General features: G+C 42.2%; 1 long non-coding RNA gene across 4 annotated transcripts; it reads right to left on the bottom strand.

The window, feature by feature from the left end:
• Positions 1–39,669: 39,669 nt before the first annotated feature.
• Positions 39,670–43,786, bottom strand: LOC127299027 (uncharacterized). Of its 4 annotated transcripts, none has more exons than XR_011756736.1 (4): positions 41,978–43,786; positions 41,389–41,642; positions 40,579–41,115; positions 39,670–40,285 (listed from the first exon to the last, which is right to left on the bottom strand). It is a non-coding gene; the product is annotated as an uncharacterized lncRNA (long non-coding RNA). The 4 variants fall into 4 exon arrangements; XR_011756730.1 differs by having other exon boundaries at positions 41,946–43,785; XR_011756732.1 differs by having other exon boundaries at positions 39,670–40,227; positions 41,946–43,785.
• Positions 43,787–72,089: the final 28,303 nt, after the last annotated feature.

Genomic DNA, 72,089 nt, shown 5'->3' with positions numbered 1-72,089 from the left:
GATCACGCTTAGAGCGACTGCATCTCATACTTATGCGTTATTGCATCCTTGGCAATCTTTTAAACATCGTCCTTACCGGACGATGATGCTATTTCAGAATTTGGAGTTATTGCGTACCGAAGACCTTGCCCGCATAATCTTGCAGTCAAGAAAGGCAAGTTCATCGCTTGCTCATGTCATTTGAGTATTTTTACCAAATTACTTGCAAAGTACTATGTTTATCACTATTGCATAAAAAAGCAGAAATCACTATTTTCATAACTATGAATATGACTATGTGGTGGGCAATGGAACCATGGATTGTGTTGATATGGTGGTGGTTCCATTGCAAGGGTTTATATCCATCTAGGATTAAACAACAAATGTCGTCCAGTGATTCTTGTGCCGTAATACCCGTGTTAACCATAATATCTGGAGTGGGACTGAATAATCAATTGTATTTCCACCTCTTGTACATCAACGGATGCACTTTACCGTAGACCCTTGATCCAAGAGAGGACAAGTGGTAGGGTGGGGGTCCCGTTGAAGTCCCCATGGTTATTGCGGTCTATGATGGGTTGCATCTCCCGGCGAAGGAGTTCATGGTAGAGACCTGAACTGTTGTCGTGGTCGGGGGACATCCTTAATTGGTATAAGAACACCGGCGAGGACCCAGGGTCGGAGTTTGGCATCAACGGGTGGGTGTATGAGGTAGCGGAGGAATATGATTGGCTCTGACCTTATACCGGGCCTCACACCAAAGGAAGTGTGGACGAGAACTATAGACTCGGTTGGCACCAAGGTTAAGATCTCTTATGGGTAAAGCAACACACCTTTGCAGAGTGTAATGAATCGTGACCTGTCACTCCCTGTTCCGGGATATGGAACTGCGAACGCTGCCGGAAAGGAGCTCCATGAAGTTCTAGTAAACCGGTGAAGGCTGACGGACATAGTTCTTCTTAATAAAAGCAACCTTTTGAAGAAATGGTTATGAAAACCTGCATTGGTATAAGACTTTCTGGTCTAATGTTGTAGCTAGTGCATTAAACACCTCTTTCCTATAATGAACTTGTTGAGTACGCTCGTACTCATCCCAACCTTAAATCCCCTGCTTAGATATGGAGGCATCGAAGGAGGATCTACAGTGCAACTCGAAGGCCGAGAAGTCAACAACTACTTCAAGAGACAGGAACCTGTCAGAGGAGTCAGATACCACATACAACAAGAATAAAACCTAGCTTCGCAATAGAAAGGAACTTGTTTCCTAAACATAGCTCCTATTTAGCTAGAATCTATTCATAGCCCCTATAGCTAGTCAAATACTCTACAAATAGAGTTCGTGATAGGATTAGACTATGAGTCGTTCTTCTGGAGTTTATTTGCAGATTTACCTCATTGTAAAGTAGGAGGCTGTGCTGATCTTATGTAACAGAGTCTGTATGTAATTCTATAGACATGCCTTGGACCCGCATATGTTTCTGTTGTACCACTCTGAGCGATATAATACTAGTGGAACGGTGTTTCATTGGTGTTATATCAGACTTGCATACTACACCATGCAGTGGTATGCCGGGTCACCACAGTGGCCGCCAGGGGGGGCCCATACCACTCCTAGGCACGGTCAGGGCCTCGGCCGCGGCTAAGCCTGGTCTGGCCGCCCTGTGGCGCTTCTTCGTCCCCCCTCTGGACTTCGTCTTCGTAACGGAATAATAAGATCTTCAACTTTTGTTTCATCCAATTCTGAGAATATTTCCTGTAAAACTTTACTGAATACAAAACAGCAGAAAACATGAAACTAACACTGTGGCATCTTGTCAACAGGTTAGTGCTGGAAAATGTATAAAGTGCAACGAAGTGTAAACAAAACATATATAAATTGGTGTAAAACAAGCATGGAGCATCAAAAATTATAGATACATTTGCAATGTATCAGCATCCCCAAGCTTAACTCCTGCTTTGTCCTCGAGTAGGTAAGTGATAACAACAATAATTTTTGAGGTGGCATGAAGCCAACACAATCTTGATCAAGTTATTGTAAAAGCATTGTGAGCTGGGATCAAAGTACTCTAAACATAGGCATGATAGATATAATTCTAACAATAGAACTTAGCAACTGTGTTACAACATGAAAAGTAACTCAAACAAAGGATCATGATAATTGTTGTCAACACCCGGATTTTTAAGTCCGAATGCCTATTATGTCATACATCGCAATCCCAGGAATATTGTTGTTGCGAGGCATAATAGTTAAGTATCACAGTCATCATTCATTACAAACCATAATGTCTTACAAGTGGAATCACATCATCCATATTACACGAATAGTTGATCTATTGATCAACGAACAAACACAAGTTCATAGCAGAAGCGTAAGATACAAGGACTCTCTAGTCCACAGGCCAACGTTTGACGTCGGAAGACTCCTAGTTGTCGTAGGCGTCCTGCTGGTCATCTCCTTGTTCATCTTCATACTCTGGCCATTTGAATAGCCAGGGACAAAGCCGTGAGTACTTCAAGTACTCGCAAACTAATACTAATGTAAGTGCTAGACATTCTAGTAAGGTTTGCTAAGCTCTAGTTCATTTGCATAAAGCTAGTTTTAGTTCACAAGAATTTGAGAAAAAGCTTATTCAAGTTCTAACTAACTCAAGTGGGAACATTAGTGTCATTCCCACCATTCAAGTGGTGAATTCAATTCAATTCACCCCAAGTCATTTCACCATCTTCTTTCAACATCATTTTCAAAAATATGACATCGGAAACTGTATGGCCTTTCCAACCGTCCGTAACCGTGGACGCGGCTATTCGAATAGGTTTACACTCTGCAGAGGTTGCACACTTGTGCCACAACATTTGATTTCATCCGTCGGGATTACCCCGAATCATCGTAACACAGTACGCGGATCATCAACCATAACCTTTCACTTATAAATCCTAGTATGAGCACCTCTCCCCATGAGCTTGGCCTCCCAGTGAAGACCAACTGTCAACCTGGGAACTGCACAGGGCTTGGCCGTACAATTCACCTCAATTTCACATCATTTCTCAACAACGGAGGCAGCCTCAAGCGTAACCCCTATGACGTGTGTTCAGAGGGAACCCATACTAAGATGCATAAACATCCAGTTAAGCCCTACCCATAATCAGGTATTGTGGGGGTACTTACTAATTGGAAAGGTATCGCATTCAAACCAACATCATGTTTATCAAAAATCACCATCTTCTCTTGGTCATATTCACCTTCAAAAATCATTCAATGGAATGCTTCATCATTTCAAGGTTACAATCTCATTTCAATTCACATTGTTCCCATCTAGAGTAGTCAAGTTTTATTCATTAGCACTAGCTCTAGATCAGGAGGGGTGCTATCTTGCTTTGCTTGATGGAGACTAACTTTACTACTCTAGTAAACTTCCTTACTTTGACCAAAGTTAACTATAAAAGTAACTTATTGAGAAAACAAGTAAAAACTTGTATTGCATAAACTTGGGATAGGCTTATGTAAGAAAAGGTAAGATTCATGGTGCCTTTCCCCAAAGGGGCTTTGCACTTTGCAAGAATATTAGCTTGCCTTGGTAGTTCTCAAAATGCTCCTCCTCCTCCTCTTGGTAGCAACCTTCTTCTTCGGTGTACTCTCCGGTGCTAGCGTCTAAATTTGAATACGAGTCAATTACTCACTAATTCAATGGCTATTCCATGTATCACATTTAAACACACAAACTATTCTATGCACACAAATAATCTAATTAGGGTGCATGGGTTGTGTTGCTTGAGGAGAATTTACTTCTTTTTGTTAATATGTAAATGATAGTTTCCATAGGGTTCTTGAGAAATAATTTCCTCTCATTGAAATCTTCTTAAGATTTAATTTCCCAAATCATCATAGATGAACTTATATTGACCTAAGTCAAATATTCATCATTATCATTTGAGAAGATGATTTAAATGAGGTAGACCACCTCATACTATTTAATAGTGCCACATATGATTTAAATCTCCAAGTAATTCATATAAGTGAGTTTGGCCAGGGGTCCAAACATCACATGAATTCATTTCAGACCAATTTTAAATGAAGTATAAGACTTCAGATAATTTACTTAATAGTTTTGGACAATATCAACTACATAAACTAGCCATATCGTCCATTAATTAAACTAGGGCATGATCATGCAAAGTGACCACACCATTTTATTGCATAATCAATTAGTGTAAGTCAAATGTGAGCTATAAGAGTTGGAAACAACTTAATATCTATTTTGGTTGATTTTTAATAATTATTTGAATATGAAAAAGTCCCTGCCTTCTTCTTTTTATCAAATTAATTCTACAACAAATCTTGGCATGGGACCAGTGGCATTGTGTAGATATTTTCCTTAGCTTTCCAACAATATAAAGTTCATTAAATTTGGTTGAGTCAATTTGAATCTATTGAATTTCAAAGTTTGGACAGTATTGAAATTGTTTGGAATTGTTTAAATAGAATTTGAATTAAACAGGCCGGCGGGAAAAGCTAACGGGCCGAAATGGTTTAAAACGGCCCAAGGCCAGCCCATCGCGCGTCTGTGCCCGCGTGGGCTGTCCGACAGGAGGGCTCCACCTGCCAGCGGTGTTTAAACACCGAATCGGTACGGGAAGTGTGGAGCGTTGGATTAGATGGCGATCTAACGGCTCTGGGTCGTCGTCGTCGCCGGCGAGAGAAGCTCACTGGCGCAGCGAGGGTAGGGGATCGGAGAGCTTACGGCGGCTCCAGCTAGGGTTGGCAATGTGCTCGGTGAAGTTTTGGACGACGGCGGTTCTCCTGGTACAGGTGGCTCCTCCTGGAACAGCTCCAACCGATGGCGGCGACCTCTGGGTACTGGCGGCTCCGATCTTCAAATTGGAGCAGCTCCGGCGAGCGGTCGAGCTAGGCGAGGGTGTGGCAACGTTCTCCTTGTCCAGGCGAAGCGAACGGTGGCGACAGCTTGGTCGGGCGGCGGCTAGGTTGGTCGCATTGTTTCCATGTCTGCCGCATCCGTGGCGGATCGGGGTCTCCTTCTCCGGCGGTGGTGGGCACGGGTCGTGGTCGTGGACGTGTCTGGTGGCTTCCTGGTCACGTGGTGATGCTCAACGGCTAGCAAGCGGGGCCAGGGCGAGTGTTAGGGCGTGGGGCGGCGCGTGGCCAGTGCGCGTCCACGGCGTGCACACGCACGACACGAGCGGTGTCCGGGCGCGTTCTGGGCGCGCGTCCTTCGGCGTTGGTTGTCGTCGAGCTTGACAGTGGCGTGGCTAGGGAGGTGTAGGGAGGTGTGGTGGCGAGTGTGGGCACCAGGGCCAGGGTGGTCGACGATGGAGGGAAGAGGAGGTGCGGCATGGCCGGCATGGTCATGCACATGCATGCTATGCATCTCCTCTTAGGGTTACTATGTGGTATTTAGGGTTAGAGGGGACCAGGGGACCATTTAGAGTAGTGTAGTGTAGATTAGGTTTGTGCAGAACACTATTTCAAATAGTGTCAAATAGTTACATAATTGGAAATTTGTAAATTTGTCCAAATTTGATTGAATTCAAATGGTTGACCAAGAGATGATGATAGGTGGTGGTGGTGTTGTTGAATTCAAAGTTTTGCAAAACTTGATAAGTGGGAGATTGTTACATATGTTAAAAAGTTACAACTTTGGTTGAGCATAGCTAATGATCAAGAATGAAGTTGGCATGGTGATCTTTACAAAAAGTGTTCACCTTGATGTTGACTTGGATGTGGTGCAAAGAGTTATCAAGGTTTGGTTTGAAAATTTTGAATTGCAAGGGCTCAAAGTAGTGATCAGGCTATAATTGGCAGTTTTGACCATTATCACATGTGAGCAAGTTTTGCATTTGAAATTCATTTGAATTGTGATTCTTTGATTCCAAAAGTTGTAATAAGTGTTTAGTAACATTATTCAACTAATGGTGAAGACCAAATTGGTCTAGGGTCAAAATTTATAAAAATGCCATAGAGCATATGTGAGGGTTTTTAGGGTTTTGCATTTATTTGATTTCTTTCTCCTTTTGATTTTATTTGGTTGGTGATCTTCTCATGATAACTTTAGGGTTTTAGGGTTTAGATTGTACACCTAATAACAATCATCATGGCATATCACTCAAATGCACAAGTCCTATGCATGGCACTATATGCAATTTAAAAAGTTTTTGTTTGTTTGAAATTTTGCTCTCTGGAATTCTCCTAACTTTCTTTTATTGAAATTTGGGATGTTACAAACCCTTCCCCCTTACAAAAGATCTTGTCCCGAGATCGAAAAGAAAGTTAGGTACTAAAGAGATCTGGGTACTCCTTCTTCATGAAGTCTTCGCGTTCCGATGTGGCTTCATCCTCGGTATGATTGCTCCATTGTATCTTCAGAAACTTGATGCTTCGGGTGCGGGTGGTTCGGTAAGCTTCTTCCAGGATGCGAATTGGCACTTCGCGGTATGTTAAGTCCTGGTTGATATCCACCGATCGGTGATCGATGTTCTTGAACACTTCGGTCTTTTCGGGGACTTCAAGGCACTTCCGAAGGAGTGAGATATGGAACACGTCGTGTACAGCCGACATTTCTTCAGGCAACTCCAGTTGATAAGATACTGCACCTCGGCGGCTGAGGACTTTGAAAGGTCCGACATATCGGGGTGCGAGCTTTCCTTTCAGTTGGAATCTCTGCATTCCTTTCAAGGGGATACCTTGAGATAGACGAAATCTCCGATCTCGAAGGTCATCTCCCGACGTCTCTTGTCGGCGTAGCTCTTCTGTCTTGATTGCGCAGTCTTGAGATACTCGCGAATCTTGTGGACTTTCTCTTCAGCTTCACGAAGAACATCTGGGCCAAAAACTTGGCTTTCTCCGACTTCCGACCAGTTCAGGGGGGTACGGCATTTCCTTCCGTACAAGGCTTCAAAGGGGGCCATCTGTAGGCTAGCTTGGTAGCTATTGTTGTAAGAGAATTTTGCGTAAGGTAAGCAGTCTTCCCACTTGGATCCGTATTCCACTACGCATGCTCTCAGCATGTCTTCCAGTATTTGGTTGACTCTCTCAGTCTGTCCGTCGGTCTGAGGGTGATAGGCGGTGCTGAAATTCAGACAGGTGCCTAGTCCTTCATGCACTTTCTGCCAGAATCTTGAGGTGAACTGTGATCCTCTATCTGACACTATCGATTTCGGGGTTCCGTGCAGGGCGACTATTCGGGAAATGTATAGTTCTGCTAACTTTGGGCCTTGGTATGTGGTCTTGACGGCGATGAAATGGGCGACTTTGGTCAATCTATCGGCAGCTACCCATATTGAATCATTGCCTTTGCTGGATTTGGGCAGTCCATTCAGGAATCTCTCCTTCCTCTTCTCAACGGTGTCGGTCTCATCAGGGGCGTACCTTGACAGTGTGAGAAACTTGTCGCGGTATTCTACCACCGTCATGCGACCTTGTTTCAGTTCACGGAACTCATCCCTCATCTTTTTGATAAGACCGGGGGTACATGGTACTTGCTGAACTTTAGCTTGAAATCCTCCCAAGTCATGAACTGACCTCCGTTCATGGCACGGGTGCTTGTCCACCAAGCGCGGGCTGGTCCAGCGAGATAGTGGGTTGCAAACAATACTTTCTCGTTGGCTTCCACTCCGGCTACTTCCAGGTTGTTCTCCATAGTCTGGAGCCAATCGTCGGCATCGAGGGGCTCCTCGGTCTTGCTAAACACCGGAGGGTTGGTGTTCTGGAAGTTCTTGAGCTTGGATCCAGGGTGGTCATGATTTCCATGGCCTTGGTTGGCAATGTTCTGCAAGGCAGTGAGGTTGGCTTGGCGTTCGGCTCTTTCTGTCTCCCTATCGGCAAGCAAGGTTTGCAGCAGTTGCATCATCGCGTCGTTGGTGCGATTGGGAGGGGCCATCTGAAGATATAGAAGATCATGAGATAAGATTGAACATTCTATGGTTTATTTTGGTTATGTTTGAAAACATTTGAAAACTTGTAATCTTTTCATGACAAACATAACATTCCTTCATTCATTCAACACATAGTACAAACTAACACACACATAATCCAATGGTTTTAAGAACCATTCTCATGCTACGATACAAGGGACGGGATACAACTCACACCTACATAAGTGAAACTAGTGCACTGCTCCTCATCCTCGACATCGATCGAGACGTAGTCGTCAGGTCCTGCCTCCAGGAACTCGTAATCCTCCTCCTCGGTGTTCTCATCCTCCTTGAAGTCGTCGTCGTCGCTCAGGAAGGCTCCTCCTCCCTGAAGGTCGATGCCTCCGTCGTCATCCTCCAGCTCACGAATCTGATCCTCCTGGGCCTTGACAGTGGCCTCAAGTGACGCGATCTTGGCGCGAAGGCGCACAATCGTAGCGTCCTTCTTGGCACGCTGCTGGCGAAGGCTCTTGCGGTCATTGTTGAGTAGCTTGATCGCCTCACCCTGCTCGATGATGTGAGCATGGGTCTGGTTCGCGTAAGCGCGAGTGGCGTCGAGGTCCTTCTGAGTCTGGTAGAGCATGAAGTCCAGGTGCTCAGCATGGTGCCTCAACTCCGGGTGCGGCTGCAGCTCCATGGGCACTCCCATGGCATCACGCCTCACAAGATGCGCGAAGCACGAAGCGAGGATGCGCACCACGTTCTGCCCACAGAGGCGCGCAAGTGCCTCCTGAAGGCCACGTGCGAGTCCGTCGAGCCAGTTGCTCTCGCGGAAGGAGAAGAGAATCCTCTCCGAGGTGGGAGGCTCCATCTTGCCCCTCAAGTCGGCAGTGATCACCCACTGCAACTCTCCTCCGGGTGTGTCGTCCAACTGAACCCCGTGGAACTCGGGGTGTGGGCGCCCAAGGAAGTCAGAGACGGCGTTGAGGTCATGCTCGAAGATCAAGCTCCCTCCGTTCCCAAGCTGGTAAAACTTGGTGTTGATGGGTTCATTCGGCTCCATCTGAAAGAGAATTGGATGAATAAGTTAGAGAGTGTAAAGTGTGGGAAAATTTTAAGTAGATTCAAATAAGATAGAACATGATTCATCAAATTTTGGCAAAGTCTCAAAGACAAGAGTGTAAGTAAATTTTCACAAATATTTCTTCATTTGATTTTCAAAGTTAAGTTTTTCAGAACGCCCATTCTAACTAAGGTCTTCTAAGGTCAAACAATGGCTCTGATACCAACTTGTCAACACCCGGATTTTTAAGTCCGAATGCCTATTATGTCATACATCGCAATCCCAGGAATATTGTTGTTGCGAGGCATAATAGTTAAGTATCACAGTCATCATTCATTACAAACCATAATGTCTTACAAGTGGAATCACATCATCCATATTACACGAATAGTTGATCTATTGATCAACGAACAAACACAAGTTCATAGCGGAAGCGTAAGATACAAGGACTCTCTAGTCCACAGGCCAACGCTTGACGTCGGAAGACTCCTAGTTGTCGTAGGCGTCCTGCTGGTCATCTCCTTGTTCATCTTCATACTCTGGCCATTTGAATAGCCAGGGACAAAGCCGTGAGTACTTCAAGTACTCGCAAACTAATACTAATGTAAGTGCTAGACATTCTAGTAAGGTTTGCTAAGCTCTAGTTCATTTGCATAAAGCTAGTTTTAGTTCACAAGAATTTGAGAAAAAGCTTATTCAAGTGCTAACTAACTCAAGTGGGAACATTAGTGTCATTCCCACCATTCAAGTGGTGAATTCAATTTAATTCACCCCAAGTCATTTCACCATCTTCTTTCAACATCATTTTCAAAAATATGACATCGGAAACTGTATGGCCATTCCAACCGTCCGTAACCGTGGACGCGGCTATTCGAATAGGTTTACACTCTGCAGAGGTTGCACACTTGTGCCACAACATTTGATTTCATCCGTCGGGATTACCCCGAATCATCGTAACACGGTACACGGATCATCAACCATAACCTTTCACTTATAAATCCTAGTATGAGCACCTCTCCCCATGAGCTTGGCCTCCCAGTGAAGACCAACTGTCAACCTGGGAACTGCACAGGGCTTGGCCGTACAATTCACCTCAATTTCACATCATTTCTCAACAACGGAGGCAGCCTCAAGCGTAACACCTATGACGTGTGTTCAGAGGGAACCCATACTAAGATGCATAAACTTCCAGTTAAGCCCTACTGATGTCTACTTCCCCCTCCTTTTCCTGTAGACAGTGTTGGGCCTCCAAGAGCAGAGGTTTGTAGAACAGCAGCAAGTTTTCCCTTAAGTGGATCACCCAAGGTTTATCGAACTCAGGGAGGAAGAGGTCAAAGATATCCCTCTCATGCAACCCTGCAACCACAAAGCAAGAAGTCTCTTGTGTCCCCAACACACCTAATAGGTGCACTAGTTCGGCGAAGAGATAGTGAAATACAGGTGGTATGAATAAGTATGAGCAGTAGCAACGGTGCCAGAAAATAGCTTGCTGGCGTGTAGTTGATGGTGGTAGTATTGCAGCAGTAGTAACGCAGTAAAACAGTAAACAAGCAGCGATAGCAGTATTTAGGAACAAGGCCTAGGGATTACACTTTCACTAGTGGACACTCTCAACATTGATCACATAACAGAATAGATAAATGCATACTCTACACTTTTGTTGGATGATGAACACATTGCGTAGGATTACACGAACCCTCAATGCCGGAGTTAACAAGCTCCACAATAATGCTCATGTTTAATTAACCTTATAGTGTAAGATAGATCAATAGACTAAACCAAGTACTAACATAGCATGCACACTGTCACCTTCATGCATATGTAGGAGGAATAGATCACATCAATATTATCATAGCAATAGTTAACTTTGCAATCTACAAGAGATCATGATCATAGCATAAACCAAGTACTAACACGGTGCACACACTGTCACCTTTACACACGTGCAGGAGGAATAGAACTACTTTAATAACTTTGCTAGAGTAGCACATAGATAAATTGTGATACAAACTCATATGAATCTCAATCATGTAAAGCAGCTCATGAGATCATTGTATTGAGGTACATGGAAGAGAGATGAACCACATAGCTACCGGTACAGCCCCGAGCCTCGATGGAGAACTACTCCCTCCTCATGGGAGCAGCAGCGGTGATGAAGATGGCGGTGGAGATGGCAGCGGTGTCGATGGAGGAGCCTTCCGGGGGCACTTCCCCGCTCCGGCAGCGTGCCGGAACAGAGACTCCTGTCTCCCAGATCTTGGCTTCGCGATGGCGGCGGCTCTGGAAGGTTTCTGTGGTTTTCGTCGAACGTATCAGGGTTTTCGATCCAGGGGCTTTATATAGGCGAAGAGGCGGCACAGGAGGGTCGAAGGGGCGACCAAACCATAGGGGGGCGCGGGCCCCCCCTAGGCCGCGCCAGGGTATGGTGTGCTGGGCCTGTGCCCCCCCTCTGGTCCCTCTCGTGTGTTCTGGATGCTTCCGGGGATTCTAAGATCTTTGGCGTTGATTTCGTCCGATTCCGAGAATATTTTGTTACTAGGATTTCTGAAACCAAAAACAGCAGAAAACAGGAACTGGCACTTCGGCATCTTGTTAATAGGTTAGTTCCAGAAAATGCACGAATATGACATAAAGTGTGCATAAAACATGTAGATAACATCAATAATGTGGCATGGAGCATAAGAAATTATCGATACGTCGGAGACGTATCACCTACCCATAATCAGGTATTGTGGGGGTACTTACTAATTGGAAAGGTATCGCATTCAAACCAACATCATGTTTATCAAAAATCACCATCTTCTCTTGGTCATATTCACCTTCAAAAATCATTCAATGGAATGCTTCATCATTCCAAGGTTTCAAATTCATTTCAATTCACATTGTTCAAATCTAGAGTAGTCAAGTTTTATTCATTAGCACTAGCTCTAGATCAGGAGGGGTGCTATCTTGCTTTGCTTGATGGAGACTAACTTTACTACTCTAGTAAACTTCCTTACTTTGACCAAAGTTAACTATAAAAGTAACTTATTGAGAAAACAAGTAAAAACTTGTATTGCATAAAATTGGGATAGGCTTATGTAAGAAAAGGTAAGATTCATGGTGCCTTGCCCCAGAGGGGCTTTGCACTTTGCAAGAATATTAGCTTGCCTTGGTAGTTCTCAAAATGCTCCTCCTCCTCCTCTTGGTAGCAACCTTCTTCTTCGGTGTACTCTCCGGTGCTAGCGTCTAAATTTGAATACGAGTACAATTACTCACTAATTCAATGGCTATTCCATGTATCACATTTAAACACACAAAATATTCTATGCACACAAATAATCTAATTAGAGTGCATGGGTTGTGTTGCTTGAGGAGAATTTACTTCTTTTTGTTAATATGTAAATGATAGTTTCCATAGGTTTCTTGAGAAATAATTTCCTCTCATTGAAATCTTCTTAAGATTTAATTTCCCAAATCATCATAGATGAACTTATATTGACATAAGTCAAATATTCATCATTATCATTTGAGAAGATGATTTAAATGAGGTAGATCACCTCATACTATTTAATAGTGCCACATATGATTTAAATCTCCAAGTAATTCATATAAGTGAGTTTGGCCAGGGGTCCAAACATCACATGAATTCATTTGAGGCCAAGTTTAAATGAAGTATAAGACTTCAGATAATTTACTTAATAGTTTTGGACAATATCAACTACATAAACTAGCCATATTGTCCATTAATTAAACTAGGGCATGATCATGCAAAGTGACCACACCATTTTATTGCATAATCAATTAGTGTAAGTCAAATGTGAGCTATTAGAGTTGGAAACAACTTAATATCTATTTTGGTTGATTTTTAATAATTATTTGAATATGAAAATGTCCCTACCTTCTTCTTTTTATCAAATTAATTCTACAACAAATCTTGGCATGGGACCAGTGGCATTGTGTAGATATTTTTCTTAGCTTTCCAACAATATAAAGTTCATTAAATTTGGTTGAGCCAATTTGAATCTATTGAATTTCAAAGTTTGGGCAGTATTGAAATTGTTTGGAATTGTTTAAATAGAATTTGAATTAAACAGGCCGGCGGGAAAAGCTAACGGGCCGAAATGGTTTAAAACGGCCCAAGGCCAGCCCACCACGCGTCTGTGCCCGCGTGGGCTGTCTGATAGGAGGGCTCCACCTGTCAGCGGCGTTTAAACACCGAATCGGTACGGGAAGTGTGGAGCGTTGGATTAGATGGCGATCTAACGGCTCTGGGTCGTCGTCATCGCCGGCAAGAGAAGCTCACTGGCGCGGTGAGGGTAGGGGGTCGGAGAGCTTACGGCGGCTCCAGCTAGGGTTGGCAATGTGCTCGGTGAAGTTGTGGACGACGGCGGTTCTCCTGGTACAGGTGGCTCCTCCTGGAACAGCTCCGATCTTCAAATTGGAGCAGCTCCGGCGAGCGGTCGAGCTAGGCGAGGGTGTGGCAACGTTCTCCTTGTCCAGGCGAAGCGAACGGTGGCGACAGCTTGGTCGGGCGGCGGCTAGGTTGGTCGCATTGTTTCCATGTCTGCCGCGTCCGCGGCGGATCGGGGTCTCCTTCTCCGGTGGCGGTGGGCACGGGTCGTGGTCGTGGACGTGTCTGGTGGCTTCCTGGTCACGTGGTGATGCTCAACGGCTAGCAAGCGGGGCCAGGGCGAGCGTTAGGGCGTGGGGCGCGTGGCCAGTGCGCGTCCACGGCGTGTGATGACCCACAAGTATAGGGGATCGCAACAGTCTTCGAGGGAAGTAAAACCCAATTTATTGATTCGACACAAGGGGAGACAAAGAACACTTGGAAGCCTTAACAGCGGAGTTGTCAATTCAGCTGCACCTGGAAACAGACTTGCTCGCAAGAGTTTATCAGTAGTAACAGTTTTATAGCAGTACGATGAGTGAAATAACAGCAGCAGAGTAACAGAGACAGCAGTAGTGATTTTAGTAAACAGCAGGATTAAAATACTGTAGGCACGGGGACGGATGACGGGCGTTGCATGGATGAGAGAAACTCATGTAACAATCATAGCAGGGCATTTGCAGATAATAATAAAACGGTGTCCAAGTACAAAGCAATCAATAGGCATGTGTTCCATATATAGTCGTGCGTGCTCGCAATGAGAAACTTGCACAACATCTTTTGTCCTACCAGCCGGTGGCAGCCGGGCCTCAAGGGAAACTACTGGATATTAAGGTACTCCTTTTAATAGAGTACCGGAGCAAAGCATTAACACTCCGTGAACACATGTGATCCTCACATCGCTACCATCCCCTCCGGTTGTCCCGATTTCTGTCACTTCGGGGCCATCGGTTCCGGACAGCGACATGTGTATACAACTTATAGGTAAGACCATAAACAATGATTATCTTCATGAAACAATAACATGTTCAGATCTGAGATCATGGCACTCGGGCCCTAGTGACAAGCATTAAGCATAACAAGTTGCAACAATATCATCAAAGTACCAATTACGGACACTAGGCACTATGCCCTAACAATCTTATGCTATTACATGACCAATCTCATCCAATCCCTACCATCCCCTTCGGCCTACAGCGGGGGAATTACTCACACATGGATGGGGGAAACATGGCTGGTTGATGTAGAGGCGTTGGCGGTGATGGCGGTGATGATCTCCTCCAATTCCGCGTCCCGGCGGAGTGCCAGAACGGAGACTTCTGGCTCCCGCGACGGAGTTTCGCGATGTGGCGGCGTTCTGGAGGGTTTCTGGCGACTTCGACTTCTCTCCTGGTGTTTTTAGGTGGAGGCGAATAAGTAGTCCGAAGGAGGGCGTCGGAGGCCGACCGAGGGGGCCACACCACAGGGCCGCGCGGGCCCCCCCTGGGCCGCGCCGCCCTATGGTGTGGGGCCCTCGGGCCTCCACTTCAATTGCCCTTCTGGCTCCGTTAGTTTCCTGGGAAAATAGGGCCTTCTGTATAAATTCTGAGGTTTTTCCCGAAAGTTGGATTTCTGCACAAAAACGAGACACCAGAGCAGTTCTGCTGAAAACAGCGTTAGTCCGTGTTAGTTGCATCCAAAATACACAAATTAGAGGCAAAACAATAGCAAAAGTGTTCGGGAAAGTAGATACGTTTTGGACGTATCAACTCCCCCCAAGCTTAGCTTATTGCTTGTCCTCAAGCAATTCAGTTAACAACTGAGCGATAAAAGAACTTTCACGAACACATTTGCTCATATGATGTATATATTCTCATGCAATGGCTAATACTCAAACAGTTCATAATGAGACATATGCAAATAAGATCATCTAACAGCTATGTCAATCATGGAGAGGTACCAACAATTAATAAGAAGCATCATGAATCATGTATATAAGCAAGATTGCAATGTTCATAAGAGAGTATGATAAAGTGGTATCTCGCTTGCCTATATTTGATTGGCAAAACATAAATGCCCGGGCACCTCTGGAGTTCATAGAAAGACTAGAAGTAGTGATTGTCAAAAGATAAATGCATCAAAGTTATACAACAATCAATCATATTTTGAGACAAGCATATTATACTAAGAATGACAGTTGTGCTCTCAAGATAGTGCTCAAAGAAATAATGGAGACACAACATAAAAGTAAAAGATTGACCCTTCGCAGAGGGAAGCAGGGATTAACATGCGCTAGAGCTTTTCATTTTTATAAAGACAGGAGTAAAATTATTTTGAGAGGTGTTTGTTGTTGTCAACGAATGGTAATGGGTACACTAACTACCTCGCCAACCGGACTTTCAAGAGCGGCTCCCATGAATTATTGCATATTTATTTGGCACTCCTTCCAACCTTTCTTGCACAAACCATGGCTAACCGAATCCTCGGGTGCCTGCCAACAATCTCATACCATGAAGGAGTGTCTATTTAAGTTAATTAATTCGGGACTGGGAATCCCATTGCCAGCTCTTTTTGCAAAATTATTGGATAAGCGGATGTGCCACTAGTCCATATGAGAGTCCGTCAAAAGTAAATGACAAGGTTGAAAGCTAAACACCACATACTTCCTCATGAGCTATGAAACATAAACACAAATTGAGAAGCATTTTGAAGGTTTTAAAGGTAGCGCATGAGAATTTACTTGGAATGGTTTGAAATGCCATGCATAGGTATTTATGGTGGACACTTTTGGAACAACTTGGTTTTCAGGTGTTTGGAAGCACGAGCAGCGATCCCGCTCAGTACAAGTGAAGGCTAGCAATAGACTAGGGAGCGACAAATCAAGAGAGCAGTAACTGTCATAATCATGCTTGCGGCAAAATAAATTAACGGAGGCATAAAAGTGATACAAGAACTCTGAAGCAATATAAATCATCGAGGCTTAATTGACTTTTTGTTCAGTCATATGCATGCGTGAGCATGTGCCAAGTCGATATAAATGAATTGTTCAGAGGAGGATACCACAATGCCATACTTACTTATGAATAAAACAATGCAAGCAAACATCCATGACATGCTACTCATATTAATAGATTGGAGCTAAACATGAGAGATCATAAACTACTAGACTTTCTCAAATAACATATACCTCACATGAACCAACTAAGCATGCTCACATGGATGAGTATATGTACAAAAATGAAAACAAATAGAGTTCATACCAGCCTCTCACCACAATCAGATTGTCGTAGATCGTCATTATTGCCTTTTCACTTGTGCAGCTTGGATAATATGAAATGAAAAACCACGCTCCAGCCACCGAAGACCATTGAACTCATAAAGAACTTTACAAACCAGAGAAGAACAGCAAATATTTTTGGTGTTTTCAAATTGCAAATAAGAACAAGAGGAAACAAACAAACAAAGCAAAATCTTTTTGGGTTTTCTTATAGCAAACTGGCAATAGTAAATAAAGCGAAACAAATGCAAGAAACCAAAGCAAACAAATGGTGAAGAGAAACAACAGAAATATTTTTGGTCTTTTTGTGTTTTGGGAAGGAAACAAAGCAAAAACAAGAAATAGCAAACTAAAAGAAACACAGAAAAGCGAGATGGCAGAAATCTGCCAAAACCTGACAGCAGTACAGAAATCGATTTTAACAAAAATCTTACGTTGCTCAGATCGAAAAGTGTTCAACTAATGAAAGTTAGATAACAACCTGGGGAACCTGCACAAAAATTTGCAGCTTAAAATGACGCTCTGGCTATTTTTGACGATTTTTAAAGTAACGTTCCAGAATCTGTTTTCAGGCAGCATTTCCCAAAATATCATCTCCCTCTCATTAGAAAACCACTCAAACGAACAAAACAAGTATGTGCAAGTATCCAGCAACCATAATATGCAAAGAATGAGTGATGCCGGTATACCTCCCCCCAAGCTTAGGCTTTTGGCCTAAGTGGAGTTTAATCCCATCGATCCCATGAGGTAGTGTCTCCGTAATATGAAGATGGGTCGTATTCCGGGTATGTGCTCGAAGAAGCACCCGGATATGTGACGGTGTGGTCGTAGGAGGTCCCGACGTCCTCGGAGTCATGTTGCTGGTGGAAGTCTTTTATCTTCAAATGTTCATCCACCTCCTCCTTAGTGCACGACCATGACTGCCTGTCAATACTCAACAAACCAGGTTGGGGAAGAGGGATTTCCTTCTCCTCCCCGTCAGAAAACAACATTCTATACACCATATTATCTAAAGTAGAGTCAGTAGTAACAAAATGATGACTCTTCATAGCAGTAATATCGAGTCTCCTAGGGGCCAATGGCACATCATTAGGATCAATAGGAAGATTAAGAAAAGTTAAAACACGCAGCGCAATAGTTCCTCCAAAAATAGGCCCCCTGGTAGTCAGGCGGCGAGCAATAAGAGCACCAAGGTGATAAGATGTATGACCAGTAAGTGCAATATTCAGGAAAGCAAGATGGTAGCTAGAGATATTACTAGTGTTCTCCCTACCAAGAATGCTAGTAGCAATGTAGTATGCAAAATATTTAATGGCTGGGAGTTGAATGTTCCTTATCTTGCCCCGCTGAATGGTGCGACAATCATCGTCGGTGATTCCACGGTAGAGCTCCAGCAAGTCCCGGGGGTTGTCATCAATCCTACTTGCTGTACCTACAGGGGCAATATCCAGGGCACAACAAAAATCCTTCAATGGCATAGTCACAGTATTACCATAAATCCTGAACGCATAGCTTGTTGGCTCATAGTGTTTGTTGTTGAACTGGAAACTCTCGACGAAGATTTTGGTGAGCAAGTAGTATTGCTCCCTTTCATCGCCCATATAAGTGGTTAACCCTGCCCTGTTGACAAGGGTTAAGAAATCCTCCTGTATCCCTGCATTCCTTAGAAAATCATAACATGGAAAAGTAGAAGCATTAGGGGGACCGTTGTCCTCTTCAGGCGCGAAACTAGGCGCGAGGATGTCTTCATTGTATGATTGCCTAATCCGGGTGGCGGCCCTAGAAGGCCTCCCGGTGCTGGTTGTCCCCTTCTTGAACAACTCCCCAAAGCTAAACTTCTTCATAGCTTCTCTGAAATTTTCAACAAATGACATAAAAATTTGGTTTGGTGACATATAATTGAGGGAAACTACCATAGGAACTTGCTAGAGTACTAATCATGCATCAAAACTAGTTTCTACCACTTAGAACAAGCATGCAAGCTCACTAAACATGTTACCTACAGCAGCAAAATATTCAAGATATACTCAACCAAACGAAATTCTACTTGGATGGGTGGAGGAGTCACATACCGAAGAGCAAATGTGCCAAATTTCAGACAGAAATCTGGGCTGAGCAAAGAGATCGAAAAATCTGGAGCTCTGGAGCAAAAACGCGAGTGAGAGGAACCTGGTGTTGATTTTTTCGGGAGAGAGAAGAGTCTGGGAGGAAGAGATGGCAAAGTGGGGCAGAGGGGGACCCACACCACATGGTGGCGCGGCCACCTCCTTGGCCGCGCCGGCCTGTGGTCTGGCGCCCTCTGGTGCCCCACAGGTCATCCTCTGGTGCTCCCAGGTGCCTCGTGGAAAAATAGGACCAACGGTATAATTTTTGTGAATTTTTGAAAACTTTGAAAAACGCACATTTCTGGGTATTTAGTTTATTATTACTGGCCAGGAAAATTTTTGAAATCTTCAAATAACTCAAGAACTTTGCAAATTAAAAATGCTACAGCAACTAGAGCAAGTGGAGGAAGAAAGATATGTTGTTTACCTCTCTATGCATATAAAAAGTATCCGTTAACAAGGTTGATCAAGTCTTGTCACCAAATAAATTTTACATAGCATAAGAAGAAATAAACCTCAAATCAATCATGTTACCTTGAATTGTATTGATATGGATCCAATCACGAGAGTTTGATATTCTTCTTTAGGCTCATATATAGGACAATCAATAGTTCCCACTTTGATAGTTCTCACATTAGAAATAGTATTAACTCCACATGCTTTCTCAATCCTCTTGGGAAAATAAACGGTATGCTCCCTATCATCAACATTGAAAGTAACCTTTCCTTTGTTGCAATCAATAACAGCCCCTGCGGTGTTAAGAAAAGGTCTCCCAAGAATAATAGACATATTATCATCTTCAGGCATTTCCAACACAACAAAATCAGTTAATATCAAGCAGTTAGTAGTAACTTGAACAGGAACATTCTCACATATACCAACAGGAATAGCAGTAGATTTATCAGCCATTTGCAAAGATATATCAGTAGGTATCAACTTATCTAAGTAAAGTCTCTTATAAAGAGAAAAAGGCATAACACTAACACCGGCTCCCAAATCACATAGAGCAGTTTTAACATAATTATTCTTGATAGAACAAGGAATAGTAGGTATACCTGGGTCGCCCAACTTCTTTGGAATTTTGCCATTGAAAGAGTAATTAGCAAGCATAGTGGAAATTTCCTCATTGGGGATTTTCCTTTTGTTAGTAACAATATCTTTCATATACTTTGAATAAGGAGGCAATTTAATAGCATCAGTCAAAGGGATTTGCAAGAATAAAGGTTTCATCCAATCGCAAAATTTATTATAGTGTTCTTCTTCCTTTGATTTTAGTTTCTTAGCAGGAAAAGGCATTTGCTTTTGCACCCAAGGTTCTCTTTCATTACCATGTTTCTCAGCAATAAAGTCTTCTTTAGTATATTTTTTATTTTTAGCATGCTTTTCAGGTTCTTCTTCAACCTCTTCTTTATCAGGAGTATCATTCTTATCATTATCATTATCATTATCATGTTCATTACCACTTTCAGTTTCAGCATCAGAAATAGAAATACTATTAGGATCATTAACAGGTTCAGAGGATTCTACAACATTTTTATGCTTCTTCTTCTTTTTCTTCCTAGAATGAGCACTAGGTTCAATGCGTTGAGAATCTTGTTCAATTCTTTTGGGATGCCCTTCAGGATATAGAGGATCCTGGGTAGAGACACCACCTCTAGTTGTTACTTCATAAGCATGTTTCTCTTTAGAATTATTCCCTAACAAATCATTTTGCACTTTAGTGAGTTGATCAATTTGGGTTTGAATCATTTGAAAATGTTTAACAAGCATCTTAACATCATTGGAGGTTCTCTCCACAATATCATGCAATTCACTAATAGCTTGAGAATTTTCCATTAAATGATTCTCTACTCTCATATTAAAATTTTCTTGCTTAACAATATAATTATCAAACTCATCTAAGCATTGTGCAGGAGGCTTTGAATACGGAATATCTTCCCTAGTAAAGCGTTGAAGGGAGTTTACCTCAATCATGGATGAAGGGGGAATTATCTCACATATATCTTCAATAGGAGGTAGATTCTTCACATCTTCAGATTTAATACCTTTCTCCTTGAGAGACTTCTTGGCTTCCCTCATATCTTCATCATTCAATTCAATTAAACCCCTCTTCTTCAATATTGGAGTTGGAGTCGGTTCAGGCGTAGTCCAATCATCATGATTCCGGCTTATTTTAGCCAATAATTCTTCAGCGTCGTCTGGAGTTCTTTTCCTGAAAACACAACCAGCACAACTATCCAGGTATGCCCTAGACTCAATGGTTAGTCCACTATAAAATATATCAAGTAAATCATGCTTTTCCAAATCATGCTCAGGCCGAGCTCTAATAAGAGAGCAGAATCTCGACCAAGCCTCAGGCAATTTCTCTTCATCTCCCTGATTAAAATTATAAATTCTCTGCAAAGCAACATGTTGAGCACTAGCAGGAAAGTATTTGCGGAAGAAAACATCAAGCAATTCTTTCGGACTTTTAATAGAATTTGGTGGCAAATTATTATACCAAGTTTTAGCGTCATCCTTTAATGAAAATGGAAATATTTTAGCAACAAAGTAAGTACGCATTTTGACATCATCAGAAAACAAGCTACTTAGAGTAGATAACTCAGTCATGTGTTCAACAGCACTTTCTTTTTCAGTACCACAAAAGGGTGCTTTCTCAACAATAGCTATATGAGATAGATCAAGAGAAAAATCATAATCTTTATCCCTAATGTTTATAGGAGATGTGGCAAATTTAGGATCAGGAGACAATTTATATCTAACAGCATGTTCTGCAAGCAACTTTTTAATTTTTCTTGCATCAGTAGTAGCATTGCATTTTTCAATAAAATCATCATTAAGCTCCACATAATCTTCCTCAGGATCATCACTAAAATAACCAAGTTCAGGTGAACTAACAGGTGTAGTAGCATTAGGAGTTTCAGTATTTTCAATTTGTCTAGACCTAGCAATTGTAGCATCTAGAAAAGATCCCAATGAACCACTATCATCAAGCACAGCAGAAGCATTATCAATATTATGAGAGTGTTCAGATTCAGCAGATGCACCCACATGCGAAGCATGTGGCGGTGAAACAAGTTTATCAATCACAGATGGTGAATCAAGTGCAGCGGAGGTATTCAGAATTGTACCTTTTCTTGTAGTGGATGGTAATATGGCGATCTTAGTATCGCGAGGTTTACCCATGATGGAGAATTTGCAGCGAACAATAATAATCCAAGTGAACTTCCAAATAAAGCTATGCTCCCCGGCAACGGCGCCAGAAAATAGTCTTGATGACCCACAAGTATAGGGGATCGCAACAGTCTTCGAGGGAAGTAAAACCCAATTTATTGATTCGACACAAGGGGAGACAAAGAACACTTGGAAGCCTTAACAGCGGAGTTGTCAATTCAGCTGCACTGAAACAGACTTGCTCGCAAGAGTTTATCAAGTAGTAATGATTTTATAGCGATGCTTGATAGTGAAATAACAGCAGCAGAGTAACAGAGACAGCAGTAGTGATTTTAGTAAACAGCAGGATTAAAATACTGTAGGCACGGGAACGGATGACGGGCGTTGCATGGATGAGAGAAACTCATGTAACAATCATAGCAGGGCATTTGCAGATAATAATAAAACGGTGTCCAAGTACAAAGCAATCAATAGGCATGTGTTCCATATATAGTCGTGCGTGCTCGCAATGAGAAACTTGCACAACATCTTTTGTCCTACCAGCCGGTGGCAGCCGGGCCTCAAGGGAAACTACTGGATATTAAGGTACTCCTTTTAATAGAGTACCGGAGCAAAGCATTAACACTCCGTGAACACATGTGATCCTCACATCGCTACCATCCCCTCCGGTTGTCCCGATTTCTGTCACTTCGGGGCCATCGGTTCCGGACAGCGACATGTGTATACAACTTATAGGTAAGACCATAAACAATGATTATCTTCATGAAACAATAACATGTTCAGATCTGAGATCATGGCACTCGGGCCCTAGTGACAAGCATTAAGCATAACAAGTTGCAACAATATCATCAAAGTACCAATTACGGACACTAGGCACTATGCCCTAAGAATCTTATGCTATTACATGACCAATCTCATCCAATCCCTACCATCCCCTTCGGCCTACAGCGGGGGAATTACTCACACATGGATGGGGGAAACATGGCTGGTTGATGTAGAGGCGTTGGCGGTGATGGCGGTGATGATCTCCTCCAATTCCCCGTCCCGGCGGAGTGCCAGAACGGAGACTTCTGGCTCCCGCGACGGAGTTTCGCGATGTGGCGGCGTTCTGGAGGGTTTCTGGCGACTTCGACTTCTCTCCTGGTGTTTTTAGGTCGAGGCGAATAAGTAGTCCGAAGGAGGGCGTCGGAGGCCGGCCGAGGGGGCCACACCACAGGGCCGCGCGGGCCCCCCCTGGGCCGCGCCACCCTATGGTGTGGGGCCCTCGGGCCTCCACTTCAATTGCCCTTCTGGCTCCGTTAGTTTCCTGGGAAAATAGGGCCTTCTGTATAAATTCCGAGGTTTTTCCCGAAAGTTGGATTTCTGCACAAAAACGAGACATCAGAGCAGTTCTGCTGAAAACAGCGTTAGTCCGTGTTAGTTGCATCCAAAATACACAAATTAGAGGCAAAACAATAGCAAAAGTGTTCGGGAAAGTAGATACGTTTTGGACGTATCAGCGTGCACACGCGCGACACGAGCGGCGTCCGGGCGCGTTCTGGGCGCGCGTCCTCCGGCGTTGGTTGTCGTCGAGCTTGACAGTGGCGTGGCTAGGGAGGTGTAGGGAGGTGTGGTGGCGAGTGTGGGCACCAGGGCCAGGGTGGTCGACGATGGAGGGAAGAGGAGGTGCGGCATGGCCGGCATGGTCATGCACATGCATGCTATGCATCTCCTCTTAGGGTTGCTATGTGGTATTTAGGGTTAGAGGGGACCAGGGGACCATTTAGAGTAGTGTAGTGTAGATTAGGTTTGTGTAGAACACTATTTCAAATAGTGTCAAATAGTTACATAATTGGAAATTTGTAAATTTGTCCAAATTTGATTGAATTCAAATGGTTGACCAATTTGAATTGTGTGTGTTTGGTTGAGTTCTAAATGACCAGAGATGATGAGAGGTGGCGGTGGTGTTGTTGAATTCAAAGTTTTGCAAAACTTGATAAGTGGGAGATTGTTACATATGTTAAAAAGTTGCAACTTTGGTTGAGCATAGCTAATGATCAAGAATGAATTTGGCATGGTGATCTTTACAAAAAAGTGTTCACCTTGATGTTGACTTGGATGTGGTGCAAAGAGTTAGCAAGGTTTGGTTTGAAAAATTTGAATTGCAAGGGCTCAAAGTAGTGATCAGGCTATAATTGGCAGTTTTGACCATTATCACATGTGAGCAGGTTTTGCATTTGAAATTCATTTGAATTGTGATTTTTTGATTCCAAAAGTTGTAATAAGTGTTTAGTAACATTATTCAACTAATGGTGAAGACCAAATTGGTCTAGGGTCAAAATTTATAAAAATGCCATAGAGCATATGTGAGGGTTTTTAGGGTTTTGCATTTATTTGATTTCTTTCTCCTTTTGATTTTATTTGGTTGGTGATCTTCTCATGATCACTTTAGGGTTTTAGGGTTTAGATTGTACACCTAATAACAATCATCATGGCATATCACTCAAATGCACAAGTCCTATGCATGGCACTATATGCAATTTAAATAGTTTTTGTTTGTTTGAAATTTTGCTCTCTGGAATTCTCCTAACTTTCTTTTATTGAAATTTGGGATGTTACAATTGTGCACTGAAAGCAACTATTTGTTTATGAGCATAGAGAAAACATAGCAAAGTGGTACTCAGCTTGTCCTTTATGAAGTAGCAAAACATAAATGGCAGGACACCTTTAAAGTTCAAAGGGTGACTAGATACAAGTATTTAAGAACAAGCAATAGCATAATCATGAATCAATCAATAATAAATTTTGGGAATATGCACATTATACTCAGAATGACAACTATGATCTCTTAATTGGTGCATAAAGAAAGAAGATGAAGACTCAACATAAAATTAAAAGAAAGGTCCTTCGCAGAAGGAAGCAAGATTAACAAGTTTTATAAACCTTCCTAAAAGTATGGTACTCATTAGCTTTGAGCTCTCATTACCCCTATCATAAGAATCTTGAATGGTTAAAGTTAATGTGAGGGCAAATATGAGTTATATGCTTGATAAATCACAAGTTGAAAATCTCGTGCTCCTTGAATAGGAGTACCTAAACCTCATGCTACTCAACTTAGGTCCCAAGTAAATTCTTGTCATTGTAAGTATACATGTATCATTGAGAACGCCAACGGGGTACCTCCTGCCCCATGATATACGAGCATTCCCATACCAAAATGAAAAGACAGATAGACAATGAGCATCTCAACAATCCTTTTATTTACTATGGGCATAGCCTTTTATTGAAGATGCGTCATAGAATGCTCACCATAGTTGGCTGTAAATTTCCACCATGAATGATGCATGGCTTAAGATGGACGCCCAAGAGTTTCTCTAACACATATACAAACTCCATGGACTTACAAGTTTCCATTTTATTTCACACCGCTAGGCATCCATAAACAAAATAACATGATATCAACTAAATAGGAATAAGTGCAATGTTGAAAGTGTGCCCCATGAAAGCATGGTTGTGCTAACTCCCAACTGGTAATTTGCAAGCATATAATCTTCATAAGATAGTCACAATGGTTCAGGTTTGTTGAGTGCAAGAAAGTAAATGTGCCATCAAGCTCGTGAGAGCTTTACTAACTAATTTTATCATGACAAGATTTAATTTGGAAGATAAATAAAGGGATTTCTATTTTCGTGCCCTCGGCTCCTTAGTTGTGCTCAGTTTTCCCCAGCTCCTTAGTTTTTCCTCAGTTTTCCCCAAGTGCTTGTGTGAAACCCGCTGAAGTAGCTCAGACAGTGGGATTCCCGTTAAGTTGACCGTTCCGTGCTGACGTGTGGGGCCGCATCGTGTGGGCCCGTGTCGCGTGGGGCTGGTAGAAAGGGACCGCGTGGGACATGACGAGATAGCGTTTGGTTGCACGTGAGCAGGAGCTGGGTTTTGTCTCTCTCGGCCATTGGCATTTCCCTTTTAAGAGTACCTTTTCTGCCTCCTTCTCTCTGCCTTTTTCACCTAATTAGTATCAAATCTAGAGAAGCTTGCATTTCTGTATTTCTTCAATTATTATTTGTGCCTTTTGGCCCTCATTGTTTGCCCAATATGGCAGCAAATCTAGTAGGTAGCCCAATCTAGTACTCCATCTGGTCCATATGTATGTAGTTAAATCTAGAAGCAAATCTACAGGGAATGTATGATAAATTCACAAGGTCATATAGTAGAATAGGGATAGATAATATAGATAATAAGCTGCATTCAGCAGCCAAACATAGTAGGGTTCGAGGTTCTTCACAGCAGATCTGACACCATCATACTAACAACATAACAACGAGGGATCCCTAGCTAACAATAAAGGGATCCCAACAACAAAATGGAGGAGGCAGCGGCGGCCTGCGTCCGGGACTCGGCCTACCCCATCTGCCTCTGCCTCCACTTGTTGCTCCCCTTGGGAGCCTTGGGCTTGAGCGGAGGCATGCGCCCGGCGGAGATCTCCACCACGGCCCCGGATCTTTAACGGAGGTGCATGCTGAGCGCCAAGTGCTTGGCGCGGAAGGAGTGGGGGTTCACCGACGCGCCGACCTTGGGGTTGGTGTTGCCGATGTTCTCGGCATGCGTGAGGAGGCAGTTGAAGTCAGTGCCGCCGAGCCTCCTAGTGCAGAAAGGGCACCTGTAGACACCCTTGTCGATGGCGAGGTAGGAGACGTACTGGCCGACCTGCAGCCTCCGCAGCACCTGGCGAGTCTTGATGTCATGGTGCTCGTCGTCGCTGCCGACGTCGTTGCCAGACAGCTGATCCATATCAAACGGGAACTATTAGTGAATGAGTTGCAACGATGACTAGCGTGCATGATAACAAAGTTAGGAAAAACAGAGGCAACCTCAGTTAGAGTGGACACGATTATATGTCTACAGGGACGGTGTAAGCGAACCAAAGCTCATGCACAACAGATTTGTACACGGAAATGGTTCGCTGAACCCTCCCTGTAAAAATCTGTGCCCACCGATTCATCATAGGCAAAGAAACAGATTCCAGATCTGAACTTGAACACATTCCAGATTATTTGCAAAATTAAACGGTTGATATCTTTTGATTCGTGCATAAAATAACTGATTGAGATCCTATGATTACTTGCATAAATTAACTGATTGAGATCCCATTATTACTTGCATAAATTAACCGAATGGCCGAACCCCAAATCTTAAATGAAATCAAGGAGGGATCAAAGCAAAATGGAATAAAATCGGCGCAAATATTAGCCCAATACTCATCCATCCACAGATCCATCTACACCAGCAAAAATAGGGTTCAAAAAGGAATGGGGAACAAAAAAGGAAGCAAACCGTAGTTACCTCGTTCCATGCGTCCTCCATGGAGGTGTCGTAGGGGTTCGGGGGCGGGACGTACGGCACATACTCGTAGGGGTCATATCCCGACGGGATCTGACCGTGACCGGCGGCAGCAGCCTCGGATGCACCGGCGGAGGAGGCGGCGACGTCCGTTGAGGGGACGGCGTCGAAGAAGGAGGCTTCGCACTTGGAGCCGACGGCACCATGGACGATGGGATTGGCATTCTCCTTGTCCATCTCGCCGGCAGAGCAGAGGGAGAGGGAGAGGATTTTTTGCTTTGGAGAAGATGATGGGACGTGAGAGAGGCGGTGTTGCGTAGGCGAGTGAGAGTGACAGAGATAGTGGGAGGAGGCCTCTATAAAGGCAAGGGGTGGTTAATGCGACCCGCGTCCTACGCGTCCACCGCTGCACGTCTTGGACTTCTGCAATGTGACACGCGTCCACGATTGCACGTCTTCGACTTCTGCACCGCGACCCGTGTCTACGCGTCAACAATTGCACGTCTTCCATTTCTGCACCGCAACACGCGTCCTCGAGTCTAACCCTGGAAATTTAGATATACTCAGGTATAACCTCAAGTATTATACTAGCATTTTTTGTGTGCTCAGTTTTCCCCTTGAGTGCTAATACTGGCTAGTGCAATATGCTCAGTTTTACCCTCAAGTAGCTAGTCAACAGACAGTCAACAAATGGGATTAACTAGTTAAATGGGTCATTTAATGTGCAAAAAATTCCGAAAAATAGTGGCACATACTCATGGAGTCTTTACCACAATTTGCCAGTTCTCAAAACATAGATAAGTCATAGATAAATCAAGTTTTAACACAAATTGCCACTTCTCAAAGGCCTTCTCAAATCACCTAGTAGCTATGAAGGTGCATGGTTTTCCACAATAAGCCCTTCCCAAAACAGCTTTCCCCAAAACATACTTTGTCTAAATGAGGCCACAATTCTCACACTCATGTATATTTGTATTGCAAATAGTTTGAGATAGGCCAAGATGGGTTTCATTGTACAAAACACGCATTTTCCATTTTTTAAATCTCATATTTGAATCCCTTAGTCAGTTTATTACATAGGTGCCCTTGGTTTCTTGATACTACTCAGGTTTGCCCTCTCCCTCCACAAATTCTCTCACACGTGTAACATTGCCCTGATTGGTCTAGCCCATGTCACGCGGATCGTGCCCGCCGACAGTTGATCGTATGATCTAACGGGCAGGATAACCCCTCTCTCTCTCTCTGTCGGCGGTTACCTTCCACTCTAAGTATGCTAACGGGCAGGATAACCCCTCTCTCTCTATCATTTTCACGCGCTAAAAAATTATAAACTCTTTTAGGCATTACTTTTCACGAAAAAAAATTATAAACCATCACCGATTTGTTGTAGCCATTAATTTTCGCGCAAAAAATGATAAACCATCACCGATTTGTTGTAGCCATTAATTTTCACGAAAAAAAATGATAAACCATCACCGATTTGTTGTAGCCATTAATTTTCACGAAAAAATGATAAATCATCACCGATTTGTTGTATCCATTACTTTTCACACAAAAAATGATAAACCATCACCGATTTCTTGTAGCCATTACTATTCACGGTAAAAATGATAAACGAACCAATCTATCTCTGTATTTGAAGTTTGGAAGGGTTCACCATCTACTTATGTTAACTTTCGAGGTTTTGACCTGAAAACAAATGGTATTATAAAGGGAAATAAAAGTTCAAAAAAATGTAAAAACGAAACAATCTACCTATCTTTGTATAGAAGATCGTCTGTATGATTTTTGAGGTCATTTAGAGAAGGAAGAAAAATTTCTTTTGAGAAGGTCGAAAAAACCTAACTTGTTACAAAAGCTGGTTTCAGTGAGACCTAACCAAATTTGGCATACATTATGCCATATCTATAACAACAAGGAATATCTAAAAGGGAAAGTTTCACAAAATTTAAAATTTAGGGCGAAAATGATGCCATACATGATGATGTTTTTCGAGGTTTTGACCTGAAAATCAGTTGGGTATTATAAAGGGAAATAAAAAGTTCGAAAAATATAAAAACGAAACAATCTATCTATCTATGTATAGAAGATCAGCTGTATGAAATTTGAGGTCATTTAGAGAAGGTAGAATAAATCACCTTGTTAGAAAAGCTGGTTTCAGTGAGACGAAACGGCATGCGTTTAAGCAAAGTGATTTTTTCGAACATCTCCAAATGACCCCAAATTTGCCATACATGATGCCATACGTGTAACAACAAGGAACCCCATCTAAATAGTGTCAAAAAAGTTTGCCCAACTGTATAGCTCTATCAAAAAGAACCTCACCATGGCGCTAGTATAATTTTGGGCTTAGTTAAAAACTTTCGTTACCTAACCTTCAACACGAAACTTGTTTCAAATCACTTTTGGCGTACAAGAAACAAATCCCACCTTGATTCGAGCACCATGATGTCTACGCCCCCTCCTTTTCCTGTAGACAGTGTTGGGCCTCCAAGAGCAGAGGTTTGTAGAACAGCAGCAAGTTTTCCCTTAAGTGGATCACCCAAGGTTTATCGAACTCAGGGAGGAAGAGGTCAAAGATATCCCTCTCATGCAACCCTGCAACCACAAAGCAAGAAGTCTCTTGTGTCCCCAACACACCTAATAGGTGCACTAGTTCGGCGAAGAGATAGTGAAATACAGGTGGTATGAATATATATAAGCAGTAGCAACAGCACCAGAAAAGTGCTTTGCCCAGGACAGTAAACAAGCAGTAGTAACGCAGCAGTAGTAACGCAGTAAAACAGTAAACAAGCGATAGCAGTATTTGCGAATAAGGCCTAGGGATCATACTTTCACTAGTGGACACTCTCAACTTTGATCACATAACAGAATAGATAAATGCATACTCTACACTCTTTTGTTGGATGATGAACACCATTGCGTAGGATTACACGAACCCTCAATGCCGGAGTTAACAAGCTCCACAATTCAATGTTCATATTTAAATAACCTTAGAGTGCATGAAAGATCAACACGACTAAACCAAGTACTAACATAACATGCACACTGTCACCTTCACACTATGTAGGAGGAATAGATCACATCAATACCATCATAGCAATAGTTAACTTCATAATCTACAAGAGATCACAATCATAGCCTACGCCAAGTACTAACACGGATGCACACACTGACACCATAAGGCGGCGCGGCCAGGGCCTGGGCCGCGCCGGCCACCCTCCTGGGCCCACCAGGCCTCCCCTCTGGCGACTCTCGGGTGTTCTGGAAGCTTCGTGGAAAAATAGGATGCTGGGCGTTGATTTCGTCCGATTCCGAGAATATTTCCTTACTAGGATTTCTGAAACCAAAAATAGCAGAAAACAGAAACTGGCCCTTCGGCATCTCGTCAATAGGTTAGTTCCGTAAAATGCATAAATATGACATAAAGTGTGCATAAAACATGTAGATATCATCAATAATGTGGTATGGAACATAAGAAATTATCGATACGTCGGAGACGTATCAGCATCCCCAAGCTTAGTTTCTGCTCGTCCCGAGCAGGTAAACGATAACAAAGATAATTTCTGGAGTGACATGCCATCATAACCTTGATCATACTATTGTAAACACATGTAATGAATGCAGCAATCCAAGACAATGGTAAATGACATGAGTAAACAAATGAACCATATAGCAAAGACTTTTCATGAATAGTACTTAAAGACAAGCATCAATAAGTCTTGCATAAGAGTTAACTCGTAAAGCAATAATTCAAAGTAAAGGCATTGAAGCAACACAATGGAAGATTAAGTTTCAGCGGTTGCTTTCAACTTGTAACATGTATATCTCATGGATAATTGTCAATGCAAAGTAATATAACAAGTGCAATATGCAAGTATGTAAGAATCAATGCACAGTTCACACAAATGTTTGCTTCTTGAGGTGGAGAGAGATAGGTGAACTGACTCAACAATAAAAGTAAAAGAATGGCCCTTCGCAGAGGGAAGCATTGATTGCTATATTTGTGCTAGAGCTTTTATTTTGAAAACATAAAGAGAGCATAAAAATAAAGTTTTGAGAGGTGTATGTTGTTGTCAACGAATGGTAGCGGGTACTCTAACCCCCTTGCCAGACAAACCTTCAAAGAGCGGCTCCCATTTTATTTTATTTTTGTGTGGCACTCCTTCCAACCTTTCTTTCACAAACCATGGCTAACCGAATCCTTCGGGTGCCTGCCAACAATCTCATACCATGAAGGAGTGCCTTTTCATTTTAGTTTTATTATGATGACACTCCTCCCCACCTTTGCTTTCTCAAGCCATGGCTAACCGAATCCTTCGGGTGCCGTCCAACAATCACATACCATGGAGGAGTGTCTATTTTTGTTAATTAATTTGGGACTGGAAATCCCATTGCCAGCTCTTTTTGCAAAATTATTGGATAAGCGGATGAAGCCACTAGTCCATTGGTGAAAGTTGCCCAACAAGATTGAAAGATAAACACCACATACTTCCTCATGAGCTATAAAACATTGACACAAATCAGAGGTAATAATTTTTGAATTGTTTAAAGGTAGCACTCAAGCAATTTTCTTTGGAATGGCGGAGAAATACCATGTAGTAGGTAGGTATGGTGGACACAAATGGCATAGTGGTTGGCTCAAGGATTTTGGATGCATGAGAAGTATTCCCTCTCGATACAAGGTTTAGGCTAGCAAGGTTATTTGAAACAAACACAAGGATGAACCGGTGCAGCAAAACTCACATAAAAGACATATTGTAAACATTATAAGACTCTACACCGTCTTCCTTGTTGTTCAAATTCAATACTAGAAATTATCTAGACCTTAGAGAGACCAAATATGCAAACCAAATTTTAGCAAGCTCTATGTATTTCTTCATTAGTAGGTGCAAAGTATATGATGCAAGAGCTTAAACATGAGCACAACGATTGCCAAGTATCACATTATCCAGAACATTTTACCAATTACTACATGTATCATTTTCCGTTTCCAACCATATAACAATTAACGAAGCAGTTTCAACCTTCGCCATGAAAATTAAAAGCTAAGAACACATGTGTTCCTATGAACCAGCGGAGCGTGTCTCTCTCCCACACAAGCATTTATTCAAACAAAAACAAAAACAAAAACACACAGACGCTCCAAGTAAAGTACATAAGATGTGACCGAATAAAAATATAGTTTCAAGAGAAGGAACCTGATAATTTGTCGATGAAGAAGGGGATGCCTTGTGCATCCCCAAGCTTAGATGCTTGAGTCTTCTTGATATATGCAGGGGTGAACCACCGGGGCATCCCCAAGCTTAGAGCTTTCACTCTCCTTGATCATAGTATATCATCCTCCTCTCTTGACCCTTGAAAACTTCCTCCACACCAAACTCGAAACAACTCATTAGAGGGTTAGTGCATAATCAAAATTCACATGTTCAGAGGTGACATAATCATTCTTAACACTTCTGGACATTGCCCAAAGCTACTGGAAGTTAATGGAACAAAGAAATCCATCCCACATAGCAAAAGAAGCAATGCGAAATAAAAGGCAGAATCTGTCAAAACAGAACAGTCCGTAAAGACGAATTTTATTGAGGCACCAGAATTGCTCAAATGAAAATGCTCAAATTGAATGAAAGTTGCGTACATATCTGAGGATCACTCACGTAAATTGGCATAATTTTCTGAGTTACCTACAGAGTATTTTGCCCAGATTCGTGACAGCAAAGAAATCTGTTTATGTGCAGTAATCCAAATCTAGTATGAACTTTACTATGAACGACTTTACTTGGCACAACAAAACACTAAACTAAGATAAGGAGAGGTTGCTACAGTAGTAACAACTTCCAAAACACAAATATAAAACAAAATTACTGTAGCAAAATAAACACATGGGTTATCTCCCAAGAAGTTCTTTTTTTATAGCCATTAAGATGGGCTCAGCAGTTTTGATGATGCACTCGCAAGAAATAGTATTTGAAGCAAAAGAGAGCATCAAGAGGCAAATTCAAAACACATTTAAGTCTAACATGCTTCCTATGCATAGGAATCTTGTAAATAAACAAGTTCAAGAAGCATAATGCAACAAGCATAGAAAGATAAAACAAGTGTAGTTTCAAAAGTTTCAGCACATAGAGAGGTGTTTTAGTAACATGAAAATTTCTACAACCATATTTTCCTCTCTCATAATAACTTTCAGTAGCATCATGAGCAAACTCAACAATATAACTATCAAATGAAACATTCTTATCATGAGTCTCACGCATAAAATTATTCCTACTCCCAACATAAGCATAGTCAATTTTATTAGTTGTAGTGGGAGCAAATTCAACAAAGTAGCTATCATTATTATTCTCATCATCAAATATAGGAGGCATATTGTAATCATAATCAAATTTATCCTCCATAACAGGCGGCACCAAAAGGCTACTATCATTATAATCATCATAAATAGGAGGCAAAGTATCATCAAAGTAAATTTTCTCCTCAATACTTGGGGGACTAAAAATATCATGCTCATCAAAGCCAGCTTCCCCAAGCTTAGAATTTTCCATAGCATTAGCAACAATAGTGTTCAAAGCATTCATATTAATAACATTCCCATTAGCATGCATATAAAGTTCCATGGGTTTTTTAATTCTCTCTTCAAACACATCATGTCCTAATTCAAGATAAAGTTCATAAAGATCTCTCATATTTTTGTTGTTTTCCATTATGCCTTACTAGTGTAAACAAGAAACAAAAAGATGCAATTGCAGGATCTAAAGGAAATAGCTTCGAGCACAAACACAATGGCGCCAGAAAAGTACTGTTACCTGGAACCGAAGTATGAGTGCCTTTTACCTTTCCTCCCCGGCAACGGCGCCAGAAAATAGCTTGATGTCTACGCCCCCTCCTTTTCCTGTAGACAGTGTTGGGCCTCCAAGAGCAGAGGTTTGTAGAACAGCAGCAAGTTTTCCCTTAAGTGGATCACCCAAGGTTTATCGAACTCAGGGAGGAAGAGGTCAAAGATATCCCTCTCATGCAACCCTGCACCCACAAAGCAAGAAGTCTCTTGTGTCCCCAACACACCTAATAGGTGCACTAGTTCGGCGAAGAGATAGTGAAATACAGGTGGTATGAATATATATAAGCAGTAGCAACAGCACCAGAAAAGTGTTTTGCCCAGGACAGTAAACAAGCAGTAGTAACGCAGTAAAACAGTAAACAAGCGATAGCAGTATTTGCGAACAAGGCCTAGGGATCATACTTTCACTAGTGGACACTCTCAACTTTGATCACATAACAGAATAGATAAATGCATACTCTACACTCTTTTATTGGATGATGAACACCATTGCGTAGGATTACACGAACCCTCAATGCCGGAGTTAACAAGCTCCACAATTCAATGTTCATATTTAAATAACCTTAGAGTGCATGAAAGATCAACACGACTAAACCAAGTACTAACATAGCATGCACACTATCACCTTCACACTATGTAGGAGGAATAGATCACATCAATACCATCATAGCAATAGTTAACTTCATAATCTACAAGAGATCACAATCATAGCCTACGCCAAGTACTAACACGGATGCACACACTGTCACCATTACACCGTGCAGGAGGAATAAAACTACTTTAATAACATCACTAGAGTAGCACATAGATGAATTGTGATACAAAACACATTGCAATCATAAAGAGATATAAATAATCACTTCACTATGCCATTCATAACAGTGAATAAGTATTCTGTGAAATATAGCCTAAGAGACCCACACGGTGCACACACTGTCACCTTTACACACGTGGGACAAGGAGTCTCCGGAGATCACATAAATAAAATTCACTTGACTAGCATAATGACATCTAGATTACAAGCATCATCATATGAATCTCAATCATGTAAGGCAGCTCATGAGATTATTGTATTGAAGTACATAGGAGAGAGATGAACCACATAGCTACCGGTACAGCCCTTAGCCTCGATGGAGAACTACTCCCTCCTCATGGGAGACAGCAGCGGTGATGAAGATGGCGGTGGCGTCGATGGAGAAGCCTTCCGGGGGCACTTCCCCGTCCCGGCGGCGTGCCGGAACAGAGACTCCTGTCCCCCAGATCTTGGCTTCGCGATGGCGGCGGCTCTGGAAGGTTTCTCGTACCGTGGCTTTTCCGTATCGAGGTTTTAGGTCGAGGGGGCTTAAATAGGCGAAGAGGCGGCGTCAGGAGGTCAACGAGGCGATGACACCATAAGGCGGCGCGGCCAGGGCCTGGGCCGCGCCGGCCTATCATCTGGGGCCCCTGTGGCCCCCCTCTGGCGGCTCTCGGGTGTTCTGGAAGCTTCGTGGAAAAATAGGATGCTGGGCGTTGATTTCGTCCGATTCCGAGAATATTTCTTTACTAGGATTTCTGAAACCAAAAACAGCAGAAAACAGCAACTGGCCTTTCGGCATCTCGTCAATAGGTTAGTTCCATAAAATGCATAAATATGACATAAAGTGTGCATAAAACATGTAGATATCATCAATAATGTGGCATGGAACATAAGAAATTATCGATACGTCGGAGACGTATCACACCACAGCCTCCAAACGATGCCGATGCCGATATCGGCATGGTCAGAACGGCTATGCTCACCGCCACTGCTAGGTCACCGTCGGGATGCACCCTCAATCCCGTCCCCTCATTCGATCACGGACACACCAGAGATACCGCCGAGGCCAATGCCGAACGTACATGCTGATGCCAATGCCGAACATGCATGCACGCCGCTGTGGGCACGGCCACGCCGCCCAGCTATGCTGGATGCCACAGACCACCGCGAGGTCTTTCCCTTCGCCACCACACTCTTCTAGCACCCATCTATACACGCCAAAAAGGAGAGACACTAGTTTTCTCTACATTGCTCGCGTTCGTGTCGGACACGGTCAGTCAAAGTTTTGAGGTAGTCGTCGATGTCGTCGACCATTTCTTCTGTTCTTTGCATGGTTAAACGCGTCTAGTTCATATCTATCTAATGCGTCTGGTCTCACCTCATGCAGTTCTTTGTGGACGTCGATCTCATCTCGGCACCCCGCATGCCACCTCCTCTGTGCCATCGCTGTAGAGCTCCGTTTAAAAATCTATTCCTACCCGTGTATTGCCCCTTGTATCAGCGCCATGGCCCACTTGTCATTCGATATATCGAAGCCCCACTCGTGCGCGTTTTGGTCAGGGATACAGCGATGCTTACGGTCAAACAAAGATGGATGGTCTGACGTGTCTTTGCGGGCTCTACGTGGCCCCACTATTCAGACAAGGTCTTGGGGAAAACTGAGAAAAAACTAAGGAGCTGGGGAAAATTGAGCACAACTAAGGAACCGGGGGCACGAAAATAGAAATCCCATAAATAAAAACATGATGAATATACTTGGAATAGCAATGATGCTAGTAGGTAGATATGGTGGACACTTTTGCCAAACTTTGGTTTTTGGTAGTTGGATGCACGAGTAGAGCTCATACTCAGTACGTGCGAAGGCTAGCAAAAGACTGGGAGCGACCAACTAAGAGAGCAATAATGACCATAATCATGCATAGCGACAAAACATTATTAATCAAAGCATAAAGTGATATTACAAGTCGAAAATTAAATGATCATAGAGGCTTTAGTTGACTGGTTGTAGTCATAACATGATGTAAACATGTGCCAAGTCAACCCAATAAAGCATCAAAGGAGAATACCACAATATTATGCCTTGTATGATGGAAACAAAACATGATGCTTTTAATGGCACATTATGCACTCTCGGCTATTTGAGACAAGTCATGCTACAATAATAAATACTAATCATATAATAAGAATACCATCCAACATGACATACCAAAGTCTATGCCACAGTCTAGACAAGCTTCCTTTTGCATCACTATAAGCATGAAACATTTTACTCATATCCAACACCAATCAACTTATTTGAAACAACTCTCATAGATAATAATCAATAAAGATCAGAGATCTAATCATACATAAATAAAGAATACTAACAATCTCTGAACAAAATAAGAATGGAAAACCAAGAGGTCAACGCAGTACTAGCAAACTAGAACACTCGCAGAACAATAAGATCGAAAACTAGAGTGTTCTATGCAATTAAAATGGAGTGTGTCATTCTCCAAAACCATATGCTACAGCAAACAAAACAAAAAAAACAAAAATTAAATACGCTCGAAGAACAACACATAGCATATGAAGCAATAAAATAGAGCGCATAGAAAGATGACATGTTGCTTTGTTGTTGAAGAGGGGATGCCTTGGGCATCCCCAAGATTTTATACTTGTACCTCTTGGATATTTCTTGGGGTGACATGGGCATCTCCAAGCTTGATCTTTTGTCCATACTTCATATCATTACATCATTCTTCTCTCCCTACACTTGAAAACTGTAGCGCCGTACCTTTTAACAAAGGTAGAACATCTGTGTATAGTGCTATTTCCGGGATCATTGATAGCACACACATTTCAAAATGTAGAAATCATAGCAATAGTATCAACATTACAACGTAATGATCTGGTACGACAAATAAAGGGAAATACAACTGGCATAGTCCAAATGACTAGCATTCAAATAGAGTTCAAATTGTCTAACACAACGGAATTGAAATAGCATGGAGCCTCCATCTTCATCATGCGCCACAGGCAGACATGTTGGAATGTAGACTCGAGACCAACCTAGTAATCTTATTCAGATGAACCTGCACGTTTGAATATGCAGCCCCACGAATGGAGATAAGTACAATGATGTACTGGCAAATGACACTTATTTGGTGGCAACTGTGAAAGACTAACTACATGATATCTGGCAAGTGGAGTCTTGGGCTAATTTGCATAAAGCCAATTTTATCCTATATTTTATTTAAAACAAAACATTTTGTAAACTTTGAATGACATTATAAACAGCCTCATGGTTAAATCCACCATGAGTTTTGAGGGGAAAGAAATCACATGGTTACATCCACCATGAGTTTCAGAAGAAATCACATGGTTACATCCACCATGAGTTTTATAGAGTTGTTTACACAAATTTAATACATTCAGAAAAAATGATGAGATTCTTCCGTACATTTCCTGTCTAGGAGCTCAAATTGTCCGTAACCGGGGACACGGCTAAAATCTTAGGTTTAACTCTCGAGTGGTTGTGCACTTTCACCTTACGACCCATTCTACCCAGAAAGAAGAATGAGACAAGATCTTTCAGAAGGAGAATTCAACCATACCAGCTAGACCCGTTCCCATTGGCCGTCGCCACATCCGAATATCTAGCAAACAAGTTGAACCTCACAATCATAAACATAACATTTCAGATGAACAATCATAGACATGTATGCATGCATGATATGCACCATTTAATTTCACACATAGGTATGATGTGACAATGTTGTATTTAGTGTTCTCTGGTATTTATGATGTTGGTAATGCTCTCCGGTTGCATTTGTTTTATTAGGGTTTCAAACATAGCGTTATTAATAACTCAAATAATGCATAGACACCAATTAAAATAGCTACTGCAAGGTTTTATGTTTTGTAAAAATCTAAACTTGTCATCTCTGGATAGGGTACAGTAATACGAGACTAATGCAATTGGATTTATTCAAAAATAGTTTGTAGAATTTGAATTATTATCAGAATACTGATTTGAATAAATTTACCGAAGCAAGTTTGTGCACGTATCAACTTTGGCCAACTCTGGTTCCATGATGATCTACGTGTTCTAAGGACTCCAGATACTACAAATTTGTAAATTTTGGTCCACTAGATTAATTTACACAAATTTTATAGTGGCAAAGGTTTAATTCTCTTTTTTGAATTATGGTGCAAAATGTATCACGGAACATATACTGTATTACGCCATGGTTGGATTCTACAGATTTCAAGCTTTCCAGCAATATAAAGTTTGCTAAATTTGGGATTACGGATGATTTTAAATTGATTTTACAAGATGGGAACGTTTTCTGACATTTAATTTCGAACTAGTACAAATGCCCGTGCGTTGCCACGGGTTCTTAAATTTCATTTCACAATGCACACATATGTATTCACAAGTCACTATAAAAATTGAAAAAAAAAATCAGGAATATCATAATATACTACACCATGCTAATACCGAACGCAATAACAAGCAGTGTTGTGCGTATGCGTGGTTTCAAGTTCTACGTCTTCTTCTTACTTTTCAACCTATTTCTAGACCACCATAACTATCAACTCAACAATGGGAGGTGGCACTTTGGCTCATAGGAGCAAATGCTCCCATTATACAAAATAATTAAATATTAATTTTAAAAATGTCAAAAAAATTGACATAATTTTTTTTGGTATACATCGTGACATTCTATGTTCGTCTACAAGTTTTCGTGGAACAATTCTTGAATGAGAACAATATAACCCATATCACCTCTTTCCTTTGAATAACCAAGGAATCTCGAAGAATACATGTGACTGTTGCAAGAAAGTGCATATTCCCATAATTTTAATCAGTCTATGTTAAATAACATGAGAAAAATAATATAAAATACACATGAACATTACATGATATCATTGAGTATTTGCATTATCTGGAAAAATTGCACGAGTTTCCACTTTCCACCAAAGAATTAAACGGAAAATGAAAACCGCATGGTTTTAGCACCACAGAGCAGAACTAAAAGAAATTCCACCACATCAGCGAGAAGGAAAATCACAAAATGTGTGTAGTCACCTGACATCACCTTGAGGTCAGTCTCGAGCATGCAAAAGCAAATGGGTCACTACTGCTTTGCAACCTCAATGACAATCTTCCTTCACTTCGCCGGCCACTCACCCTTCATGTTGCCGCCATTGACAGTGGATCTGCCTTCGGCACACCACATCAGCCCAGGCATTCGTACCGATTCCAAACATTTTAATTGAATTATAGACATTACTCGAATATATTTTTCACTACTCGCCACCAAAATTTGATAATTTTGGGCATCTCTTGAAGCTTTCCAAATATCTATCAAGCAGTCCAAGGATACAACTGAACCAGCGAGCAAAACAATATCTCCTCGCTAGTTCTCGGTAAATTGAACACTGAAAATAGTCCAGATTTCTCCCCAGCCACACTGTACCAGTAACACTATTTTTAGTAAACACATTATCTTCATGTCTGTCTAGATGATCCTATAAAAATCACATACGAAGCTGATTTGTCATAATAAGGCGTTTGCAATTTGCAAGAATCATTGTAGAAGTTTGCTGATGTTTAAATGAAAATTAAATATAGAACTTGATTATATGACATAGCCACGTGTGTTGCACTCAATACTGCTCGGTTATTCCAGTTCTAGCGAATGAATAGAACCATTCAGAAGACCACAAGGTGTTTCTCAATTAGTTTCATTAAGAACTAAAGACAACTTAAAATAACAGAACATTAAATTACAATGATAGGTAAAAGCATTGGACATATTTACCCATTGATGGTCAGTCTTATTGAACTTCTGAATCAGAAACGCTTTGAAATCCATCTGACCAGGCGGACGACCAATTCCCAGATGAGCCAGACTATAATTTTGGTCCACAAAAGGAAAAGGAAAAGGAAATCTGAATCGTGCAGTTGTCAAACCATGTCGCCGTGCAATTGCACTGTAGTCCAAACCATACCTACTGAACATGACAATGACCGCGCCATCACAGCTAGCACGACCATCCTTGTCACTTTCTTTGACCATGTCACCGCCACAAGCCATGCCAGAGGTGTCACATTGCGCTGGAGCAACTATGGAGCTGCTGCTCCACCTTTCACTGTTCGAGAAGCCATGGTAGTACTATCAAGTTCAACAATTTCACCCTTATGAATCTTGGTGCCTTTGATGAGCTTTGTACCATCTTTTTACCCCGATAAAAGAAATTTTGACCCTAAGTTTGGTACCATCTTTGCCAGTGGTATCCGGGAATAAGAACAAGAATGATATTGCAACCCAGGGAAGCAGAAACCAATTCTCATCCACCTAAGATTAAGAAATATCCCCATGAGTATATTTGAGTTGCAAGGAAATTGATTTTGACACCTGCTTTGCCATGGGGTTGTTCAGTAGAAAACTTCATAATAGTAACTGCATTTGTCTGGTAATCTCCTTAGTTTTATCTTCTTTCTTCAAAGAAGTATTAGAAATTTGAGTATGCTAACTGCATAATTTTTTATGTACATGTAATCTAATGGTGCTATTATTTTCTAGAGAAGATGTCGTCTCAGTTAAGCTGTAGACTGTAGTTGTTCTTACCAGTTTGCCGTCCCCTTCTGATATGGACTGTGCAGCCATCCTGGCTCATATTGAGGTCACTCGTGATGCGTAAGTAGGACTTAATAAAAGATTGTTTAGTTTTCTTGAATTCCACAGGCTAAACTGGCTTTTTTGATGATTTCGTTACTCCAACCAATTCTTGAATGAGCCATGCCATTTCTGCTGGTTTTTCCAGTTAGAACCAAGGCTTCATCTCGAAAGCATTTGAGATATAAATTGTTAAACAAATGCCCCTGGGAGAAAAAACTTCCTACTGTCAACTCAGAAAAAGAATTACATCGGGTTTTTTAGGAGCCTAAATATTGTCAGATAACTTGGACACCAATCAGTAGTGCAAATACCAATTTGCATTGATTATATAACAATAATATATGTTGTTATAAGTATGCATTATCATATGGTAGCACCATTGTTTCGGCGATAAGTACATGCATATATCATGTAGTACTCCTTAATCAGCACCCAAATTCATTTATTCACATATGGTTATTATGAAGTAACAATATTGATCATACAGTTCGGGAAAAAACCTTAACTGGAGATGAACAAGTAAGTGCTGAAGTCATACACAAAGTGAGTGCAGGAGCTCATTGTTGATCATTCACAGAAGGTGGCAATAGACAGCATTCAAAGCTCCTTAATTTTCCAGTTCAGACAAATGTAATATTTCTGTCAGTTCTCTCCATCCTTCCTAGCTTCTTTGTCATGCTTAACTTTGCTCACTTGAGGTCCTCCTTAGCTAAAACTGAATGATATATCCTATAGTAAAACTGACCTGCAATGAAAGTTTCCTCTTTGGTGAATACAGACAGTGAAAATAGGAAAGAAAATACACCAATGAATCTGATTAAGCATCACATCAGCAAAAATCACATAGATAACATTGTTGAAAACTTGTTAGGGATCTAGATTTGGATATTAGGATACCTTAAATGATAGGAATTTGTGATAGGAGATAGGAAATATTGGAGTTGGCACAACACAACCAAACATTAAATTTAACCGAACAATAGGAATGGATAAAAGAAACACAAAGTGGCCTGACAAAAAAGGGAATTGCGATCCCACATCCTTTTCCCGTAATGTGCAAAATATATACTTACCAATCCAAAGCATATTCAACATAGCAGTGACCAAATTAGATCCTCTTCTGAGACTGAATCTACGTGATGAGCTGGGAAAGCATCTCTAGAAAGTTCTTTAATAAATTGCATCATAGCAATCTTCGGCAGTACCTACTTGCAGATATAAATAAAGGGAGCTGCTAATAGCAGCACAAATAAAAAATACTACTACTTGTTGGCAGACTAATGAAGTCTAAAGTGCAATAGAAATTAATAAAGTAGTAAGTACATATGGTTTTCTTACAGATAAATGGATTAGAGGGAATAGCACAAGGCAGACTTAAAGATCAAAATCTTTTTAAAAAGTACAACACTTGCTTTGCTACCCTGCAACTCTGATGTGCTTTAAGGACCAAAAAATATCTTATGACAGTGATGCCACTCTTATATATACACCTATCTAAATCAAAGCAAGACTGCTGCACATGCATCGTGTATTGGGACCAAAATCCTCCATGTGCTAGCAGTAAATAAAATGCACATCTAACATCAAATGGGGAGAGGAGGCATCGTTGAACAGCAGAACGTCACTGGGTTACTGGAGCAGAACGACAATTTCCTCAATATATACCGTATGCAGCAGCAGTGTCGTATGGCTGACCTGCGGCAGTGGCCGCCCGCGACGCAGCGGACTCCCAGCTGATGAGTTGCAGGTCGTCGTCCTCCCCATCCTCCACCCACATCGCATCATCGGGGGAAACCCTGCACCTCGGATGCCTAGAGCGCGGGAGAGCGAAGGTGCGACTCGAGGAGCGAGGCGACGTGCGCGGGCGGCCGTGCGGAAGGCGGTCCCCTCGTCCCCATCCACACCCTCGAGGAGGCGGTGTGCGCGGGCGGCCGCGCTGAGTCTCGCGCGGGCCAGTGGTAGGAGGATGCGAGGAGCAGCGGTGGAGAGGTGGAGTAGGTCGGGGCGGGATGTGGCGCGGGATCTTGCCGGCGGGGGATGGCGGAGGATGTTGGAGGCGGGGAGCAGGCGCGAGTTCAGCGGCCGAAGATCCATCGGAGGCAGAACTTGGACGAGGTCATCGCTGCCGCCGCGGCCGATGGCGCGGGCTTGGCCGGATTGTCAGCTCGCTCCCAGCCACGCGCCGACGTGTGGGAGAGGTAACCTCGCCGTCGGGAGGCCAGCCCATTCATGTTGGTGAGATGATGTGGCGCTGTGATTTCGTTTGCTGATTATGCGGTTTCCTAGATTTTTTGAGGCAAGGTGGGAGGGTAAAATAGTCAAGTTGAAAATATGTGTGACGAAAATTCAACCGGAGTGAACAGAGGAAGTTCTTCCTTTTTAGATGGTATATATATATATATATAGAGATAGAGATTTAAACTCAGTTTGACTAGTTTTGACCGGGGTAATGACTATGCAGGCCACGTGGCTGCTTATGATTCGTCAATACCCCTTCGGTTGAGTGATCTAATACGATTCTCTGGATCAAGATCTAACGGTTCAAAAATGAAAAAGAAAAAGAGAAGGGAATAAGAGGAGGCTGCTCACCTGTGGTCGGCCGGCAATGGCGCGGTGGCGGCGGCGTGCTCGGCGCGGTGGTCGCCGGAGCTACGGCGGGCTCCCGCGGTGGTGGATGGGCAGACGAGGTGCGGCGCGGCTCGAGACACGCCTGGTGGCGCAGCGGCCTGCCGGTGCCTCGAGGCTGCCGGGCGAGCGGCCGACGGCGGTGGCGCGAGGCGCAACTCCGGCGAGGAATTACCTCGTCCTGGCGGCTCTATGGCGGTGGAAAAATAGGGGGAAAGAGAGAGGAGTGCCGTGGCTTTTAAGGGGTGGACTCGGGGCCGAGTTTGGGGGCGTGGACCACGTGGGGGTGGTGGCCGGCAATGTCCGCTGCGTGCCTGTGCGTCGTGCGTGAGTGGGGCGGCCAAACGATTGGGGACGAAGAGCGGCAGAAATGCGCGTGCGAAGTGTGGGGCTGGCGGCGCGGGGCCGGCCTCTTGAGGCGCCTCACTTTGGAGTCGGCCAGGCGGGGAGAGGATGGGGGCCGGTGGTGGAGGGGAGGTGATGTACACCGACCTGATCGGTGGATACCGGTTGCCGCACACCCTTTGTAGGTATTGGGCCGGCCCAGCGATTTTTTTTTTTTTGCCTATTTTGAATTTTCGTTTTTTCCTGCGGTTTCTTTTCTGTTTTTTTTTGTTTTTAAGTTTTGAATATTTTTAAATTCTGAACTTTTTTCAAACCTGATTTTTTAAAAATTTGAACATTTTTCAGATTGGAACAATTTTCAAATTGGAACAAATTTTAAATTTGAATAAATTTTGAACATTTTTTAGAATGAACATTCTTTCAAAAATTCGATTTTTTCCAAAATTTGAACAATTTTCGAAAATGAACATATTTTAAGTGTGAACATTTTTTGGATATGAACACATTTTAGCTTTGAACAATTTTCGGTTTGAACACTTTTCAAAATTTGAATTTATTCGAGTTTGTACTTTTTTCAAATTTGAACTTTTTCGGTTTTGAACAAAAATAAAAATAAACAGAAAAGAAAAATAAAATAAAAAAACAGAAACTGAAACTGAATAGAAAACGAAAAAATAAAGAAAAAAGTGAAACTGGGCCAGGCCCAATACCCGACCAGGGTGTGCGGTGCCTGGTAGGCACCGACCTGGTCGGTGTATAGGATTTTCCGTGGTGGAGGGGCTGCCTGGTCTCCGGCTGGGCCAGTGGCCGACCGGGTCGGCCCAATTGGGTCGCCCCCGTCCGTTATCTTTTTCTTTTCTTTTTTTCTGTTTTTCCTTTATAACTTTTAAACCATAGCTCCAATTGGGCTCAAATATTTTTCTAAAATTTTGTAAAATCAGAGGATGATTTTAGGACTAAAATATACATGAAAAGGTTCATTTATAAAAAATATATAAAATAATTTTAGCAATTAGGATATTTGCAACATAATACAACTAGGGTTGATTTATTAGGGTTTTTGACCTATTTGGGTTTTGTTTGTTTTTATTTGACTTTCAATGCATGAATGATATGGATGCATGATGTTTTTGAATTTTGAAAAATTGGGATGTTACAAAAACTTCCTTCATAGAAAACTTCACACAATTCTTATTAACAGCACTAGTGCAATCAAACTAACAAATCCACTTGGGTTCAGTTCTAACATATATAAAACATCCATTAAAACATTAGCTACTGTAGAAACTCTTTCAAAAATCTATTTCTCTCAAAAGAACTAAAAAAGAAATAGATTAGGAGGCAAATGCAAATAGTGACAGAAATCTGTCAAAACAGAACATCATGTAAAGATCGATTTTTGAGAAACTCTTATGTTGCTCAGATCGAAAAGTGTTCAACTAACAAAAGTTAGATAATAACCTGTGACATATGCACAAAAATTGGCAGCTCAAAATTATATTATGGCTGGGAATATGAATTTTTATGGTGACAGCACAGAATCTGTTTCCGGACAGCAACTTCCCCAAATCTTAATTTCTTTCTATTAGAGGCTATTCTTGGCACAAATACAAAATAAAAATGATAAGAAGAGGTTATTACGGAGGTAATAACTTAAAAGACTCAACAAAATAAAAATTACATAAATAAAACATGGGTTATCTCCCAAGAGTGTTTTTCTTTAACGCCTTTCAGCCAGAAACAGTAGTTTGAGAAGATGCTCATATAAGAAATATGAATTGAAGTAAAATAGAGGATCAAGAAGAAAATATAAAACAAATTTAAGTCTAACCCACTTCCTATGCATAGGAATCTTATACACCACAAAAAACAAAGTGACAAGCATAGAAAGATAAAACAAGAGTAACTTCAAAACTTTCAGTATACAGAGAGGTGTTTTAGTACCATGAAGACTTCTACAACAATATTTGTCTCTCTCATAATAACTTTCAGTGGCATCATGAATAAACTCAACAATATAACTATCACATAAAACATTCTTATCATGAGCCACATGCATAAAATAATTATTACTACCCACATAAGCATAGTCATTCTTATTAATTATAGTGGGAGCAAATTCAACAAAAATAGCTATCATTATTATTCTCATCACCATAATCATCAAATATAAGAGGCATAATGTAATCATAATTAATTTTCTCCCCAATAGTAGGTGGACTGAAAATAAAATAATCATCATTGTAATCATCATATATTGGAGGCATAGTATCATCATAGTAAATTTCCTCTAAAGCCGGGGAACTAAAAAGATCATTTTCATAAAAACTAGCTTCCCCAAGATTAGACTATTCCATAGCATTAGCAATAATGGTATTCAAAGCATTCATACTAATAACATTGATACTAGCATGCAAGTAAAGTTCCATAGGTTTTTTAATTTTCTCTTCAAACAACTCATGTCCTAACTAAAGATAAATACTATAAAGCTCTCTAAATTGTTTGTTGTTTTCCATTAAACCTAACTAGTGAAAATAAAAACAAGAAACAAAAAGATATAATTGGAGAATATAAAGGAAATAACTTCAAGCACTCACCAGCAACTAAAAGACTTAGTAGCCAAAGGATGTGAGTACCTTTTACCTTACCTCCCCGGCAACGGCGCCAGAAAAGAGCTTGATGTCTACGCACGCTTCTATTCTTGTAGATAGTGTTGGGCCTCCAACTGTAGAGATTTGTACAATATCAGCAAGTTTCCCTTAAGTGGATCACCCAAGGTTTATCAAACTCAGGGAGGTAGAGGTCAAAGATATCCCTCTCAAGCAACTCTGTAATTACGATACAAGAAGTCTCTTGTGTCCCCAACACAACCAATACACTTGTCAGGTATATAGATGCACTAGTTCGGCGAAGAGATAGTAAAATACAAGTAATATGGATGATTATGAGTGGTAATTGCAATCTGAAATAAAAATGGCAGCAAGCAAACGTCTAGCAGAACTAGTTGTAAATGGTGTTTTAATGCTTAGAAACAAGGGCTAGGGATCATACTTTCGCTACTAGACACTCTCAACAGTGATACCATAATTGAATACATAGATATTATCTCTTCACTACGCTACTCTAAACCACTCTCCGGTTTGATAACAAACACAAATTCACGACGTATGGCTGCATAAGCATTCCTTAACGTTCGCATTCCCAATCTATGGATGCCCCACGCTATCACTTTAAGCATACAAAGATGGTACTAACTAGACACCACAATTCATAAGTATTTCTGTAAATAAAGCTTAAGAAACAAACACGGTGTGCACACTGTCACCTTCACACTGCTGGACAAGGTGCCCCGGATATCACATAATAAAACCACTTGAGCACAATAGTTGAAGAATAACATCTACTTATTCAACTAGATTACAAAGCTCATGATCACATAAAGATCATATATGGAGAGATAGATAGACCACATAGCTACCGGTAAAGCCCTCATCCTCGGGTGAGAACTACGCACTCCTCATCATGGGAGTCAGCAATGGCGATGAAGATGGTGGTGGAGTCGATGGAGATGGATCCGGGGGCAATTCCCCGTCCCGGCAGGGTGCCGGAACAGAGACTTCTGTCCCCCGGATCTTGTCTTTGGCGGCGGCGGAGCTATGGAACTTTTCGTGGACGGAGGCTGATTGATTTAGGATTCACGCGTCGGGAGGCTTCTTATAGGCGGAAGGGCGAGGTCGGTGGCTGCCAGGGGCCCAAGACCACCCCTAGGAGCAGCCAGGGCCTCGGCCACGCCTAGGCCTGGTCTGGCCGCCCTGTGGTGCTTCTTCTTCCCCTCTGTGGACTTCTTCTTCGTTATGGAAAAATAAGATCTTCGACTTTTGTTTCGTCCAATTCCGAGAATATTTCCTATACATCTTTTTTGAAATACAAAACAGCAGAAAATAGGGAACTGTCACTGTGGCATATTGTCAATAGGTTAGTGCCGGAAAATGTATAAAAGTGCAACGAAGTGTAAACAAAACATATAGAAATTGGTGTAAAACACATGTAGCATCAAAAATTATAGATGCGTTTGCAACGTATCACTCCCTCCATCGATGATGATCCGTATAGCTCTGTCTTTTACAAAGCCTCTTGTTTGAAACAGATTGTGGTGTTGATCATGCTCAGCTTTGCTAGATTGCACACTCAACACACGTTGTGCAACTAAGCTCTTGTATTGATCAGTAGTTTCAGCTCCCATTACCTCCATCTCTTGTTCAGAATCATAATTGGCTCCATCACACACAGCAATAAGGGCAAATATATCTTCATCAAAATCACTTGCAGAATCATATTTGCAATCTTCACGCACCAACGTCACACATTTGGTTCTGCATTCTTTTTTATGTGACCAAATCCCAAACATTTCCGACATTGAATGTCACGCGTCTTCCCTATGGAGGCCATCGAAGATGAACTCCGAGGAGGACCAGCAGATGGTGGTGGAGTAGCAGCAGGTGGTGCTCGTGATGCAAGCGCGGTGTACTTGGAGGTAGTAGGCGCTGGTGTAGCCCCACGAGTGGGTGGATCTTATTGTCGCGAAGACAAATGATGATTAGCTCTTCTCCATGGTAGTTGATGATCCTGCACTTCACGTTCGGCTTTGCAAGTAAGATGAAATAAACGAGTAATGGTGTTGCACTCTTTATAATCTAAAATATGATGAATCTCTTTATTCAAACTACCAAAGAAACGTGCAAGCATAGCTTCATTATCCTCTACAATACCACAACAATCATGCCCGTTTGCAATTCTTGGTAATAGTCTTCTACAGAACTTTTTCCTTGTTCTAAACGAGATATTTTTTTAAGAAAATCACGTTGATAATTTGGAGGAAGAAATCAAGTATGCATAGCAAGTTTTAAACCAACCCAAGTAGTAGGAATATTAGCATGATGTACTCTACAATGTTCAGACCACCAAATAGACGCAAAATCTGTGAACTCACATGTAGCAGCACTAACATGCAAACGATAAGGATATCGTAAACATGCAAAACATCGCTCTACTTCCAATTCCCAGGTAAGGTATGCATCAGGATTATATCGACCCTCAAATGGTGGAATATTCAATTTAAGTTTTACAACATGATCATCATCACATACCGGTCGTGGAGGTCTGTGGGGACCCCAGACTAGCTGCCTGAAATACCCGTTATGCATTCAACTCATGATCCCATGATCAGTGCGCCGTGAGCACATAACCGAACTTATATCCAGAATTACATCATCCATTACATATTACCGAATAAATAAGTCTTACAATAAAGGTCACATGACCAAGTCTTACATAAATGCCACTTTGGGCAAGTTCATCACACACATGCAGTGGATACACATCAACGGTGTCGGGCCCAAGTCATGCCTTAGACCTACATGCAGCTGACTGGGAGATCGTCCTAGGTCGCATAGTCGTCTTGGTAACCTCCATTGTCTTCGTACTCCTCCTCATAGTCTGGCTAAGTTAATAGCCAGGGACAAAGCCATGAGTACATTGGAATTGTACTCGCAAACCATCAAGAAGGTGCTAACAATTGCTAACTTAAGATGACAAGAGAGGAAGACTAGTTTCTCTTGTGGATATAGCATGTGAAAGAGAAGCAGTTTCTCTTGTGGATATAGCATGTGAAAGAGAAGTAGTTTCTCTTGTGGATATAGCATGTGAAAGAGAAGCAGTTTCTCTTGTAGATATAGCATGTGAAAGAGAAGCAGTTTCTCTTGGGGATATAGAATCCCTACTTCTCAGTTGAAGGGGACACTTCAAGGGGGTTCTATGACATCTCTATATCTTTGTTGAAGAAGATACTTCAAAAGATATCCTATGACATCTCTATATTTTTGTTGAAGAAGATACTTCAAAACATATCCTATGACCTCTCTATATCTTTGTTGAAGAACATACCTCAAAAGAGTTCTTCAACATAAAACACTAGGATGGGGTAACCCGATTTGTTTCATTTCCGACCATCTCCATATGGTTAACCAAAACATTTCCTTACCCTGCCGGTACTCCAAAAACAAGTTCATTTCTTTCCTTTGTCAAAAACTTTCATAAACAAAACTCATTAGGCTAAGCAACGACCATTCCAAACGTTCATGACCGCAGACGCGGCTATTCAAATAAATTTGACTCTGCAGAGTTTGCACACTTTCCCCACAAGAACCGGTAAATCCATCGGGATCATCCCCTGTTCTCCATACAAGGGTATGCGAGTCTCGGATAATCAGTCAAAGTCTTTCGCTCATCTCCCCTGGCATGGGTCTTTCGCTGCGGGCTTAACCTTCCCGGCATCCCGGCAGCACACCACCTCATTTGAGCGTGTCTCCAGTGACACAGCAGAAGACCCTCAGTAATCGTCCGGCTGTAGGCAACTACAGTGTATTGCCTCCTCCAGAGCGAACCCGGCGTCAAAGGTCGTCGTGACCTTCCTAGATAGTTGTGAGGTGTCCCACGCCAGCTTCAACAAACTACGGACCAAGCTCGTGCCCACTTTTAGGTAATGTGGTTGCGCGAAGTAATTGGCATGGGTGAATACTTAGGCGCCAAAGTTTTCGAAAACAAGATTTCTCTTTCCAACCATCTTTGCCAAGATCTTCCTTTCATAATCATACACTTGGGTAAAACCAACTCACCCAATGTTTTTGAAAATTCTTTCAACAAGGTAATTTTTCAAGGGGTTCTCAACCTAAGTTTTATGGATGAACTAAGATACAACATGGTCATGATGCTAACCATCATACCACTAAGGGGTGTATGTGGGGTGTCAAGAGGTCGATATACTCAAGGTATAACCACCATTTCACTAAAGGGGGTGTATGTGGGGTGTCAACGAGGATCAACATTCTTAAGGTAAGCATGCATCATCAACATAAGTAGTAAGGCACGACAATGACCATGATGCTATCCATCATACCACTAAAGGGGTGTATGTGGGTGTCATAGAGGATCAATCATGCTTAAGATAAGCATGCATTGACAGCACAAATAGGACTAACGCAAGATAGATCAAGAGACAAAGATAACAAATAGATAACAACAACAAGTGACACAACATCAAGAGATCAAAAGATGTCTTGCCTTGGTTGGCTAGTCCCTGGTCTTCTTCAAATCCTTCACCAAATTCCTCTCCTTCAACTTCACCCTCGTTCGTATCTAGCGTCGCAAAAATAAACGACAACATACAATCAACACATAGCTCAAGAACCAAGGTTTATACAAAACATGTCAAAATATGTAGGGGTGTTTGCTTGGCAAGATCAAATCATGAGTTGGCCATTTTAAACAAAAGTGGTGACAAAGATTTGAATAAAAATAAAGGGGTTTAGGTTCACTATTGCATGTGACACACACACTATCACTAACAGTAACAAATTAATATGAACAGAGGCTAATACTAATTTATCTAGATATCCAGTACTAAAAAAAAGACGAGCACAATTGGATTTGATAAAAAAATACTAATTCTATGATTTTAGGAATTAGTTAGAGTCTGTAGTACACATAGAACAAGTTTAATATGGCAAACATCGTACAAAAATCCTAAAAATACAAGGCCAGTGTCATCTGAAACATAATTCCACACTGGTTCTAACGCAATTTGTTTCATTCAAAACAGATGCGCCAATCAAAAGATATTCGCAAAAAGGCTCATAGATACAAATCAAATTTTATGAATTCAAACGATTTAATTGGGCGGGAAGGATTTAGGGCCGTGCCTAGTGCACAGAGATGGGCTGGCCCAGGGATTTTCTAGGTGGCGTGGAAGAAAATGAAAAATGAAAAGAAAAAGGAGGGGGTAGGCATGTGGCGGGCCAGGCCATACATGACCAACGTGGCCTGCATGGGTCATGCGGCCGTTGGATGAAGATCTGGTGGCCTGTGGCCGCCGTCTCCTCCACGTTCGTGTCACGCTCGCCAGCAGAGAGAAAAAGAGCGGGCGGCACGGCTTACTGGCGGCTGGCTGGGGCTTGGCGGTGTGTTGGCGAGGTGGCGGCGTTGTGCGGAGAAGGCTTGGCGACGTAGGTCCTGCTCCTCTTCCTTGCTCGGTGTCGTCTCCTTCATAGACATCCCCGGTGTGGCGGTGGCATCTGCATTCTCCGTTGTTCCTGGGCGAGGGAGGGAGAGAGAGGGGCAGGTCAGGGGCTGCAGAGGCATATGGTGACGGTGGAAAAAATAAGGGGAGAGGTGGGCGGTGTCATGGCGAGCTCCACCTGCTCGTCACCCTTGCGGTGATCATGGTGGCGACGGTGGCCTGCAGCAGTAGCTCGAGCAACGGCTCGAGCAGCCCTGCGGCGGTGTCTGGCGAATGGGTGGGTGCGAGAGGGTGTTTAATGGGGGAGGCATGGGTGCTGGAGGGGTTTATATAACCAAATCGGCTGTGGCCAATGGCGACGCGGGCGGTGACCACGTGCGACAGACGGGGGGCAGCGTGGGCGTCGAAGCTTCGAGGGGGAGGGGAACGAGGCAGAAGCGTGAAGACGAGGTGATGGCGCGGTGCACGAGGCGTCCACGCGCATTAAGTCGCGTGGGAGCGTGCCAACGTGCGCGGGCGTGTCGGCCTAGTTAGAGTTTTAGGCAGGAGGGGGTGTTGGTGGCGTTTGGGCCGTGGGAGAGGGAGAGGGAAGGGGTAGCTAGGGCCTTAGGGTTGGGCCAAGGTGGTGGGGAGAAGAGAGATGGGGTTTGCACAACCCAAACCATAGAGATATGAGAGGGGGAGAAAAGAGAAGAAAAAGAGCAGGGGAAGTGTCCCCTCTTATGGTTCTCACCCTGGAAAAGAGAGGGAAAGAGAGAGGCAGAGATGGAAGAGAGAGGGCAAATGCAAATGAGTTGCATGTGCCAAAACTTGGGAAAGTGAAATGCACACATGCTCATTTGTTCCTTGCTATTAGGAGTGGTTAACTGACTGGTGATTGTGGTGATTAATGTGCTCTCCTACGGTTTGTATCTCCTCCAGATGCTCCATTTGGATCACACTTTGCTAGTGGCTAGTTTACTGGCTCCTTGCTTAGGTGATCTTGATGATTGTCTTATGATATTGCAATTGTATTAGCATGTTGTAGCTGCTTACCAATGTACTGGTGAGCTGTTGTTGCTTCTAATAGTACATTGATCTTGAATCAATGACTATGGTGCCTTTGGGTATCCTACCGGTTGCCTCACTGTGTTGCTATTGCTTATTGAGCAATGAGTTGATTTAAATTCATGCACTGGTCATTTATATTTATATGATCTACTTATGAAATATTGAATATATGCATTGATTTATGATGTGTATTATCTCCAAGATCAATTGGGAGATTTAAAATAGTCTGAACCCCTTCTGGGTAAAGATGACTTTATGAATATTGTTGTTGGATGGTTTGTGGTTGATGTGACCACAGTAGCGCTTTCTACTGCTTGGGTTTCTCTCACTGTTGGATAAAAAATAGTTGGCTAATCTCAATGGAATCATGCATAGTAGGGAATCATATATATATGAATTCCACTGTGATTTGTTTTGTGACGAAAATCACTATCTACTAATGGTTTAATTGGCGAGGATTTCTAGGTGGCCTCTGTAGCTCCTAGTGACTATGTACTAATCTATTGGTTTGCCATCTGTGCATCTATGATCTTCTATTTGCACAATATAGCCTCTGGAAAGTATATATCTCTGGTTGCTCTCTTTCTGCCAGCACCTCTTGGTAAATACCAAGTGATGTTAACCCTCCATGAGCATCTGCTCGTGAATATTGTGTGAGCATGCATAATGATGGATTGGATCATTTGGATCCACTCCAGGTACTTGTTATACCTTGCTCCAGCTCCTAGATGATTGCTTTTGGTTGCTGATGAGCTTTACTTGATGGATTTGGTTGTCTATTCCTTCTCCTCCTAGCTCCTGGAGATTCATGCTTTATGTCACCATGATTACTGGTTGGTTCTGGCTTTGGTTTTGTTGGAGATAATGGATGGTTTCTGTGGTGTGGTTGTGTTCTTGATGAAGAACACCTATGAGCAGTTGTTGATGTTCTTTTGTTTCTTGCTGAATAAGGTCTGGTCGATGGATGTGGCTTCTCCAGCTGGATCTGCCTATTTGTAACAGTTTTTACTGTTGTCTATGCTTGACGCACAAGCCTGGTGCATTTGGGTGACTAAGCTTGTGATGGCCTTGGTGTTGAGCATGCAAGGCTCCTTGTGAGCTGTGTGTGTGCTTGGGTTGAAAATTGAACCCACCTTTGGCTCTACCATGTCCTGGTTGATGATTATCTCCACTTTGGCATTGATTTTGGAACTGGCCAGTGGCATTGCCACTTTATTTATCAATTACTACTTTGGTGTATTTGTTGTGTGCAGGGTTTCAAGACTTCAAACTTCACACGGACAAGAAGATCCAATTATAGTTTAGGATTTTAGTTATAGACCAAATTGTAATCTTCTTTTATTTCTTGTTATTATATTCTTATCAATTCTTGTATATAAAGAATATTGTAAATACAATGTATGTGTGTGATGTAATCAATGAAGCTCAAGGTTTTCCTTATGAGCTCTTTATTATTATTTGAAATTCATTTGTGAAATATTTTGTATAAGTGTTATATGTATTTGAATTATCAATTATGAATTCATTTCAATATTGATTACTTATATTATTCTATGTTTGAAATTCAAATTTGAAATGCCAATTCAAATTCTTCTCCAAAACCCTAACTTTCAAAAGAGGTCATGTCGAAGTTCATAGGACTCTCTTCACTCTAACCCTAATAGCAACAAGAGAGAAATCTCGATCACTCTTAGGTTTTATGCAATTAAGCGCGGAACATTTCCCCCATTTTGCGATGCAATGCACAACCCTTTTCTAAATCCACCCCTCGTTTGTCATAAGTTCTGGGATGTTACAGCCTCTCCCCTTAACAGAAACTTCGTCCCGAAGTTGTGGTTGAGGTACCTGAACAGCTCGGGTAGGATTTTCTGAGATCTTCTTCTTTTTCCCAAGTTGCTTCTCGCTCGGGATGATGTTTCCATTGTACCGTGCAGTATTTGATTGCTCGATTCCTTAACTTCTACCAATTTTATTCGAGTATCTTAGCTGGTCTTTCAACATGTGTCAGATCTAACTGCAACTCTAACTCTTCATGTGATATTGGGTCATCTGGTGCTTCCAAACACTTCCGGAGTTGAGATACATGAAATAAATTGTGAATCAAACTCAACCTCTCTGGTAACTCCAACTCAAAAGCTGTCTCTTGGTTTTGAATGAGTATCTTGAATGGTCCTATGTATCGAGGACTTAACTTCCCTTTCACTCCGAACCTCCTTAGTCCTTTCATCGGGCTAACCTTCAAGTAAACCATGTCTCCAACCTTAGGTTCCCACAACCTTCTTTTCTGGCCGGCATAGCTTTTCTGCAGACTCTGAGCTATTCTCAGTCTATCCCTGATAATCTCTACGACTCCTTGTCTTTCCATGATATAATCTTGTGCGAACTCTTTGTTTACACTTGTCTGAAACCAACAGTATAGGGACCTACACTTCCTTCCGTAGAGTGCTTCATATGGTGCCACTTGAATACTACATTGATAACTGTTATTGTATGAAAACTCTGCAAGTGGTAAATGGTCATCCCATGAACCTCCGAAGTCTAGAGCACAAGCTCTAGGCATGTCTTCAAGGATTTGATTAGTTCTCTCTGTCTGGCCTCCGATTTGTGGATGATACGCCGTACTGAATACCAACTTAGATCCTAGTGCTTCTTGGAGTCGTTTCCAAAATGTTGATGTAAAGATTAAACTTCTATCTAAGACTATCTTCTTTGGTACTCCATGTTTGCTGACTATTTCCTTAACATAGATATCCATAAGCTTTTCAAAGTATCTTTCCAGTTCACTGCTAAGAAATGTGCACTCTTGGTGAGTCTGTCAGTGATCACCCATATCATATCCTTTCTTTTACTGGTCATTGGTAGACCGGTAACAAAATCCATCCCAATCTCATCCCATTTCCATTCTGGGATATCCAAAGGTTTAAGTAGTCCAGTAGGATTCTAATGTTCTGCCTTCACTCTTTGACACGTGTGGCATTCAGAAACATACTTGGCTATTTCTCTTTTCATGTTGTTCCACCAGAACATCTCTTTCAGATCCATGTACATCTTGGTACTTCCCGGATGTATCGAATAAGGTGTCTCGTGAGCTTCCTTGAGTATGATTGACTTATCTTCTGGATCATCGGGTACACACATCCTCTTCAGGAAGTACAATGAATCAAAGTCTCCCACTTTGAATTCAGATGGTTTTCCTTCCTCTATCCTATAAAGTTCTTCTTGGATGAATGGATCATCTGCTTGTTTCCGGATAATCTCATACTTCAAATCAGAATACATCTCATCCAGGATCCTCAAGGTTGCAATACCTCCTACTACATCACCTTGAATGAGAAAAATTTGAGCTTCTTCTAATTATTTATGAAGTTCCTTTGGAATCTCCCATTCCGTAGGTTGATTCTCTGTACTCTTTCTACTCAAAGCATCTGCTACCACATTGGCTTTGACTGGTGTATAGTTGATTGTCAATTCATAATCCTTGATCAATTCCAACCATCTCTTATGTCTCATGTTCAGTTCCTTCTGAGGAAAGAAATATTTCAAGCTTTTATGATCTGTGTATAGCTCACACTTGGATCCATAAAGAAATTTCCTCCACCTCTTCAAAGCATAGACGACTGCTGCCAACTCCAAGTCATGTATTGGGTAGTTGTGTTCATGCGGCTTCAGTTGTCTTGATCCATAAGCTATCACTTTACGGTCTTGCATCAGAACACATCCAAGTCCATTCTTAGAAGCGTCACAATAAACTGTGTAATCCTTTCTTGGTTCTGGGACTGTTAACACTGGTGTTGTAGTTAGCTTCTCCTTGAGCTTCTGGAAACTTGCTTCACACTCGTCAGTCCAAACAAATGGGGTGTTCTTCTTTAATAACTTAGTCACTGGTCCTGCAATCTTCGAAAATCCCTCAATGAATCTTCGATAGTATCCTGCCATTCCAAGGAATCCTCTTATCTCCTTAGCATTCTTAGGTGAATTCCACTCCAAAAATGACTGAACCTTACTTGGGTTCACCGCTATAACCTCTTTGGTTATGACATGTCCAAGAAATTCTATGTTCTCCAAACAAAACTTGCACTTGCTGAACTTAGCATACAGCTGATGTTCTCTCAAGATCAGCAAAACTATCTTCAAATGCTTGGCATGTTCTTCTTTGTCTTTAGAATATATCAAAATATCATCAATGAACACTATCACAAACTTGTCCAAGTACTTCATGAATATCTTGTTCATCAAATTCATGAAAATAGCTTGTGCATTTGTCAATCCAAATGGTACAACCAAGTATTCATGGTGTCCATACCTCGAAACAAAAGTTGTTTTCGGAACATCTTCCTTCTTGATCTTGATCTGATGGTATCCTGACCTCAAATCTATCTTAGAGAAGACTCATGCTACTTGAACTTGATCAAACAGGTCTTGAATTCTGGGTAAGGGGTACTTGTTCTTGATGGTTATATTGTTGAGATTCCTATAATCTCCGCACATCATGTTGCCTCCATCTCTCTTATCCACAAAGATAACTGGAGTTCCCCATGGTGATACACTTTCTTGAATGAATCCTTTCTGTTCCAACTCATGTGCTTTCAAATCCAGTAAATCCTTCGGACCCATCTTATATGTTGGTTGAGCTATTGGTGTTGTGCCTCGAATCAGATCTATTGTGAATTCTATCTTCCTATCGGGTGGCATACCCGATAATTCCTTGGGAAACACATCTTGAAACTCATTCAAAACTGGGATCTCCTCGATCTTAACCTCCTTCGGGCTGTTCAACTCCAGTCCTATTTCCAACTGAGTGTATTTATATCCCTGGAATACTATATGACCTCCAAGAATTGCGGAGTGCTACTGTTTTATCTCCACAGTTTATCACTACTCCATTCTCCATCAACCAGTCCATCCTTAGGATGAATGATATATCCTTCATGGGAATGATGAAAAGATCTGTGAAATACAAACAGTCACATATGGTTATGACATGTGCCTCTTTCACGTGGCTTACTAAGATCGTTCCCCCCGCGGATAGGACAGTTATGGGATATTCTAGTTTTGAACATCTAATCCCTTATTTTTGAACAAACTCCCGTGCAAGGAATGAAGTAGTTTCTCTTGTATCAAATAATACTTTTTCGGGATGTGTAAGGATGTTGAACGTACCTAGGACTTCTTGATCCGACTCTCCGGATTGCTCCAAGGTTGTGCAGTTAAGCTTTCCATATGGCTTGCCCCTCTTGTTGTTGTTGTTATTGTGGTTGTTGTTGTTATTGTTGTTGTTGTTGTTGTTGTTGTTGTTGTTGTTGTTGTTGTTGTTGTTGTTGTTGTTGTTGTTATTTCCGCCTCCTGGGCATCCTCCTCTAGAGTTGGGACATTATGGCTTTATATGACCCTCCTTTCCACATCCATAACAGATGTTCTTGGGCTTCTAGAACTCAGCCATATAATGTCCATGCATACCACAGTTGTGGCAGATGAAGTCCTTGCGAGGATTGTTGTTGTTTCCTCGATTAGAATTGTTTCCTACCGGCCTATACCTTGGCTTGAAACTTCTATCCGGTGTTGGTTTAGCAGATGGATACTTCCTTGACTCGATACGAGCCCTCTTATTCCTCTCCTCCTGTACCTGCATGTAATCATCTTCGAAAGTGATTGCCGCATTAATCAGTTCCTAAAATTCTGCAGTTCTTGCTAACCGCAATTGCATCTTCATGTAGGGATTCATTCCCTTCATGAACCTCTTTTTCCTCTTTTCATCTGAGTTTACTTCTTCTGGTGCATACCTTGACAAGCTTGCGGTGACCCAGCATACCATTTCATGTTGTAGTATACAAGTCGTTGATATGATCTTCACGAAGGGACTTCTTCACAAATATCACATCCCTCAGAGTGGTACAATAGAAACATTGTAGGTCATAACACTCTAGATTATATTACAATCATGGTCTAATAAGTTGGTATTCTCACAGGTCCGATGAGAACACCCTAAGATACTACTGAAGTCTTATTACAAACCAACATAAAGATTAAACTAAGCTCAGCAACTTATTTAGGTATGCTACTACGCTGCTCGGCTCTAAGATAACTAGGGTAAGACACTACTCCTCCGCCTCATTGTTGTCAACTCCGTAGACTATCCCATAGTCCACGCCTTCCACTCTGTAACGGCCCAGGGTAGTACCCATATTATAATTGCTTGTTATTTTTTTCTTTTATGCATCATCATGCATCATGCATCATATCATCCACAAGATTTCATCAAATAAAATTATTTTAAATAAAAACTATTCAGTGTCTTCCCTCTCATATGGTTTTAATAAACCTCCCCTTGTCTTTTCATTTAACAAAACCCTAAAATAAAACTATTTTATTTTTGCAAAAATAAAATGTTGGCAAAGTGTTGTATTTGTCTTATCTCTATCTCCCCACCTCTTAATTCAAAACTCAACTCTTGTTAACCAGGTTTCAAAATAGTTTTCAAATAAATAAATAACTCTTTTAAAAAGAAAACCTTAACCTTCCCAGACCTCTCTTCCTCTCCCTGGCCCCTTTTCCTTTCCTTCCGAAGCAGCCCACCAGGCCCGCGGCCTTCTTCCTTTCTTTCCTGGCCCGTAACCCTTCGCCCCTCCCCTTTTCCCTGTTTGTCTTCTTCCTGTGTACACGAGAGAGGCGTGACCCTCCCCATGGTCGATGTCATCCTCCACCGGCTCCCACCTGCTCCCTCTCCTCTCTCTTAAAGCCGTCCCTGCGCCAAACCCTAGACCATCTCCTCCCTCGCGCCGCCATCTTCCTCCTCTTCTTCCCATCTTACTCCCTTCTCTGTGAACAAAACGAAGGGGAAAACCCCACAGTACTTCCTCCACTCGCCATAGCGCCGCCACCACGGACGCTTCCTCGCCGAGCCGAAGGTACCAAAAGATGCGTCTCGTCGTCCTCTTCATCCTCCTGCAAGGAATCGACCTGGGAGGCTTCCAATCGTCACCAAATTCACCGATTCCCCACGACGGCCGCCGAGCTCCGGCGATGATTTCGACGGCTCCGTTGAACCTCCGGCCACGGTGACCTATTCCTGAGCATCCTGGTACCCTGGCGCTTCTCCTCGACCCTCTATCTCAACTCTCCTACCGACGTTGACTACCGTGGTTCCCCGCAGATGCTCGCCGTCGGCCTACCTCCGGTAGTTCCCCGGCGCCAAGGCCACCACCAACAGACTCCCATTGAACGCCTGCGTCGAACGCGCCATCCCGCAGGTCCCAATTTGCCCTCAATCGCCAGATCGATGCTCGACCTGAGCTCATCCGCGCCATGGCAGTTTACATGGAGCTTTCCGCCATGGTTTGGTTCAAGAAAGGATGTGCTTCATTTCGTACAACATTTGAAACGTACCGCAGTGGTTAGACCTGGGGGATTTGCACATTTGCCACACTTTTTTTCGCACTTTGCATATTTGACACACCATGTGTCACTAACATGTGGTGGTCATAGGGAAAATATGCAATAAAAAATGTAAAGTGTGGCAAATGTGCAAATATTCCGGTTAGGCCTCTAATCCTCCATCCAGGCATCCTGAGTTCAATTTCCGATCTAGGCTGATTAAAGCCACCCTTTTTGTTTATTTGTTTCCATGCCCCACTGACAGATGGGTCCAATCTCAGTGTCCACCGGCGCCAAGTCAGTAGCTTCCTGTCCCAGTCAGCATCCACAGGGCCCGCGTGTCAGCCTCTCAGGCTTGCTTCCTTCTGGGTGAGAAAAGCTTTGCATGTTTCTCTGTTTTCTGAAAAATTGCAGGAAATTGCTAAGACTTGGAAAATTCATATCTCTCAAACCATAACTCCAAATAAAAAGTATTTTATATGAAAATTGATCAGAAAAATATAAGGAACATGAATATGTCATCCATATGTCTATTTGCATCTCGTATCATGTCACTCGTGATAGCTCGTGTATGTTTCACCCTAATGACCACCGGAGTATTTCGGAACACCGCCTACGATTTTCCCCGCTCCGCTTAATATTGAAGTAGATCACCCTTGCCATGCTACTGCCATGTTAAACAACATTCACCATTTTTGTTTATTTGTTTCCATCCCCCACTGACAGATGGGTCCAATCTCAGTGTCCACTGGCGCCAAGTTAGCAGCTTCATGTCCCAGTCAGCATCCACAGGGCCCGCGCGTCAGCCTCTCAGGCTTGCTTCCTTCTGGGTGAGAAAAGCTTTGCATGTTTCTTTGTTTTCTGAAAAATTGCAGGAAATTGCTAAAACTTGGAAAATTCATATCTCTCAAACCATAACTTCAAATAAAAAGTATTTTATATAAAAATTGATCAGAAAATATAAGGAACATGAATATGTCATCCATATGTCTATTTGCATCTCGTATCATGTCACTCGTGATAGCTCGTGTATGTTTCACCCCAATGACTGATACGTCTCCAACGTATCTATAATTTCTGATGTTCCATGCTTGTTTTATGACAATACCGACATGTTTTGTTCACACTTTATGTCATTATTATGCGTTTTCCGGAACTAACCTATTGACGAGATGCCGAAAGGCCAGTTGCTGTTTTCTGCTGTTTTTGGTTCCAGAAAGGCTGTTCGGGCAATATTCTCGGAATTGGACGAAATCAACGCCAAACCTCCTATTTTTCCCGGAAGGCTCCAGAACACCGAAGGAGAGTCGGAGGAGAGCCAGGGGGGCCCCACACCATAGGGCCGCGCGGGCCAGGGTCTGGCCGCGCCGGCCTAGGGTGAGGCCACCCTGTCAGCCCTCCTGCGCCGCCTCTTCGCCTATATAACCCCTTTCGACCTAAAAACGTAGTACGAATTGACGAAACTCCAGAAAGACTCCAGGGGCGCCGCCACCGTCGCGAAACTCCAATTCGGGGGACAGAACTCTCTGTTCCGGCACCCTGCTGGACGGGGAATTGCCCCCAGAGCCATCTCCACCGCCGTCTCCACCGCCATCTTCACCGCCATCGCTGCCTCCATGATGAGGAGGGAGTAATCCACCCCCGAGGCTGAGGGCTCCGCTGTAGCTATGTGGTTCATCTCTCTCCCATGTACCTCAATATAATAATCTCATGAGCTGCTTTACATGATTGAGATTCATATGAGTTTTGTATCACTACTGTTCTATGTGCTACTCTAGTGATGTTATTAAAGTAGTCTATTCCTCCTACACGGTGTAATGGTGACAGTGTGTGCATCCGTGTTAGTACTTGGTTTATGCTATGATTATGATCTCTTGTAGATTATGAAGTTAACTATTGCTATGATGGTATTGATGTGATCTATTCCTCCTACATAGTGTGAAGGTGACAGTGTGCTTGCTATGTTAGTACTTGGTTTAGTCGTATTGATCTTTCTTACACTCTAAGGTTATTTACATATGAACATTGAATTGTGGAGCTTGTTAACTCCGGCATTGAGGGTTCGTGTAATCCTACGCAATGTGTTCATCATCCAACAAAAGAGTGTAGAGTATGCATTTATCTATTCTGTTATGTGATCAATGTTGAGAGTGTCCACTAGTGAAAGTGTAATCCCTAGGCCTTGTTCCTAAATACTGCTATCGCTGCTTGTTTACTGTTTTACTGCGTAACTACTGCTGCAATACTACCACCATCAACTACACGCCAGCAAGCTATTTTCTGGCACCGTTGCTACTGCTCATACTTATTCATACCACCTGTATTTCACTATCTCTTCACCGAACTAGTGCACCTATTAGGTGTGTTGGGGACACAAGAGACTTCTTGCTTTGTGGTTGCAGGGTTGCATGAGAGGGATATCTTTGACCTCTTCCTCCCTGAGTTCGATAAACCTTTTGTGATCCACTTAAGGGAAAACTTGCTGCTGTCCTACAAACCTCTGCTCTTGGAGGCCCAACACTGTCTACAGGAAAGGAGGGGGGGCGTAGACATCAAGCTATTTTCTGGCGCCGTTGCCGGGGAGGAAAGGTAAAAGGTACTCACACTCCGGATCTCGGCTACTAAGCTATTTTCCGGCGCCGTAAGTACTCAAAGCTATTTCCTTTAGATCCTGCAATTGCAACTTTTTGTTTCTTGTTTACACTAGTTTGGCATAATGGACAAGAATGAGCTTCTTATGCTATTTCCTGATTTAAAACATGGATTGTTTGATGCGAAAATTAAAAAACCTATGGAATCTTATTTGCATGCTGGTAGTAATATTAGTATGAACGCTTTGAACACCATTGTTGATAATGATATAGAAAGTTCTAAGCTTGGGGAAGATGGTTTTCATGATCTTTTTAGTCCCCCAAGCATTGAGGAGAAAATTTTCTTTGATGATACTTTGCCTCCTATTTATGATGATGATAGTAGTCTTTTAGTACCACCTGTTATGGAGGATAAATTTGATTATGATTACAATATGCCTCCTATATTTGATAGCTACTTTGTTGAATTTGCTCCCACTACAACTAATAAAATTGATTATGCTTATGTGGAGAGTAATAATTTTATGCATGAGACTCATGATAAGAATGCTTTATGTGATAGTTATATTGTTGAGTTTGCTCATGACACTACTGAAAGTTATTATGAGAGAGGAAAATATGGTTGTAGAAATTTTCATGTTACTAAAATGCCTCTCTATGTGCTGAAATTTTTGAAGCTACACTTGTTTTATCTTCCTATGCTTGTTACTTTGCTCTTCATGAACTTGTTTATTTACAAGATTCCTTTGCATAGGAAGCATGTTAGACTTAAATGTGTTTTGAATTTGCCTCTTGATGCTCTCTTTTGGTTCAAATACTATTTCTTGCGAGTGCATCATTAAAACTGCTGAGCCCATCTTAATGGATATAAAGAAAGAACTTCTTGGGAGATAACCCATGTGTTATTTTGCTACAGTACTTTGTTTTATATTTGTGTCTTGGAAGTTGTTTACTACTGTAGCAACCTCTCCTTATCTTAGTTTTGTGTTTTGTTGTGCCAAGTGAAGCCTCTAATCGAAGGTTGATACTAGATTTGGATTTCTGCGCAGAAACAGATTTCTATCTGTCACGAATCTGGGCTGTTTTCTCTGTAGAAAAATCATAAAAATATGCCAATTTATGTGCGTGTTCCTCAGATATGTACGCAACTTTCATTAGTTTTGAGTTTTCTGATCTGAGCAACGGAAGTATTTACTAAAAATTCGTCTTTACGGACTGTTCTGTTTTGACAGATTCTGCCTTTTATTTCGCATTGCTTCTTTCGCTGTGTTGGGTGGATTTCTTTGTTCCATTACCTTCCAGTAGCTTTGAGCAATGTCCAGAAGTGTTAAGAATGATTGTGTCACCTCTGAACATGTGAGTTTTTGATTATGTACTAACCCCTCTAATGAAGTTTATGAGAAGTTTGGTGTGAAGGAAGTTTTCAAGGGTCAAGAGAGGAGGATGATATACTATGATCAAGAAGAGTGAAAAGTCTAAGCTTGGGGATGCCCCGGTGGTTCACCCCTGCATATATCAAGAAGACTCAAGCGTCTAAGCTTGGGGATGCCCAAGGCATCCCCTTCTTCATCGACAAATTATCAGGTTCCTTCTCTTGAAACTATATTTTTATTCGGTCACATCCTATGTGCTTTGCTTGGAGCGTCGGTTTGTTTTTGTTTTTGTTTTGTGTTTGAATAAATTGGATTACATCATGCTTGTGTGGGAGAGAGACACGCTCCGCTGTTGCATATGAACACATGTGTTCTTAGCTTTTAGTATTCATGGCGAAGTTTCTTCTTCGTTAAATTGTTATATGGTTGGAATTGGAAAATGATACATGTAGTAATTGCTAAAATGTCTTGGATAATGTGATACTTGGCAATTGTTGTGCTCATGTTTAAACTCTTGCATCATATACTTTGCACCTATTAATGAAGAAATACATAGAGCATGCTAAAATTTGGTTTGCATATTTGGTCTTTCTAAGGTCTAGATAATTTCTAGTATTGAGTTTGAACAACAAGGAAGACGGTGTAGAGTCTTATAATGTTTTCAATATGTCTTTTATGTGAGCTTTGCTGCACCGGTTCATCCTTGTGTTTGTTTCAAATAACCTTGCTAGCCTAAAACTTGTATCGAGAGGGAATACTTCTCATGCATCCAAATACTTGAGCCAACCACTATGCCATTTGTGTCCACCATACCTACCTACTACATGGTATTTCTCCGCCATTCCAAAGTAAATTGCTTGAGTTCTACCTTTAAATTTCCATTCTTCACCTTTACAATATATAGCTCAAGGGACAAATAGCCTAAAAACTATTGTGGTATTGAATATGTACTTATGCACTTTATCTCTTATTAAGTTGCTCGTTGTGCGATAACCATGTTCCTCGGGACGCCATCAACTACCCTTTGTTGAATATCATGTGAGTTGCTATGCATGTTCGTCTTGTCTGAAGTAAGAGAGATCTACCACCTTATGGTTAAGCATGCATATTGTTAGAGAAGAACATTGGGCCGCTAACTAAAGCCATGATCCATGGTGGAAGTTTCAGTTTTGGACATATATCCTCAATCTCATATGTGAAAATTAATTGTTGCTACATGCTTATGCATAAAAGAGGAGTCCATTATCTGTTGTCTATGTTGTCCCGGTATGGATGTCTAAGTTGAGAATAATCAATAGCGAGAAATCCAATGCGAGCTTTCTCCTTAGACCTTTGTACAAAGTGCATAGAGGTACCCCATTGTGACACTTGGTTAAAACATGTGTATTGCGATGATCCGGTAGTCCAAGCTAATTAGGACAAGGTGCGGGCACTATTAGTATACTATGCATGAGGCTTGCAACTTGTAAGATATAATTTACATGATACATATGCTTTATTACTACCGTTGACAAAATTGTTTCTTGTTTTCAAAATCAAAGCTCTAGCACAAATATAGCAATCGATGCTTTCCTCTTTGAAGGACCTTTCTTTTACTTTTATGTTGAGTCAGTTCACCTATCTCTCTCCACCTCAAGAAGCAAACATTTGTGTGAACTGTGCATTGATTATTACATACTTGCTTATTGCACTTGTTATATTGCTTTGCATTGACAACTATCCATGAGATATACATGTTACAAGTTGAAAGCAACCGCTGAAACTTAATCTTCCATTGTGTTGCTTCAATGTCTCTACTATGAATTTATTGCTTTATGAGTTAACCCTTATGCAAGACTTATTGATGCTTGTCTTGAAAGTACTATTCATGAAAAGTCTTTGCTATATGATTCAATAGTTTACTCATTACATTTACATTGTTTCGAATCGCTGCATTCATCTCATATGCTTTACAATGGTATGATTATGTTGGTAGCATGTCACCTCAGAAATTATCTTTTATCGTTTACCTACTCGAGGACGAGTAGGAACTAAGCTTGGGGATGCTGATACGTCTCCAACGTATCTATAATTTCTGATGTTCCATGCTTGTTTTATGACAATACCGACATGTTTTGTTCAAACTTTATGTCATTATTATGCGTTTTCCGGAACTAACCTATTGACGAGATGCCGAAAGGCCAGTTGCTGTTTTCTGCTATTTTTGGTTCCAGAAAGGTTGTTCGGGCAATATTCTCGGAATTGGACGAAATCAACGCCAAACCTCCTATTTTTCCCGGAGGGCTCCAGAACACCGAAGGAGAGTCGGAGGAGAGCCAGGGGCCCCACACCATAGGGCCGCGCGGGCCAGGGTCTGGCCGCGCCGGCCTAGGGTGAGGCCACCCTGTCAGCCCTCCTGCGCCGCCTCTTCGCCTATATAACCCCTTTCGACCTAAAAATGCAGTACGAATTGACGAAACTCCAGAAAGACTCCAGGGGCGCCGCCACCGTCGCGAAACTCCAATTCGGGGGACAGAACTCTCTGTTCCGGCACCCTGCCGGACGGGGAATTGCCCCCGGAGCCATCTCCACCGCCGTCTCCACCGCCATCTTCACCGCCATCGCTGCCTCCATGATGAGGAGGGAGTAATCCACCCCCGAGGCTGAGGGCTCCGCTGTAGCTATGTGGTTCATCTCTCTCCCATGTACCTCAATACAATAATCTCATGAGCTGCTTTACATGATTGAGATTCATATGAGTTTTGTATCACTACTGTTCTATGTGCTACTCTAGTGATGTTATTAAAGTAGTCTATTCCTCCTACACGGTGTAATGGTGACAGTGTGTGCATCCGTGTTAGTACTTGGTTTATGCTATGATTATGATCTCTTGTAGATTATGAAGTTAACTATTGCTATGATGGTATTGATGTGATCTATTCCTCCTACATAGTGTGAAGGTGACAGTGTGCTTGCTATGTTAGTACTTGGTTTAGTCGTATTGATCTTTCTTACACTCTAAGGTTATTTACATATGAACATTGAATTGTGGAGCTTGTTAACTCCGGCATTGAGGGTTCGTGTAATCCTACGCAATGTGTTCATCATCCAACAAAAGAGTGTAGAGTATGCATTTATCTATTCTGTTATGTGATCAATGTTGAGAGTGTCCACTAGTGAAAGTGTAATCCCTAGGCCTTGTTCCTAAATACTGCTATCGCTGCTTGTTTCTTGTTTCTTGCGTTACTACTGCTGCAATACTACCACCATCAACTACACGCCAGCAAGCTATTTTCTGGCACCGTTGCTACTGCTCATACTTATTCATACCACCTGTATTTCACTATCTCTTCGCCGAACTAGTGCACCTATTAGGTGTGTTGGGGACACAAGAGACTTCTTGCTTTGTGGTTGCAGGGTTGCATGAGAGGGATATCTTTGACCTCTTCCTCCCTGAGTTCGATAAACCTTGGGTGATCCACTTAAGGGAAAACTTGCTGCTATCCTACAAACCTCTGCTCTTGGAGGCCCAACACTGTCTACAGGAAAGGAGGGGGGGCGTAGACATCAATGACCACCGGAGTATTTCGGAACACCGCCTACGATTTTCCCCGCTCCGCTTAATATTGAAGTAGATCACCCTTGCCATGCTACTGCCATGTTAAACAACATTCACCCTTTTTGTTTATTTGTTTCCATCCCCCACTGACAGATGGGTTCAATCTCAGTGTCCACTAGCGCCAAGTTAGCAGCTTCATGTCCCAGTCAGCATCCACAGGGCCTGCGCGTCAGCCTCTCAGGCTTGCTTCCTTCTGGGTGAGAAAAGCTTTGCATGTTTCTTTGTTTTCTGAAAAATTGCAGGAAATTGCTAAAACTTGGAAAATTCATATCTCTCCAACCATAACTTCAAATAAAAAGTATTTTATATAAAAATTGATCAGAAAATATAAGGAACATGAATATGTCATCCATATATCTGTTTGCATCTCGTATCATGTCACTCGTGATAGCTCGTGTATGTTTCACCCTAATGACCACCGGAGTATTTCGGAACACCGCCTACGGTTTTCCCCGCTCCGCTTAATTTTGAAGTAGATCACCCTTGCCATGCTACTGCCATGTTAAACAACATTTAACCTTGCCGGTAGAAAATGCAACTCCAACTCTAATTTGATTGCCCGGGGTTCCGACTCCGATTAATTTGGATAAGTTGCATCACATCATCGTTGCCATGCCATGCATATCATATCATGATCATGCCGATTCTTCTTTCGTAGTAGTAAGTGGTGCATCCATTGTTTGTTGTAGCGCTTTGCTTCTTCCCGGATAGGATCGCGAAGTGGTGATGTGAGATACGACGAGTTGTTCGACAAGTTCTTCTGTAACTTTTCATAGGCGAGCCCTCTCTCTTCACCTATTTTACATTTTGCTCTTCCTCGCACTGCTATACATAGGTTGCGCTTCTTTATCGAGTCACATGCCCTATTCCACTTGTTTACCATAATAATCCTATATGTACCATTCCTTACACATAGTTGTTGCTTGATGTTTGAGCCTTGCGAGTCGTAGGCGTGTTTAGGCTCTGTTGTTTATCTCGATCTGTCATCGGGATATGTTGGGTTGTTGGGAGGTTGTCACATGCTATATCAGTTGTTGGAGATAAACATTCTTTACTTATTTGTTAACAACTAAAATTGTAAGCAGAGGCATCTGTGAGCCCCTTTGCGAAAGCATCGGAACTTTGACGCGCTAATGTCCCCTAGGACCCGAGTTCTTGTTATTTGTTCCGAGATTGAGCGCTCTACCCGTACGTGGGGACGATTATCGGGACCCCCTCACCTATTACCTTTTCTCAAGTCAGTTGAAAAGGGGGCCACAACCTTGGTTTTATTTGCCTATGCCATGTATGCCATGCTTTACTTACTGTTGCCTTCGGGTGTTTACTTCCTATTGCTTTCGGGTGTTTATATTCTGTAATGTACCTTGCGGGACGTTTAGCGAAGCGTGTGGTTTGCACGCCTAGCCGCCGGCGCAAGCCCTGAGTCTGCTTCGGAGTACGGCCGGACTTCGTTACGGGTAGCTTAGTCGGGTGGCCCCCTAGCCTTTCTTGTTGAACTGGGAACGGTCTTGTTGTGAGACATCCACCTACCGTAAGTCGGTCGATGCTGTCCAGCACTGGCGCGTAGTTGACGAGGGAGGAAATGGTGTAGCTTTCCTTCGTTCCCCGGCAACGGCGCCAGAAAAGTGCTTGATGTCTACGGGTGCTTCTATTCTTGTAGACAGTGTTGGGCCTCCAAGAGCAGAGGTTTGTAGAACAGCAGCAAGTTTCCCTTAAGTGGATCACCCAAGGTTTATCGAACTCAGGGAGGAAGAGGTCAAAGATATCCCTCTCACGCAACCCTGCAACCACAAAGCAAGAAGTCTCTTGTGTCCCCAACACACCTAATACACTTGTCAGATGTATAGGTGCACTAGTTCGGCGAATAGATAGTGAAATACAGGTGGTATGAATATATATGAGCAGTAGTAACGGCACCAGAAAATAGCTTGATGCTACAACTGGCGTGTGGTTGATGGTGGTAATATGGCAGGCAGTACAGATGCAGTAAAACAGTAAACAAGCAGCGATAGCAGTATTTGGAAACAAGGCCTAGGGATTATACTTTCACTAGTGGACACTCTCAACATTGATCACATAATAAAACCACTCTACACTCTGTTGTTGGATGATGAACACCACTAATTGTGTAGGATTACACGAACCCTCAATGCCGGAGTTAACAAGCTCCACAATATTCGATATTCATGTTTAAATAACCTTAGAGTGCATGATAGATCAACACAACTACACCAAGTACTAACATAGCATGCACACTGTCACCATCACACTATGAAGGAGGCATAGATCACATCAATACTATCATAGCAATAATTAACTTCATAATCTACAAGAGATTACAATCATAACCTACGCCAAGTACTACACGATGCACACACTGTCACCATTACACCGTGCAGGAGGAATAGAGTACTTTAATAACATCACTAGAGTAGCACATAGATAAATAGTGATACAAAGCACATTGCAATCATAAAGGGATATAAATAAGCACTTCACTATGTTATCCATAACAGTGAATAAGTATTCTGTGAAATATAGCCTAAGAGACCCACACGGTGCACACACTGTCACCTTTACACACGTGGGACAAGGAGTCTCCGGAGATCACATAAGTAAAATCCACTTGACTAGCATAATGACATCTAGATTACAAGCATCATCATATGAATCTCAACCATGTAAGGCAGCTCATGAGATTATTGTATTGAAGTACATAGGAGAGAGATTAACCACATAGCTACCGGTACAGCCCTTAGCCTCGATGGAGAACTACTCCCTCCTCATGGGAGACAGCAGCGTTGATGAAGATGGCGTTGGAGATGGCAGCGGTGTCGATGGAGAAGCCTTCCGGGGGCACTGCCCCGTCCCGGCGGCGTGCCGGAACAGAGACTCATGTCCCCCAGATCTTGGCTTTGCGATGGCGGCGGCTCTGGAAGGTTTCTCGTACCGTGGCTTTTCCGTCTCGAAGAGTTAGGTCAGGGGCTTCTTATAGGCGAAGAGGCGGCGTCAGAAGGGGTCTGGGGCCACCAGACACTAGGGCGGCGCCCCCCCCTGGGCCACGCCGCCACCATGTGTGGGCCCCTTGTGGCCCCTCTCTGGCGGCTCTCGGGTGTTCTGGAAGCTTCGTGCAATCCTAAGATGCTGGGCGTTGATTTCGTCCGATTCCGAGAATATTTCCTTACTAGGATTTCTGAAACCAAAAACAGCAGAAAACAGGAACTGGCACTTCGGCATCTCGTCAATAGGTTAGTTCCGAAAAACGCATAAATATGACATAAAGTATGCATAAAACATGTAGATATCATCAATAATGTGGCATGGAACATAAGAAATTATCGATACGTCGGAGACGTATCAGCATCCCCAAGCTTAGTTTCTGCTCGTCCCGAGCAGGTAAACGATAACAAAGATAATTTCTGGAGTGACATGCCATCATAATCTTGATCATACTATTGTAGGCACATGTAATGAATGCAGCGATCAAAGCAATGGTAAATGACATGAGTAAACAAATGAATCATATAGCAAAGACTTTTCATGAATAGTACTTCCAAGACAAGCATCAATAAGTCTTGCATAAGAGTTAACTCATAAAGCAATAATTCAAAGTAAAGGTATTG

This window comes from Lolium perenne, chromosome 1, assembly GCF_019359855.2.
Source record: "Lolium perenne isolate Kyuss_39 chromosome 1, Kyuss_2.0, whole genome shotgun sequence".
NCBI lineage: Eukaryota > Viridiplantae > Streptophyta > Magnoliopsida > Poales > Poaceae > Lolium > Lolium perenne.
The sequence above is the reverse complement of the archived record's forward strand: the minus strand, read 5'-3'. Positions and strand labels throughout refer to the sequence as shown.